The 72089-nt window shown below is 40.2% G+C and overlaps 2 protein-coding genes and 1 non-coding gene across 4 annotated transcripts; 2 read left to right on the forward strand and 1 right to left on the reverse strand.

Moving 5' to 3' along the window:
• The first annotated feature begins 7721 nt into the window (after nt 1–7721).
• LOC109213095 (HVA22-like protein a) lies at nt 7722–10317 on the forward strand. The gene is made up of 5 exons (XM_019376852.1): nt 7722–8009; nt 8167–8193; nt 8292–8414; nt 9583–9826; nt 9949–10317. The coding sequence occupies exons 1-5, from the start codon at nt 7942–7944 to the stop codon at nt 10012–10014; spliced, it is 528 nt and encodes a 175-aa protein (XP_019232397.1). The 5' UTR covers nt 7722–7941; the 3' UTR covers nt 10015–10317.
• Nucleotides 10318–11531: 1214 nt separating this feature from the next.
• TRNAP-AGG lies at nt 11532–11603 on the reverse strand. Its single transcript has one exon. It is a non-coding gene; the product is annotated as a tRNA-Pro (tRNA).
• Nucleotides 11604–19242: 7639 nt separating this feature from the next.
• Nucleotides 19243–31134, forward strand: LOC109213096. Of its 2 annotated transcripts, XR_002065955.1 has the most exons (10): nt 19243–19508; nt 20177–20332; nt 22089–22175; nt 23471–23560; nt 23654–23734; nt 25152–25346; nt 25417–27537; nt 29207–29353; nt 30242–30414; nt 30559–31129. XR_002065955.1 is itself a non-coding variant. In XM_019376853.1 (9 exons), the coding sequence occupies exons 2-9, from the start codon at nt 20285–20287 to the stop codon at nt 30320–30322; spliced, it is 2850 nt and encodes a 949-aa protein (XP_019232398.1). In that variant the 5' UTR covers nt 19243–19508; nt 20177–20284; the 3' UTR covers nt 30323–31134. The 2 variants fall into 2 exon arrangements, 1 of the variants encoding a protein (XP_019232398.1); XM_019376853.1 differs by having other exon boundaries at nt 30242–31134.
• The last annotated feature ends 40955 nt before the right edge of the window (nt 31135–72089 follow it).

Raw genomic sequence — 72089 nt, forward strand, 5'->3', positions numbered from 1 at the left:
TATTGGAATTTTTACATTCCTATACACTATATGAAACTATATTTCCCTCCCTACGCAAGTTTACTATAATTATATTTTATATACTCAATTACCATTTATGTACATTTTAAGGGAATTAATGATAATAATTAGTGTCCTAAAATAACTCTAACGTATCTTCCACTCTCCCCACTTCTCTCTCCACATCCCACCCTCCTTCCCCACGTATCTTGCACTCACTCACGATTCCACCATTGACAACCATTAAAAAGCTTTGAAGCTTTGAATTCGAATTTGGGTTTTCAAAAAATATTATTTGTTTAACTTGGGTGTTGTTGCAAAGAATTGGGAATTCTCTCTACATCTCTCTCTATCTCTCAATCCCTAATTTCAGTAATGTAAAGCAAAGGAAAAGAGAGCAGCAATTCCACCATTGACAGCCATTAAAAAGCTTTGAAGCTTTGAATTCGAATTTGGGTTTTCAAAAACCATTATTTGTTTGGATTGGATGTTGTTGCAAACAATTGGGAATATGGTTTGGAGTTTATATCTCAATTTTGAGGGTGTTTTGGTGAAGATTAGACTTGATTTTGGCTCAATTTCAGATTGAAACTCGAAGAAGAAGAAGATGAAGACATGATATATGATGATAGGCTATAATTACGTATTTTAGTCAATTATTGCACTCTAATTTACTGCACTTTAGTTGAGTTTGCGCTTTAATCGCTAGTGTTTTGCACTAACGGTGTGTTTTATGCCTTGTAGGAATGATTCCGAGTTATATAGATGTTATGGAATGAATTCAAGTGATTTGGAGCTTTGAAGTCTGAGTAAAATCCCAAGTAATTAAGCCGGGATCGTATTTGGGGATCAACGGATGATAGAGCAACAAAACAAAGAATCGAGTAGGCATATTGCGCACTGTCTAGTAAAATGCACATAACTTTTTTCTCAGAACTCCATTTGAGATCCACAATATATGGTTGGAAAGCTAACTCAAAGGGCTACAACTTTGATGTTTTACGTTTTTCCAAATTCCAAACGGAACAGGGTGAAAAACGCGGTTAGTCAGTATACCTGCCATATACCGCGGTTGACCGCGGCCGCGGCAGTCCAGACGTGAAATATTGTCCTTTTTCGCGTAGGAGAAGGTATAATTGTTTGATCCCGACCCTACTTGGTACATATACATGAAAAAATGGTGTTTTTGAGGGTTGGACACACTTTTGACATAATTTAGACCTAAGGAGGCTAAGGAGACCGGGGATTCGACCTAAGGAGGCAAGAACATAATAGGAGCAAGGCGGGGAATTCTTCTACGAGTTTTTTTCCTTCCTCTTCCTATCTTTTATTGTTGGTTATGACTTTTAATATTGTAGTTTTACATACTATTATGAATAGCTAATTCGTTTTCTAGGGTTTTGATGGAACCTTTTGTAGGATAAATTCTTGTTATGTTTTTATATAATTGAGACGTTGGATTTCTCTACTTGTTCAACTACGTGTTTATTGTTGTTGATTGAATGGCCATCGATTGACTGTGCCTATTTGTTATGTGTTGCTTGAGAAAGGATACATATTTAGGTGGTTGTTGAACAATGTCACTCCTAACGTATGTGAGAAATCAATACATCGGGTTTAAAGGCAGGTTTAGAAATAACAAAGCCTTGACGTGGTCATAATGAGCGGTTAGATAAAGCCAACTAGCGTAGTTCGAGAGAATATGTCTAATAAATTATTGTAGTTGCTCGAGAGAGAATTACGGCACCTAAAGTGCTCACGATCAGTAGAGAATACATTGGCGAAATTGTAGGGAACATAGCTGTAAGGGTTCCGACAATTGGGAAAATCATAACTCTAGATCTCCCTAATTTAGTCTCCAACCCTTTGTCCCGTTAGTTGATAATTGTACCGTTTTCTAGTATTTGCTAGTTAATTAGTTAGAAATATAAATCTCAATCTTTATAATTTAGAAAATTGTTCAAACTTGTCTTTTTAGTGATATTAAACAGATATAGCTAAGCCTTAGTTCTCTGTGGGATTCGACTCCGGACTTTTAGACCGGATTATATTTGCAGCGACCGCTTATCCTTTTTAGGACTAGAGTTGGGCGTGATCAATATACATTATATTTTTGCGAAATTGTAGTAAATTATAAAAAAATTGTGTGTGTGTGTATATATATATATATATATATATATATATATATATATATATATATATATATATATATATATATATAATGTTGTATAAAAATTATATTTAAATTGCATGATATTGTTGTTGTATATAGCCAAGTAGAAATAATATATGAAAATTGTAGATAAGTTGTATAATATATAATTAGTTGTATGAAATTTATTTTTACTATGTATAAATCAGATACAAAATATACAAATGACATGTTATATAAATTTTGTATTTAAGTTGTATGTTATTGTAGTTGTATTTAACTGGGTAGAAATAATGTGTAAAAGTTGTAGATAAGTTGTAGATAAATTGTATAGGGGGGCATCTAGAAAAGTAACTGCATCAAGTGCACGACAAAAACATTATTTCTACCCAATTATATACAACTTATCTACCTAATATTTGAAATACCAGGCGACGCACAATAATAAATTTTAAAAATATTTTTTTTTCTGTAAACGAGGATTTGATCTAATCATTGGAGTATGCAAGTCATAATTAAAACTGACGAAACTAAAGCACGAATTCAGAAAAACAGATGTATCATCGTGTTAGAAATCCATTATTCTTTTTGGGACGAAAAGAATTATTTGAATTATATTGTACACAGTAACTAATAGCGGAAAACTAGTTGAAAGTTAAATTCGCAGATAAATTCCTAGAGTGGAGAGGAGGACCATTGGAAAGAATGCATAAGAAAGGACTAAGGAAAATGAAAAATGAGTCTGCATCCGTCTAAGCCTATAGTCTGCATCTCAGAGTGTCCCTGCATTGGTCTATACATAAGCAGTTTGTTTTATTTTCTGCATCGTGGGTATTTCTTGTGAAAATAGTTGCTCAACTTTTACTGGTCGGCCAGCATACTAATTTTAGTTTAAGGTTGGTCAGTGGGGAAGCAGGGATATCAAGAGAGAATCTGGAGAGAAGAGGAGAGTTAGGAGAGAAAAAAAGAAAATGTGTAACTAAATTCCTTGATTGAAGGCACAAATAATGGATTGTGAGCCTTTTAAGGTGGATTGTGTATATTTAGTAAACAAAACTTATTTATGTCGGGTAATTAACTAAATATGGATATTTAGGGTAATAAAGTTTTCAATAGTGTATAGGAATGACAAAACCCCTATGATATTCAATAAGCTCACTTTTTTGAGAGAAAAAACCTGAATTTGTTGAGGAAGATCTGAAGAAATTACGCCCTTATAAGTGTAAAAAGTTCTAAGGTTATTTAAGTCATTTTAACAGAAAAAAAGCTTATCAGCACTTTTTTGTCAAATACTGCAGCAACTTATTATCAATTTCAGCACTTGTACCCAAACACGTAACTGCTTATAAATCAGTTTCGGCACTTAAAAGTGCTTTTCGACACCTAATGCTTATCAGCTACTTCAAATCAGCTAATCCAAACGGGGCTATATTTAAAGGATGAACTTAGATGTATCCAAAGATAAGCAATTTAGTTTGTATTTTATGTAGGAATTAGATCTTCCACTCATCTTTTTAGGTTAGGATTTCACTTGAACCTACCAGAAGCTGTTCTTTTGGGAATCAATTGCGGTAAAAAGAACAATGGCAAGGAAGGGACAAATGTACAAGTTCCGGAAGTTGGGTTGAGTTGTTGGGCGGTCGCACCGAATCCAAAAATATCATGGTATAGCCAGTTTTCACATTGGTCAATGAAAAATAGCCAGCATTTATCAAGTCAATGAAAAATAGCCACTATTTTGCTGCAACAGGGACCGGTCCAGTATAATATACGGGAGTTCTGGTGCATTTGTGTACGAACTCCAGCATATTATGCTGGACCGGTATACTTTGCTAACTCCTGTAAAATTTGCGGGAGACTGGAGCACCAGTGCTCCAAACTCCAGTATATTATACTGGACAATTATACTTGCTGGAACTCCCGTAAAATTTGCGGGAGTTCCAGCATAGTTATCCGGAACTCCCGTAAAATTTACGGGAGTTCAAGCATACTTATGATGGAACTCCCGTAAAATTTGCGGGCGNCGAAAATTAACGTGTTGAAGAAGTTAAAGGTATACCTATGATATTGTTCTCAACTAGGTAAAACAACATTTCAGCCCACTTTTTGGGAAATGTTGGTTAAACATAACTTGAAAATGGAAAAAAATCATTGGCTTATCAAATTGTATGGAGAGACTTTCTCGTTGTAGTTTGCGACCTATCTTCAGTTGGGAGCCTTTAATCTTTTGATTAGAGTAGAGATTGTGACGGATCAGAGTGTGCTTCATTTTGACAACATATTTCGCTCGTTGAGTGTTTTCATGAACTAAGTTAAACCCAAAAATAGAAATGTATACTTACCATTTAGCAAAACGGGCGCCTTGTTCGGAGTAAGCAGCAGAACGAGAAGCAAGACCATCAAGACCTTGGCACCAAGATTCATCCTTTGAACCAGCCAAGGAAATAAGACCTTGTAGTTTTAATCTAAAATTAGACCAATTCTTAGCAATTCATGAACACAACCAAAACTTAAAGGACATTTTCACTACCTACGAAAAAAAATTAAATCCACATGTAAACCGTAGAAGTAAGTTACACGTGCGAGATATCGTTAGAGAATGTTACACTTGTCCGTCATCAGTTATATAATATAATGATTCTCAAAGGGTTTAAATGGTCATGTGTTATTCTATATCTATTTACATTTTGAGTTAGTTGTTCAAACTCTTCTCAAAATGAACAAACGACCCCTAGCTAGACAACAATTATAACCATCTTCCCTTTTCGTTGTTTCTTTCACTCAACTGCTAATCCTAAGATGATACTTGCCTTTCACAGATAAACTTGCAAGTAACGTTATCTGTTAGTAGAGTGGAAAATTCTTTTAGTAACAATTTATGGTTTTTGTATATTTTTTTTCTCGATCTTAGATAGTAGAGATTTATGTTCTTTCAACTGGTACTAATTTTTCAGTAGACTGAAATTTCAATTATGCATTGCTCATTGCATACCAAAGGTTCCTAATCACGTTTTGTAGCATATTACTATGTACAAATATTATTGAGGTATTAACAATTGACTGATGTTCTTAGTCTATTAAATATTGTTAGCTTTGGATAACAAATCCGTTGTAGTCTAGTTGGTTAGGATACTCGGCTCTCACCCGAAAGACCCGGGTTCTAGTCCGGCAACGGAATTTTTTTGCTTTTTTCGCCCCTCGGCCATTTTTTCTATTGTCAGAGCAAAAAGAAGAAGAATGTTTTTTCTGTTTCAATTTATATGATATATATTCCTTTTAGTTTATCTCCAAAATAGTTCTGTATTTACAATCTTTTTAATTTTAAACTTTTTCTTTCACTCTTAACCAAATGATTTATAGCCACATATATATATAAATGAGTTGTTTCATACCATAATTTATTTTTTAAAGAAAGATTCTTTCTTAAATTTTATGCTTAAAGTGCATCACATAAAATGGGAAGAGGAACTATCTAACTAGCCTGAGATATACAAATTGGGCTATGCTATAAATTATAATAAATAGATATTTTTATAAATAATACCAGAGGTATTTACCAACTCCGAGATGTAAATCAGTGAAATAAATATATTTCCTGTTAAGAATAATACGTTACCAAGAGAATGATGCGTGTGTACACTGCTCTTGGATGATTGTAATAAAAAAAGCTAACGTTCTTCCTTTTTTGTGGAGTAAATAACCACAAAAAAGCTAAGTACTTTTTTGCTTTTTTAATCGTGATAGCATAAAGCTGTAAAAGTAAGAGAAAAAAAAAATCTCCCTAAACGTTAAATTGGAAAAGACTATCGAAAAGATAATTAATCAAGTAGACATGTTCAGTGTCGAGAAGAATGGGCAGTCAAGAGATAAATATTAACCCATACACTACCTTTGTAATTTATTAAAGGTGATGAAAAGTTAAAATATCATGGTATAGCCAGTTTTCACATTGGTCAATGAAAAATAGCCAGCATTTATCAAGTCAATGAAAAATAGCCACTATTTTGCTGCAACAGGGACCGGTCCAGTATAATATACGGGAGTTCTGGTGCATTTGTGTACGAACTCCAGCATATTATGCTGGACCGGTATACTTTGCTAACTCCTGTAAAATTTGCGGGAGACTGGAGCACCAGTGCTCCAAACTCCAGTATATTATACTGGACAATTATACTTGCTGGAACTCCCGTAAAATTTGCGGGAGTTCCAGCATAGTTATCCGGAACTCCCGTAAAATTTACGGGAGTTCAAGCATACTTATGATGGAACTCCCGTAAAATTTGCGGGCGTATTTTTCCGGATTGTGAACAGTGTTTTCGCTCAGATTTAAAGTGGCTAAATTTCGATGACTTTTGAAACTTGGCTATTTTTCAACGACCAGTGTAAATCTGGCTATTTTTGAATTTCTCCCAATATTTTGTGCTCTTTAGTCTTTACTCATCTTGTAACATATTGATTATCTACTCTTTTGTGCTTTGCTTAAAAAATAATTGAACTTTAAACTTGCTGGTGTTTGGTTGAAAAATAAATCTTGAAAAAACATTTTGAAAGAAAAATTTCAAACCAAGGCTGCCTAAAAAGTTCTAACGGGGTTGATTTTTTTGTGTACCCATTCCCACTTCTTCAATTATATATTAGCAATCTCATACAGTGAACTCAACTCACAGGGGCGGCTATAGCGCGACACTATCGGGTTCATTTGAACCTATTACTTTTGACGCGAAATATTATTTATGTGTAAATTATAGTATAATTGAGGTAAACAGTAGATATAAATTCATGATTAAAAATACAAGAAACTTAAAGATTAAACTCATAGAAATTAAATTCTCAATTCGCCTCTAACTCCAGATTCTAATTACACTTTCTTTTTCATCATTTTATTGTTTCCTTATGTTTTTAACTTGACTTAATACCAGATCAAAAGTTAAAAAGGAAACGTGAGAAGCAAACATAAGGCAAAGTAAGTACGCCAAGGAGAAAGCCAAAGTTATACTGATATTTTTAGCTTTCATAGTTTCAACTTTATGTTCTTGTGGAGATAATTTCTCTCCATTTCTTTTTTCCTTTCATTTTACCGAAACACATGTATTTTCTCCGGTAATGGTCATGACCATGGATGTAACAATCATGTTTTTAAGTGAAAAGGATTATTTGTAAAGTAGATACACTAGATTGATTTCTTAGTGGTCGATTGAATAGTGTCTCTATCAAAAAAATTTGAATGGCTGTTTTTAAATTTCAGCTTGAAAAAATTAGGATTCATAGTCTAATGATACGGACAAAATTTACTTTCACAATAAATGTGAATTTCATTATGTCAATTTCCACCTTCTTTCATCCTTGGTAATAATAGAGTTTTAAAAGAAAAATATTCTCTCCTCGTAGAAGTGAACCGTTTTCCTTTTCAGTGTCAAATTACAAATGAGAGGCTTCTTTAATTTGCATATAGCCCTAGAGCTTAATTCTTTTTTGAAAAAAAAAAAAAAATCTTTCCAAAAACAATCTGTAAATTAGTCGGCACCGAAGCAAAACAAGTACTGTACTTCTCTAGAAAATAGAAAAGAAACAAATTAAGCGCATTGTTTTTTTATGTTTTCACAGAAACGACAGAGAACTCTCTCTTACTTTACTCTTTCTCTAAACAACAAAGCAACAACTCTTACTATCCTCATCAGCCACTGACCCAAATCTAGACCCATCTTCTTCTGTACACTGCTATAACTGCAAATCTCAGACTTATACCTCTCTTTAGAAGTCACAATACAATTAATTTTGGAGTTTAGAGAATGGGAGGATCTAGTGGTGTAGGAAGCTTCCTCAAGGTTATACTCAACAACTTTGACATTCTTGCCGGGTATCTCTCTTTCTTCAATCTAGTTCTCGCACTCACCTGTTTTCTTAGTATTTTTGTATTAAAAATGGGTTCTTTCTAGTTCATTAATAGATACAGTAATAGAGATCAATTTATTTTTGTGGAGCTAATTTCTTTTCTTGTACACTTGAAATTGCAGGCCTGTGGTTAGTCTGGTTTATCCTCTGTAAGTGTGTTTTCGCGTAGTGCTTTTATTATTGAGTATTTGTTTCCTTAGCGCATCATATGTGATGTTCTGGTACTGAGCTCTGCGTTATATGGCAGGTATGCCTCAATAAGGGCTATAGAGAGCAAATCTCCTGTGGATGATCAGCAATGGCTTACATATTGGATTTTGTACTCTATGATTACACTTTTTGAGCTGACCTTTGCCAAGCTTATTGAATGGTAATTTTCCTTGGTCGAGATTCTTATGTTCTCTTGAGCTAATATTTGTTGAATTCTATGACAAGTAGATATAATAGTCTCTTTATTACTTGTAGATGGAACACCGTGAATTTCGGGTGTTCTCTATGGTCCTTCAATTAATAAATATCCTTCTCCTTATGTCAGGATGGAATGGAAGAGAAGTATATAACAGATGATGTTTGTGGATAACCCTTTTTTACTTTCTCAATATTGAAGCCTTTGAGCATTGTGTTCGTTTCCTAATTTTATTCTTCCGTCTTAGTTTCTAAATAGAAGAATGACGAGACTTTGAATTACAATATTTGTGATAGCACAACAGCGATTTTAAGTTTTACTAACTTGGTAGATAGAGGCTTAACTTTGGTGTTGAAGATCGTTGAACAAGTGATGAGTGATGACACACTACCTAAGAAACAGAAAGAGTATCTGCTGATTGCAGTTTGCTATCAGATGGAATAACAATTGATAAGTCATGAGTGTTTTAGTAAACATAGTCGTAGAAATAATGAGAATCAGGAAGTAAATTGATGCTTGAAAGTTTGTAAGTAATTGATCCTCTGAAGTCATCCACAATGCGATCTTGGATTAACTGTCATGCGTGAGAACAGTTATGAATTATTACCGAGTGAGTTAGCACTCATATAGTGGAATTTTCACCAGTATATTTATTTAAAACAAGAGCAGTGACCTTAATAGCTCTCTTTGACAATTCATTGTGAAGATGGTTGCAAGAAACTGGATTGCCATGATAATGCAAAAATGGAGCTGTGGTGATGTAGTTGACCTTACCTTGGTTGAAAATATGTTTAGCACAAGGTACTGTCACATTGAGGTATAAGGTTAGAAACCCCACCCTGCGCCCCCTCCTTTTAATTTTGGGTCATGTTTCTCGTCATATTTGTGTAATGGAGCACTTTGAATGTTGGAAATAAAAAGGGGGATAGCAAAATGGTTCCAGTATTAGAAAATACTTAATATTGGTTTTGGTTGTTCCCAACTGGAATGATAGAAACAAGATTTTCTGACATAGTACATGAATCTCTTTTATAGCGGTTCACTTTTCGGGAGTTTGGATGATTACTAAATCTTTGTGAATGCCAGATCTGAGTTTTTTTGCACTAACATGTTCTATTCACTTTTATGTCAGGCTCCCTTTCTGGTCATACGCAAAACTGATCACAACCTGCTGGTTGGTCATACCTTACTTCAATGGTGCAGCATATGTGTATGAGCACTATGTTAGGCCTTATATCGTCCAACGAAAAGCAGTTAACATCTGGTATGTGCCACGAAAGAAGGATGTCTTTAGTAAGCCTGACGACATCCTAACTGCTGCAGAGAAATATATACAAGAACACGGAACCCAAGCATTTGAGGAGATGATCCACAAGGTACGGTAATCAGTTCGCTGCGTTAATTTATAAATGTCAGAGCAAAGACACCAAGTGACTTGAGGTAGGCTGAAATCGCAAAATTCACGTGATTAAGGATTGGCTCATTTCATTACCTGCAGGCTGAAGGAGAACGAAGGCCCCAAACCAGCAATTACGTGTTTTATGATGACAACTACAGATACTGAACCTTGTATACTACAGTTTGTTTAGTTTGGTTTTTGCTCCTCCAGTACTTTAGGAAAGGAAGAGATCTATCTGCCGTTGTGAAGAGGTGCCCTAAAACTGATGGTTTGGCCTTTCTACGTTTGGACTATTAGCTTTTCTTTTAGAGAGTTTTTGTAATCCTGTATTTTAACTTTTAAGTTATAAACTTTTCTACTGTTTATGGCTTTTTCACCATGGTGTTTTCCAATATACTTTTTGTCTGTCACTGTTAATTTCAAGCATTTTGTTAAGGATAATGAGAGCCGTCATGGCAGGATAAGGAATTTTGGTCTCTATCAAAACTTTGGTTTCTCTTGTTCCGATCCCTAGCTAAGGCTGAGAGAACTCACAGTGATTGTCGTTGATTGTTTGCCTGACTTAACGCAAATTCTGAAATACTGAAAGGCAGTGCTGCATTATACTCCCACTTGACGCGGGAAACAGGAAGTGTTCCCTGGCACTGTACTAGCACTTCAAATTTTCGTAATGTTCTTTATAACTTCTCTTTGTTATTTGATGATCCTTTAGGTAAGGCACATAGAAAGGGGTGTAATAGGTAAGGCACATAGAAAGGGGTGTAAGTTCCTTGACCAGGGGGTCAGGGGCTTCGAATAGGGTGCTTAATTTATCTTCTAGGATAACCATTTATGGGCAAATGCTCATGTTTTAAGGGGCTGTGGTTGTCAATGGAGCATAAGTCTATATGGGTGTTGCTGTGTTAGGACCTTTAACAGGCAAGCCAAGTTGCTGGAGTAGTAGTCTGATGCTTGTTTTTCAAATAGTCAAGCAAGTGCCAGCTTCACCAATTGTATGATTGTTTGTGTAGACTCAAATATGTGCTTTTGTGTAGAGCTTTTCACGGGGAAAAACTAGAAATGAAAAATACTTTTGGTATAATTACAAATTTGAATTTTTTTGAACTTCTTAAGGACCAAAAACATAGGGGGCAGTATATCTGAGGAAGTTGCTCAAATGTCAATTCTATATACAACTATCTAATTTTCTTCTATTATATATAAAGGCGTAAGGGCGAAGGCCTATTTAGCGCCTTGGAAAAGGTAACCGGTTAGGTTGACTTTGGAAAGGCTACTAAGGACCGGGTGAAGAATGAAAAACGTCCGCTAAAGCCCACGGGATAAGGTTTGCAGATGCGATCATGAATCGAACCAGATCGAAACATTCAGCTGTCGACGGACAAAGCCGGAACGTCGACCACAAACGAAGGATGGCCAGGCCCCGGTTCCCAGGGTTAGGGTATTCCCTATTATAAGCCTACTCAGATCAGAAATATAGTTATTTTTAGAATAATTTTGCCAATTTAGCAGACTACACCTGATACCAGATGAAGAGCTTGATAATTTTTTAAAACTTTCTTTTGGAACTTTATCTGGGAAACGTTTTTCGTAAAAGCTAACAAGTGTGAAATGATGCTGGGTCGAAAGAGTAAAAGCTTTTGATGGCTTTACAAACAGACGGACAAAGCGACTAAAAGAAATAAGGGGCATTCCGAGAATTGAACTCGGGACCTCTCGCACCCTAAGCGAGAATCATACCACTAGACCAAATGCCCTGTTTGTGTTTAACTTTATGTAATTATCGATTCCTATTAATGTGGGATTTCTCTTGATTAAAACGTAGAAACTTACATTCTCTAGAAAGAGTAAGTTCTACAAATTGTTTTAGAAACAGTTCTCTAAAATGTAGAAACTGTTATAAATAGAATTTTATTTATGGTGAATGTCTATATTTAGAGAGATTCTAGAGTTTATTACTTGGTGGCTAAGTCATTCTCTCCCTACAAATAGAGGGTTCTATTCCATTATAATTCATCCCAAAATTCAATAAGAATTCCGTCTCTCTCTTTCTCTGCAATATTGTTCTTCTACTTTTATTGTTTCATTACACGTTATCAGCACAAGACTCTAACCAATTGAGTAGAAGCTTTGGGATTGAGCATAATGATTTTCAATTATTCCATGAACTTCCTTCATGATTAAATTCTGGATTTAAGGTAAGTATTTTACCGTATTTTTCTCTTTTATTCTATACTTTGATTTTAAATACAAGCAAAGACAACAAAGTTCGATTATAACTCTAATGGAGTTTGTAAGAAATTATAACCACCTGAAGTGGTAAAATTTCTATGCCTCGCCATGATCAAATTCATGTATGATTGTGGGCAAAGAATTGAAAACCCGTCCCATTGAATTTGCTCCATTCTCATTCCCTTAAGAGAATGTGATAGCAGTATGTGATAAGTCTGAAAGAAGATAAAATTATTACTATAAATGTATCAATGGATATGGACGTGGCAATAGACGAAATTATAATCGTCATCATTTGTGGCAATGAGAAAAATAAGGATTCTCAAAATAATCTCTCACTCTGTGAAGGTAATATTTGTCATCGATTTGACATGAGATTTTATAAAGCACATATAGATGATTATGGTCCATTCATGATGTGAATGTGACAACATCTTATTTACGAATACATATTCATTCTTCAAAGAATATGAATGTGCTAGTGGTAGTGAATATACCACACTCACTTCTAAAAGGAGGTTTGAGATGATATAAGAAAACAATATCATTATTATAGCATGAATGGTCATTGGTCACGTACCTATTGTACGCCAAAATATTTTGGTAATGTGATTATTAAAGAATAACAGTAATGCAAGAAACATATCTTGCATATAATTTTGACCATGACTATAATGGTATAACTTTCTCTTTAAAAGAGATATTCATCATATAGATGTTGATGAAGATGTGGTAGTACAAAATTAATTGAGAGCTCTAGAAGAGCCAATTATACTATTTTGGAGAAAATTGGTTATCAATAAGGCATTATGTTGTAGTAAGTCTCAGGAAAACTTAATTGAGTTTCTAAAGTATTCGCGAAAGCGGTTGGTCATACTAAGACAATAAATAAAGGAAAGATTTAATATCTTCTATTACTACAACTTGTAGCGGGGTAATATGTATGTGAAAAGTTACCCGCTTTATTCTCCAGTTTATACTACAGACATAAAAGAATACCACAATAAAAAGAAGTTTATTGATATAAAAATCCATATCATAATAAACTTGGAGTTTATTGATAATTGCACACGTCATGGTGTAAATCTGAAGTTTATCAATATTGATAATTTATTCAGTTGGCATAATTGGTTTAGCCATATCAATTTAAGTATAATGTGCAAAAATAATAGAGAATTCACATGGGTAAATATTAAAGAACTAGAAAGTTCTTTACGAATTCTCTTGTATTGCTTGTTCTCATTAATTAATAGATCAACTAAAATTGGGATTGAGTCCCATGAATGCTGGAAATATCAAAGGTGAATATGGGCCCATTCACCTGCCATGCATACCACATAAGATGCATCTATGAGATGGTTACATGTGCGATTATTATTAACCCGCAACATGGTGTTTGCGAGGTAACTTGCTCAATAATTTAATTTCGAGCATAATTTCCAGATTTTCTATTCAAGAAGTTCATCTTGATAAGTTGGTTTACATCACAGTTGGTTTAGCAAAATAATTTATGAAGTACCTCTACTTAATAGCTAAACAATTGGTTATGAGAACAAAGTTATCTATATCAGTTTAATATAGGTTATATACAAAAGTATATTACATTCTCCCCTCACAAGTGGTTCGGGGTCAGGAACCTAATAATTCCATCTTATTATTATTGATGTGCGGTGTATATTTTGATTAACACCATAACGCACAAAGATGAGTTCTCAAAGTTGAGGAAACAAGTTAGTTTTTTTAACATGAGGGGGAGACATGATAAACAGTTGAGAAAAAGTTACATGGAATGAATTATCATTTGTACATCTAGATCCTCGAATAAGATAATATGAACTTGAAGTTCATAAAAGGATAATTCATTTGCAATATAATGCAAAGCATGCCGTACACATTTGCTGGCTCAAAGAAGGTAACTATATTCTCATTGCAAATGCTCCTATTAGAATAAGTCCTAGAAGGACAAAGTCTATAGTATGCTTAAAGCATATAGACAAATTGGTTTCAAATAAACTTCTTGATAAAGAAGATGAGCAAATGATCTAAATGATCATAACAAAAGGAGGCAAGTGATCTAGAAGATCACATGACGTAACACTTCATAAAATCTTACGAGAGATTCAGGTACCTGAAAATATAAATGAAGAGATCTCTATGTTATGTCTTTATTAAAAATGTTGAGACCGATATAAAATGTTCGTCGAAGACATCTATGACACCGCTAAATAAATACGAGGATCTTAAGTCTGGAGAAACAATTTCGAATAGAATTGGTTTCATATGAAAGACATGTTGTTTTGGACCTGCAGTTCAAACACTTGAAAGTACAAAGTCAATGGTATTTGCAATCAGTTTTAGCATGACATGAAAACTTGATATGCATCTAAAGTCTATTATCTGACTTATATGACACTCCTTGAAGGATTTAAATCTTAAAGCATATACAATTCTTGGTCCTGAAGTACCATGTGGATTCAGATATCTTACTTCGTTCAGGCTATCACCAGCTGAAGATTAGGGATTCAGATATTATGAAGACTGCTTTCCGGACGAGATATGGGCACTATGAGTTTCTAGTTATGTCCTTTGGGTTGACTAATGCCCCAGCAGCATTCATGCACTTGATGAACAGTGTATTTCGGCCGTATCTGGATTCATTTGTGATTGTGTTTATTGATGATATCCTGGTGTACTCGCGTGGTCAGGAGGAGCACGCGCAGCATTTGAGGGTGGTGTTGCAGAGGCTGAGAGAGGAGAAGCTCTATGAAAAGTTCTCCAAGTGTGAGTTCTGGCTTAGTTCTGTGGCTTTTCTGGGACACGTGGTGTCCAGTGATTGTATTCAGGTTGATCCTAAGAAGATAGAGGCGGTTCAGAGTTGGCCTAGACCGTCCTCAGCCACGGAGATTCGGAGTTCGGGTTGGCAGGTTATTATCGCCGGTTCGTCCAGGGTTTTTCATCCATTGCTTCACCCTTGACCAGGTTGACTCAGAAGGGTGCACCATTTTTGTGGTTTGATGAGTGCGAGGAGAGCTTTCAGAAGCTCAAGACAGCTTTGACCACGGCTCCAGTGTTGGTGTTGCCATCAGCTTCGGGTTCATACACTGTATATTGTGATGCTTCGAGAGTTGGGATTAGATGTGTGTTGATGCAGGAGGGTAGAGTTATTGCATATGCATCTCGTCAGTTGAAGCCCCATGAGAAGAACTACCGTGTTCATGATTTGGAGTTAGCTGCTATAGTTCATGCTTTGAAGATTTGGAGGCACTACTTATATGGCGTATCTTGTGAGGTATATACGGATCATCGTAGCCTTCAGCATTTGTTCAAACAGAAGGATCTTAATTTGAGGCAGCGGAGGTGGCTTGAGTTACTCAAGGATTATGATATTACCATTTTGTATCACCCGGGGAAGGCCAATGTGGTGGCCGATGCTTTGAGCCGAAAGGCGGTTAGTATGGGTAGTTTGGCATACATTCCAGTTGGGGAGAGGCACTTTGCAGTTGATGTCCAGGCTTTGGCCAATCGGATGGTGAGGTTAGATATTTCGGAGACTAGTCGGGTGTTGGCTTGTATGGTTTCTCGGTCCTCCTTGTATGACCGTATTAGAGAGCGCCAGTATGATGACCCGCATTTGCTTGTCCTTAAGGACAGGGTTCAGCACGATGATGCCAGGGATGTGACTATTGATGATGCTGGTGTGTTGAGGATGCAGGGCCGGATTTGTGTGCCCAATGTGGATGGGCTGCAGGAGTTGATATTAGAGGAGGCCCACAGCTCGCGGTATTCCATTCATCCGGGTGCCGCGAAGATGTATCAGGATTTGAGGCAGCACTACTGGTGGAGGAGAATGAAGAAAGATATTGTGAGTTATGTAGCTCGGTGTCTCAACTGTCAGCAGGTCAAATATGAGCATTAGAGGCCCGATGGTGTACTTCAGCGGATGGATATTCAGGAGTGGAAATGGGAGAGGATTACTATGGATTTTGTGAGTGGTCTCCCTCGTACCTCGAGGAAGTTTGATTCGATTTGGGTGATTGTGGATCGGCTGACCAAGTCCGCGCACTTCATTCCAGTGTGTACTACCTATTCTTCAGAGCGGCTGGCGGAGATTTTCATCCGGGAGATTGTTCGGTTGCATGGGGTCCCAGTTTCTATCATCTCAGATAGGGGTACTCAGTTTACTTCCCATTTTTGGAGGACTTTTCAGCGAGAGTTGGGTACACAGGTAGAGTTGAGTACCGCATTTCATCCTCAGAAGGACGGGCAGTCCGAGTGTACCATTCAGATATTGGAGGACATGTTGCGTGCCTGTGTTATTGATTTTGGAGGTTCTTGGGCTGAGTTCCTGCCACTTGCAGAGTTTTCTTACAACAACAGCTATCAGTCCAGTATTCAGATGGCGCCGTATGAGGCCTTATATGGGAGACGGTGCAGATCTCCGGTTGGTTGGTTTGAGCCCGGCGAGGCTAAACTATTGGGGACAGAGTTGGTGCAGGATGCCTTAGAGAAGGTGAGGTGATCCAGGAGAGACTTCATACAGCTCAGTCGCGTCAGAAGAGTTATGCGGACCGGAAGGTTCGAGATGTATCTTACATGGTGGGCGAGAAGGTTTTGTTGAAGGTTTCGCCTATGAAGGGCGTTATGAGATTTGGAAAGAAAGGAAAGTTGAGTCCACGGTTCATTGGTCCTTTTGAGATACTTAGGAGAGTTGGGGAGGTGGCCTACATGCTTGCTTTTCCACCCAGCCTGTCGGGAGTTCACCCGGTATTTCATGCTTCTATGCTCCGAAAGTATGTTGGAGACCCGGCCCATGTGTTAGACTTCAGCACGGTTCAGTTGGATGATGACTTGACTTATGATGTGGAGCCAGTGGCTATTTTAGGTCGTCAGATTCGAAAGTTGAGATCAAAGGATAGAGCTTCGGTGAAGGTGCAGTGGAGAGGTCGGCCCGTGGAGGAGGCTACTTGGGAGACCGAGCGGGAGATGCGGATCAGATATCCTCACTTGTTTGAGACTCCAGGTATGTTCCTTGACCCGCTCGAGGACGAGCGTTTGTTTNAAGAGATCTCTATGTTATGCCTTTATGAAAAATAAGGAGGTTGGAACCGATATAAAATATTTGTCGACGACACCTATAGTAGCGCTAAATATATATATATATATATATATATATGAGGATCTTAAGTCAAGAGAAACAATTTAAGTAGAATTGGTTTTATAGGAAAGACATGTAGTTTTGGACCTGTAGTTCAAACACTTGAAAGTATAAGTTAATGGTATGTGCAATCAGTTTTCGATATCTTATTTGTCTAGCATGACATGAAAACTTAATATGCATCGAATTAAAGTCTATTATATGACTTATATGACAATCCTTGAAGGATTTAAATTGCTTAAAGCATATAGAATTCATGGTCATGAAGTACTACATCCTAAGTGCAATTTGTGCACATATGTATCTTGCTATAACTATAGGCATGATAATATGATACCAAGAGTTTTCATCTCTATGTGAAGATATTGAACTGATGATTCCAACAAGATCATATGAAGACAATTCATCTCTATCAAGAATGATGATTTCAAGGTGCAATATATTCATTCAAGTTAATATGCCTGATTTGTTCATCAAATCTCTACCAAAGATCTTTTGAAGATGGTGCACAAGATTGGAATACAAATGCTTAAGAATGTGAAGTGATGCTCTCATGAGGGGGAGTTAATACGCGTTGTACTCTTTTTCCCTTACAAGGTTTTGTCCCGCTGGGTTTTCCTTGCAAGGTTTTTAACGAGGCAACCAAAAGGCGTATTATTAGATATGTGTACTCTTTTTCCTTCTCTAGAATTTTTTTCCCACTGGGTTTTATTTTAGTTAGGGTTTTAACGAGGCACATTATCTGTTGAATAGACATTCAAGGGGGAGTGTTATAAATAGAATTTTATTTATGGTGAATGTCTATATTTAGAGAGATTCTAGGGTTTATTACTTGGTGGCTAAGTCACTCTCTCCCTATAAATAGAGGGTTCTATTCCATTATAATTCATCCCAAAATTCAATAAGAATTCCTTATCTCTCTTTCTCTGCAATATTGTTCTTCTACTTTTATTGTTTTACAAGAGAAACTTCATTTTACAAATTGTTTGGTTTAATAGATGGAATAACTTGGACTTATATAAAGCTAAATGGATATGGGGAATTTATACAGTATACCACAATAGATTTGAGACTGAGGTACAATTTATTTCAGTGATTGTTTTTTCTTTGTTAAATAGTGTGTTTTTTTTTCCAAAATGAGAACTGTACGATAAGCGATAAGCATTTACTTTGTCTGTTTAATTTTATATAACAATGTTTCTATATTGTTTCAAAAAATGCTTGACATTGACTTCTACAATTTTTAATAATTTAAATTAATTAAAATTCAAGATTTAAATAAAATATAAACTTTCTTCTATCAAACTAACTTTTCAATCATTTCTTTGGTATTTTTCTTCCACTCTCATTACTATAATAAACTAGTCGAATACATTAATATACAATGAGACGAATGAAGTAATTATTATTCAACAAATATTCTTTCCAAAATCACCTAATCCTGACCTTGGGATATGCTATTAGCTGTAGAATTATTACACAAAAGGAGTCGAAAACCTCGCTTACACAATGAATTATTCAGCTAAATAAATGCTAAACTATGATAATCAAACGACAAAATAATATATTATGATAATTTGATTAAAAAAAACGATTCTACAAAAAGCTCTAGTATATTTTATTTTATCATATATGTAATGTAGAATAAATTTACAAATTACAAATTGGCAGGAAAATAAATTGAACTTCGTAGGACTGCAGCTGAACTCAGTAGCTTATAGCTACTACTCCTATAATACAACAAAAAAGAAGTATTATTATAACAAAACCCAGCTGGGAAAAAACTGGCGGGAAGTTAGTTGATTGGAGACAAGTCTGGGAGAAACAGAAAAGGCCCCTGCAACCAACAGTAGTACCCCACTTCCTTGCCGCGGAAAAGTTGCAACAGATTCATATTTCGTTGACTACGTGGCATGAACAAAGTCTAATTCACGATTGAATAACTATAAATTAATCCAAGAAAAAAAATAAAATAAGAAGAGCTATAGCCTATACGTATATATTACGCACACATGTAATACATACGTACTGCTCAGAGGCAAAACAGAAAATCACACACTAATTTCCGCACAAACCTCTGCGAGATTCTCATTTCGCTTCCAGACATTTCGATCCGATGACTTTATCAAATTCCTTATAGAAGAAAAAAAATCAACGAACGCTTCGCTTTTGTAATCAAATCGAGAATTTAAGCTTCAAAAATCCATCCGTATTTCATCTGTTCATTGAATGCGGAGCCTAAATTGACATTGGCTTCTTCCAGAATTCGGCAACAGTGAGTGCTCTTTACCTGTATTGATCTTCTTTAAGCACAAAATATGAGTTTCATTTTCATTTTCCTTGAATTGCATCTACTGTTCAGCGGTGTTCTCTGTCGCCTGCATAGGTCAAACGTGTATAAATTGGTTTGCATTGACCTAAACCCTAGCTCCTTGTTGGTTCTGATGTTGTTTGTCTGTTGAATTTTGAACTAGAAGCTAGGAAAATATAGGAACATGTTTTTTATTTTGTTTTCATATTCTTACGTGATATTGATATGTATTCGTGACCATAGTTAGGGAGTTGTGGTTGTTTGAGTATTGCATAGAATGTGGATGTTGTCATGACCAGTAGTTCTGGATATCCAAAGAAGTTTTGCTTAGATTTTAAGTGTAATTTTTCCATGCTTTGATGTTTCGTTTAATTATACTTGATTTGTTTGAAAAGATGATGCTACTAGTGGAACGTAATCTTAAGTCATTTTTTGGTTATTCAGTACAACGATAAGAGAAGCCTGTCTGTCATAAACTGCAAATATTTCTGTCTCTATTTTGTAGGAAAAGTGCCATTACTTAATAGTTCGTGTCGAGTTTCTTCAATTAATCATTTTCCTTATTTTACGCTTACTCATGTTTATTGGCTCTTTCGAAATACTCTGTATGATATTGATATCCTCTCTTGAAGGAAAATTTTGTGAAGTCTTCCTATGGAGGAACCATGGGGACTCTTTTGTCGTCTACCAGATGTTTGGTATTATCATGATCAAAGAGCAAAAGTTCATATAACAGCTTAATGAACAACATACGGAGGAACAGTCTTGGAGAGAGGAATGTGGAACAGGTGATGTATATTGCTAAACTTTTCTATTCTTTTCTGCTTAAGAACAGAGCGGATATTGACGAAGGGCAAACTCTCACCACCAATGTAAGAAAGCTAGCTTCATATTCCGGAATCAAATTAGAAATGTTTGTATCCTTTAGTCAATAAAGGAAAAAAGAAATACAAATTCAGGTAATCGAAGTGAGCGAATCCTACTGGTTCACATAATCAGGCAATGAATAGAACCATGCCTATAATTACATCAACACCTATGTTTTTGTTTTTCAGACCTTTACGTAATATTTGTTTATCAAGAAGAAGGATGCAAAGAGAGAAGGTTGAGTATCTTACATGCGTTAGTTGTCAGTCGTCCTTTTTTCCCTTCCAATTAATATTAACCAATGGCTTTAAATACCTGCATTAAACCAATACATCCATTATGATTATTAACCATAAATTCTTAAACTGGACGTTAAACTTAAAATAACATAAAGGATGCTTAGTTACTTCTTTTTCTGGGCGCTGCACCACAAACGCCTATTTAATGTACTGCCTGTTGTTAATTGGCGTTTGATTTTTAAAAAAAAAAACCCTTTTGGGAGAACATGTAAAGTGATTATATTTTGTAAAAATCTAAAAAGGTTATTCACCTTTAAGAAGGAGAGAAAAGCTAGCACTGCAGTCCCAAATTAGAAACTGTTGGTTGAAGTTCAGTTCCATATACAGAAGTCTATCATGAGTTGACATGGGAAGGTCAACGGACGATTGACATGGTAGTAGAGTTGTGCACGGCAAGGACGTGTGATAGGGAATGCAAAACATACCCATATTGAAGTCTATTAATTCATATTAAAGGAAAAAAAGGTCTATAGCGTAGTTGAGCTCGTTTGTCCATTATAAGTGTCCTTACAGTCTTAGCAGTCATAGCATGAACATTTTTAGTTCTTTCTATTGCCATTTTTTAATGGAAAAATTCCAAAATTTTAATACCTAGATATTATTCAGTATATGTGCTTATGTTACAACAACAACAACAATAACTACCCAGTAAAATCCCACACAGTGGGGTCTGGGGAGGGTAATGTGTACGCAGACCTTACCCCTACCCCGATAGGGCAGAGAGGCTGTTTCCGATAGGACCTCGGCTCAGAAAAAAGAAGAAGGGAGAAAAAAGAAGAAGGGAGACTTTTGTTATCTGGAAAAGAAACTAGTACAGATGTAGAAAGAGTAGCCTAAATATGTGGATCGCAAAAGTTCTTTGAAATTTAAACTTCAAAAGGTTAAATGTAGAAAGTAGCTTCTGGTGTAGTTGGTTATCACGCGAGTCTCACACACTAGAGGTCCCAGTTCGAACCCGAGCTCAGACATTCTTTTACCTCATCCAAAAAAATGTAGAAAGTAGGTTCTGCATACTCTTATTATTTTCTTACTGAATTGCCACAATCTGGTGCCCCTGATGAAAAGACCAATTTGAGTGGCATATTTTCTCGGTGTGGAATATCAGATAAAAGGAGCTTATAAATTTGTACTCCACCCATGTTCTCTCTGTTGAATAGACTTCTTTCCCTGTTCTATTTCAGAACTCTATAAACTAAGATTTGGACCTAAGTTTTCCTTGTTAAACAGTTGTAAATTTTATAATTCTCTTAAAAGCCATACAAATCAATATTATTAATTTGAGGAACGAAGGGGTGTATCTGTTGCTGATAAGGTAAAATTTCTATAATGAGCTGTTTGTTATCTTCAACCTACAAATCCTTGTTTCTGCAACTTGCAGGCCATTACAGCCTTAAAGAGAGGAACATATCTACTGAAGTATGGACGCAGAGGAAAGCCAAAGTTCTGCCCTTTTCGTCTTTCTACTGTATGGGCTTTGCATTTGATTGTGCATTATTTCCCAAATTTTTTGTTCTTTTTCTCTAGTTTGCTTCTCCTCACGAGCATACTCTCTGTGAACATCCATTTATCTTTTAATCTTCATTTAAAAACTCTAAATGCCATGTATCAGGCAAGTATAGTTTAGAAATAGCTTATTCGTCAAAGTCTTGGCAGCACTCAAAACTGTGCTGTCATAATGTTCAGATTGCTTCGACAAAACATCAATTTCTGAATTACCTGAATTTAACTTGCTGGAAAGGTCTATTGCATTCAAGAATGCACAAAAAGAAAATATCGGGTGAGGATAGCTGATAACTTAATGATCAAAAACTAATACTTGAGGGATCAGTTGGCTATCTGAAGAATTGTGTTTTTTATCTTAGTAAGGAACAAAATTAGAAACATCTTTTATATACATGTATATACTTGGAAAGGGAAGAAAAAAAAACGAAGCAAGTTTGAGAAGCTCAAAAATATTTTGAAACGTGCTTAGAAGGAACAAGTGGAACAAAATAGCACCGGGATTGGAAGGGCAGGTAAGCTAGGAGTAGGGAGAAAGGAGAACCTGTAAGGAGCTTAGAGAAGGATTAAGATACATGCAGAAGAGAAGTGTGGTGGGGAGAGTTGAAGAGGGGTTGAAAGAGAAGGGTGAGAATTTGAAAAGGGGTAGGAGAGGTATGGTAAGAAAAAGGTAGAGCAGTAAGAGGGTAATTAAAAAACTTCCTTAGGATTCCTTTTTCATCTCTTTGTCTGGCCATGAAAGTATTACAAACTGGGATTTCCTTATGTGAATGTGAAAATGACATACCAACAAAAAAGGAAATGCTATGTTCATGCTGGGGGGTGGGGGTGGAGGTAAATATGGTTGACATAAAGTGGTTTGTGACTTGTGGAGAAGCCTAGCAACTGTACAACTAGATAATATCATCAGCTTATCTTAATCTGATGTTTAAATAGATGTGGTTGGATTTTCAGCCTTAAAGCGTAGGTTAGGTAAAGCTCTACACTTTCATTTTGATGTTTCTATTGTTCAAGTTACATGGTTGCTCGGTGTAATTACTTGACCTCTACTGTGATATTCTTTCTTGTGCCTAGAGATGAGTGAGTCGAAGTTAATGAGTTGGAACTTAATAAGAAGGATGTGTATAGCATCCAAGATCAGCTCTATGCTTCTGCACACAGATACACACACTAACACACAAGGGTCCTATTTCTCTGCTTCAAAGAAGGGGTATCCTCTGAAGTATCATCCATCAACTGCTTCTCATGGCTAAATTTCAGGATGAAACAAGACTGATATGGTATGTTGACAAGGAGGAGAAACAGCTTCAATTGAGTCAGGTTTCAAGGATTATTCCCGGTCAACGAACTGTAAGACTTATGCTATCAAGATCATGCACACCAAATTCCATGCTAACCAGTATTGTGCAATTGATTGCATTTTCTATCTCAAATGAATTGTAGGCGATTTTTCTGCGGTTTCCTAGACCTGAGAAGGAATATCAGTCATTTTCACTTCTATATGGCAAAAGTTCCTTGGATTTGGTAAGTAATACTTACAGTCCTAAGAGCATGTCACACTCCCTTCCAAGTTTAAGCACTTGCATAAAATTGAATTCCTTCACTCACAAATTGCTTTTGGAGGAGCAAATTGTCACCAACTAGTTGAGATATAAACTAATTAGTAATTACCCATGTACTAGTAAGTTGAGATCTAGAAAACCCCTAAGTTTTTTGCTTAAGAAAGATTAGTTAGTACTGCGATTAAATGGGCATGACGATTGAGCCATAGTTAATTGATTGCTTAACATACAGTTTTTTGGATGCTTTTCACATGTAAAGAAGTATTTTTTTAAAATGCTCTCTTTTGAGGTAAAAAAATTCCCTCTATGAATTTTTATTTCATACCTCAGTTGCCTTTTTGTTTTAGTAAATCTGTGAAATAACCTATGCAAGTAGTATGAGGAAATGGAAGAAAATTGGAAATTGTATTATTATGCATAATTGCAAATAGGAGACATTTCCTATGTTGGTCCACAACTAGCCAGTCTTCATTCTTCAATGAAGTGGCTATATTTGCTATAACTTTGCCTCAGACATAGACAATGAACACCTGTGGCTCAGTCTGCAGTTCATCTGTATTTTCATGATATATGAACTTTGAGTCCTATGCTTGCTTGGAATAATATGTTGTAGATTTTAGTACCTGCTCATTTTATTGGTTGATATACAATATCTAAGAAAGTGCATATCGTACTTCGCTTCGATAGTTTANATTACTGGTTAGATATGGTTTCCACCTATGGTGCTCGGACTCGGGTGCGGGTACCCAACACGGGTGGGGATCTAGAGGTCAGATTCTTCATCAATTTATTTTTAATATTCGGGTCCGACTATGGATGCGGATGCTAGGATAAGGTCAATACATGTATATACGGCATATAAATATATATTTCGATTAGTTAAAGTTATTGAACCAAAACTAATAAACTTTAATTTTTTATAAACACCTAATATTTTATTCGAAAGATATCTCGTGTAATAGCAAAGTGTTAAAATATATATATATATATATATATATATATATATATATATATATATATATATATATATATATATAAAACCAAATACCAATCAATCTACACTTCTTGGTCATAAATGTAGTCAAAGCATTCAATCCGGTGTGGATCTCACACCCACACATATACCTATGTCGAATCAACACAGGTGCAGCAGAGATTTTGAACGGCCCGAGCAACATAGGTTTCCACAAAGATCATCATTAAAGCATGTGTTATGTATTTCCCAAGTATATGGACTAGTACTCTCAGAGTTAAGAAAATTGGCGGACCCGGAATACCTTGATTTTAATCTACTCCATTATTATTAGTACAAAAATGAAGAAATCCAGAAGAATTTTATAATTTTAGATGATAGCAACAAAAACTGAATTCTTCGGCAGATCTGCAAAGATAAGGAAGAGGCAGAAGTCTGGTTTGTTGCTCTCAGGGCTTTGATATCTCGGGTTAACTGTCAAAAGTGGACAAGCGATATAGGACATGATGCCACATCTTCTGAAGGTTTAACTACTGTGACACAACGAAGTTCTCACTCCGCTTTGTCAAGTAGTAGTGGAAGCAGCAGTACACCCTATGAGGTACTTACTGTGCTTTTCTTGTTAAGTTGATTGATTTATGGTCTTGACTCTTTTCCTGTTCTCATGACAGGACCCAAAGAAAAATCAATTGGTTTCAGTTCCATTTCAGAGTCCCCCAAAAAAGAGATTAGAAAGAGCATTCTCTGACTTTTTACTGTATAATGCAGCCGCACAATGTTCTTCCCAAAGAGAGTTTGCCGCTTGTTCCCTCAACTCAAGATCATACGGGAACTTAGATGATGAAAATGGGCGGAGCTCTGCGGATACTATCCGATTTAGTTTCTCTAGTGCCATTAGTTCATCTAGCCAGGGATCTTCTTCCGCAACTATTGATACCCTTTGTGACATTTTAATATGGGGAGAAGGAATTGGTGATGGCCTGCTTGGTGGTGGGATATGCGGACGTGGAAACTTTGAAGCTGCAAGAAAGGATGCACGTTTGCCTAAGACCTTGGAATCAGCTTTACTACTTGATGCTCAAAATATTGCTTGTGGAAGCACACATGCTGTACTAATCACAAAGCAAGGAGAAATCCTTAGTTGGGGAGAGGGGTCAGGTGGCAGACTAGGGCATGGAGTAGAATCTGATGTTTCTAGCCCAAAACCTATAGACACTCTCTGTGGGTTGAATGTTACATCAGCAGCATGCGGAGATTATCATACTTGTGCCACAACAATCAGTGGAGATCTCTATACATGGGGTGAAGGTACCTTTAACTTTGGCCTCCTTGGGCATGATAGTGGAATCAGTCACTGGACCCCCAAAAAAGTAAAGGGTCCTTTGGTTGGCAAGCATGTCTCATATGTCTCTTGTGGTCCTTGGCATTCGGCTGCTATAACATCAGTTGGCCAACTTTTTACTTTTGGTGATGGAACGTTTGGTGCTCTAGGTCATGGGGATCGTAGTAGCACTAGCATTCCTAGGGAAGTTGAAACTCTACAAGGACGAAGAACAGTAACAGTGTCCTGTGGGCATTGGCACACTGCAGCTGTGGTAGAGTTCTCTTTTGATGATTCTAGCTCTAGTAACTCCCCACCTCGGAAGCTTTTCACCTGGGGAAATGGCGATGATGGACAACTTGGACATGGAGATAATGCTTCTAGACTCGCTCCATGCAACATTTTACAGTTGGATGACATTAACTTCTGTAGAGTAGCCTGTGGCCATAGTATTACAGTTGCTCTGACAACATCAGGACGAGTATATACAATGGGGAAAGCTGATTATGGGCAACTAGGAATTCCTGGAAGTACTGGGAAGTTCCCTTCTCGTGTTCAAGGAAAAATTACAAATTGTTTCATCGAAGAAATAGCTTGTGGCTCTTTCCATGTTGTGGCCTTGAGCTCAAACTCTCAGCTTTACACGTGGGGAAAGGGAGGAAATGGTCAGCTAGGACATGGGGACAATCATGATAGGAACACTCCTACACTGGTTGAAGCGCTGAAAGCAAAACAAGTAAAGCATGTGGTCTGCGGAAATAATTTTACTGCTGCCATTTGTCTACACAGAGAAGTGTCTGTTGCTGATAATTCCATTTGTGCTGGATGCCAGAGTCCATTTAATCTCAGACGAAAACGCCATAACTGCTACAACTGTGGGCTTGTCTTTTGCAAAGTGTGCACCAGTAAAAGATCCGTAAAAGCTTCTTTGGCTCCAAAAATGAACAAACCTTATCGTGTGTGTGAAGATTGCTTTACTAAATTGAACAAGGGGTTGGATACTGGATTGACTTGTCTACCACCGAAGGCCATTATTGGAAGCTTACAGAAGAATACTGGAGAGAAGGTGAAAGAGGCCTTGCCTTCCAAACAAAAAGGCCTGCTGTCTAGGCTGTCCTCATTCAATTCATTCAAGCAGTCTGACAATCAACATCCTAAGAAAAACCAGAAGCAAGATTTGAACTCTGGCCAGGTCTCTCCAATCTCCAATGGCAATACTCAGTGTGAAGTATCTCAAACATCAAGCCCATTGATGTCTTTTTCTGATTGCCCCGAGAAATTGTCTGTTTCTTTTGTTGGATCAACAAGTCATTCTCAAGCTGGCTCTCCTGCTTCTTTGGAATCAAGTTCATCTTATTCTGTGTCACTGAGATCTGCTATTGCCGCACAAGCATATCACGAAGTGGATCTTGATGATTCAAAGCAAACAAGTGAAAGTCTGAAAAAAGAAATTTCAATATTGAAGGAGCAGGTAAAAATGGTCAAGATTCTTTTTATCGAGCCTCTTTATTGCTGCATTCTGTCATGCTTAAAAGAATCATTGAAGTAGAAAACCAGACGTCTCATATTAGAATATCAGAATTATCACTTATTTTCGTTTCTTCTATATGTGAGAATTACTATCATTAGAGAGCATATGGTATGGCTTTGACACTTGTTATGGAAATTAGTGGAAGCATCACTCACTAGTCAATGAAGGAAAAAAGGACAAAATAAGTATATATAGGGGTCAAGCTACATGTGGTTGACAGTAAGTTATTTCCACCTAGGATATCCTGGTTCGGTTTCACGAGGTTGCTGTTACTTGTTGTCTAGTTGTGTGTTCATTCAAAAGTTTTGATTGTAATTTACGTATAGATTTCCTTTTCTGAGGTACTGTTTCAACTTATATATCAACTTTCCCGAGAAAACTAACTTGCCGTGGATATAGTTTCCCTACAGATAATATCTCTTTGTGGATATGGTAGTGGCTTCTGAATACTATGCTGCTGGACAATTCAATTTCCGAATTCTACTTGGTTTCATTTCATGAAGATGTTACTTTGTCATTCTCCTTCATCAGACATATTGTATTGTTAGTATAACCATAAGACCAGCGGCGGAGCCAGAATTTTCACTAAGGGTGTCAAAATGTAAGAAGTAAACACACGAAGAAGTCAAGGGGAGTCAACATATAATAATATATACATATAAAAATAATTACTGGCCCCTTCCATATTGTGTCTCTGCCACTGCATAAGACTAGAGATTTTTAGAACATTTATCCTGCATCAACTTTTCTGGCCCCTTCCATATTGTGTCTACTATTTAAGAGACCTGGCCTTCTGTTAACATTCTTTCTGTACACTTTCCAATTTACTGTTCTGCTGTCCCATCTTATTGTTGAATCATCTTTTGTTTTAGAAATTATTCTTGAGTTAATACTGTTTTCACCCATGATTCATATTTTGAGCTGTTCTCAAAATGTTTCAAAAGAGATATTTTGAAAAGGAGTCACGTTAGATAGAAGTCACTAATTGGATCAGCGACTTAATCCTTTATTCTGATTTGATTGAAATTATTTTTGAATTGCCACTGTTTTGAAATCAAATAGTGACTCTTAAGAGTTCTACACCACGTAACTACTAATCCACCTCTTCTTGTATTTTTATTATCAAAACTGCAGGTATATATCATTAACTCCTAAGAGAATGTCAAGTAGATGCGTAAATAGCTTTTTGGATAAGTGAGTTCAAAGTGATGTCTTTTTCGGACAGGCCTTCTATTTGTGGAAACAATTTTACAATGGTTGGAACAACAGGATAAGGGATGAAAACAATAATATCTCAAGAAAAAACTTTGCTTGAGTTGTCCTGATTGGTCAAAAATAGTTTTTTCGTGCACAATATCCTAAATTTCGTTGGGAAAATTGTGTTGCTGTGGTTTTTTAATATAGCGTAGCTCTACCTATTGCACTAGATTCTGGTATTTTTCTTGCAAAGGGTTTTCTTGAAATAGTCCAATGACCAACTGATTAGAAACAGCAGTCAGCTTAAACTAATTACATTGTATGCAGTGTTACTTCTCCTTTCAAACAAAGAAATCTGTAGTATAAGTTGATCTGTACGTGCTCTATTGAACCTGAGACGTAACCCATGCAGGTAGAGATTCTCACCCAGAGATCTCTTTTCTTAGAGGCTGAGCTTGAGAAAAAATCAAAGCAACTTCAAGAGAAAACTGAACAAGCTAGAACTGAAACAGAGAAAAACAATGCTGCACAGGAAGTCATCAAAACTCTAATGATGCAGGTACATATTTGTTGTCCTATATATTTCATTACATCCTTAGTTATGTTCTGCAGTTAATTAAAAATGTTTATATTATCCATTAAAGTGTACTAATTATCAATCAGATCTGAAAATCCGAAATTTCCTGTTGAAATTCTCTGTTTACAGAGAAATCAGCATTCAGTTTTTAGTTGTTTATCAATACATCCAGCAGCATCTTTTATTTGTCCGAAGTCTGAACACAAGCCTTGTGAGAAAACAACTCCAATTAAGTACCTGATAAATAGTTTTAGCATTTAACTTTAGCAGAGAGAAAGAAGAAAGGAGAAACAAAAAGATATGTGTAAGAGGTATGGGGAATTGATAGTAATGAAATGCGAAAGCGAATAAGTGCCCAAACGAAACAATAATCGCAGCTATTAGAACTGATAAACAAAGATACTAGATTATATTCCAGTTCAGTTACTTTGGCGAAGCTTTGTTTTTCCTATTTTCTAATGGTATGTTCTTAGAGTGGAAATCTAGTTGTTGCAGCTTAGCACCATAATGATTTTTATCTCAAGAAACTTCGACAAAATAGGTTGTGGTTACAATTGCAGTTTGCAGATGATGGAGATATGCAAGTGGAAAATAAGGCACACTTGCATGATCCTTTACTGATGCATTACATTCCTGAGTGCTTGTTGATTTAGGAAAACACCCTCTTAAGCCCTGCATCTGGAATTATTCTCTCCAAAATTCATGAGCAAATTGTGGATAGCTCCAGCTTTTATTCATTCCACAGAGGACTTAGTTTACACTTGGGACAACTTTCATCCCCCTTATAGGTTTCTATCCTTATTTTTGGTCATAATACTATTCATTGAAGCATTCTTATCGTTGTCTTTGTTTTCCTGGATCCTCTGCTAGGTAAAGGGTACCACTGCAAAAGCACCTAACGATGCTTCTGCAGAACATCCGATCTCACTGATGACACCTACAGTGCCTTGAACCCTGTTTATGGAAGGAGTAAACCAACCAGCTAGGATTTCATCACACTCCTATTCTTTTTGCAGTTATCTGCAGACAACTGAAAATTTATGGTAGGTTTCGAGATTGATTCTCTACTGATTTAACTTTTGTATCAGTGAGTGGTCAATTATGCTTTAAAAAAAAAGTGGGTGGTTATAATCTGAATGGAGTCTTCTTGGGGTATGGATGTTATATGCATCTCTGTGTATGTGCAGCTGTAAATGTCATTACTGTCTCGGAAAGCGTATCAGCCGTGAATACCTGAAAATATGAGATGCACACCACTGATTCAGGGGAAGGAGTCTTATTAGCCGTACAACTAAATGTGATCCTAAAGAAGCTATCCCTCTATCAGAAAGTGTACATTCAATTTTGCATATAGAGTGGAACTCATATCCTTAGTACACATTAGGATGAACGGAAGGCTGCTGTTTGTATGAATAGGTGAAAGCAAAATGAAAATCGCAATAATGATCAATAGTCTGTGATACGAACTTCATCGTTTGAATTCATTCAGCTGTTGAAGTAACCCTTTTTTCCACTTCTCGCGTCTTCATGCTGCTCTCCTTCTCCCAATTTTGTAGAAAGGTAAGAGCATTTTGTTTTTTAAAAAAAAATAAAAAAAAATCAACACTACGAGTATTTGATCAAATGTATGAGAGCAACTTATTCCAGTAGAATTCGCAGTTCTCGAATTGTTTACCCGTGTACTTTATTTAACCATCAGCATCTGTGAGTCTAATTACAACAACGGTAGTGATCTGGGGAGGGTAGTGTGTATGCAGCTTTACCTCTACCCTAAAAAGGCAGAGAGGCTGTTTCCTATCATCTCTGAGTCTAATTCCCAAGTTAAAATGGTGGTATTACTTTTCACATCTCGCTAATCAGGAAGTGCGTTGTTGTGAAAAGAATTGAAGGTGGTATACTGGTATGTGGTGGCTTCGAATGCTTTACAGAAATTGAAGAATGATGTAAGAGAAGTTCGAACTGTTTTTCTATGTATGATAAGTTTTTAGCCAAGTTAATCCGTTGGCGTTCTCACTGATACAATTAGTTGGCTACTCGATATACCAATTACTGATGCAAATATCACTTATATCGTTATGCCAAAAGGAAAAACGACCTTATAATTGTGTTTTGACAATCCAAGGATACATAACTTCTGGGCCAACAGTTTTGGATTTAAAAATTCCGAGAGCAACCTGCATTCATTCTTTCAAGTACTTAGGTGTACATGAATCTACTAGGACTACATGTAGATTGTAGACTGCATTCTTAATTTTGTTATATGCAGAAGAAGTGAATTGGATTCACATTCGTCTTTTTCTATTTTGTTAGATGCAAAGTTTACCACACTCTTCCAGATATTCATTGTTTTATTGACTGCATTCTCGATCAAATCTTTTTAACCATGTTTACCCTAAAAATCGGATAAAAGTTAAATTTATAATGTGATTTAAGGACACGTGATATTACCTAATTACAATTGACAAACGTAGAAATTAGCAGTAAAGTTTAACAATGAGATAAAGCAAACCAGTCTTAAAACGTGATTCAACACTCAAGCTTAAGTGCCCTCGAACTGATCGATGCCCAAAATAGTTAAGAAGCAAACTGATGGACAAGAATATAAGCTAAAAAGTAATGTATTGTTTTGATATGTGAGAATGTAAGATGGTTACAAGATGATTAAGGCCCTCTTTATCTAGTAAAGGAATCCTATTTATGGTACAATTCTAATTACGGAAGTAATCCCATGATTAACTAAATAACCGCCTTTGATTTGATATGTTCCGCGATTTACGCCACGATCTTCGCCAGTCACGGTTATCTCGCCTTTCTATTATTGTGCTTTGCTTGATGTCTGTCTCATTTGGTGTCGATCGTTAATGGCCTCGATCTTTGATAAGTGCCTCGGTCCTCGAATTCAGTGCCTTATCCTCGTACCTCGGGCTGGTCCGTTGCGAGACGACCATCGACGTAATTCCCTAGCCTCGATCAAATAGTAAAATCGGGTAGGCCCGGGTTTAACCGTATACAGATAGTCCCCTCGTTTCTTGGAGTGTAATGAGAAGAAACGAATTGAGCCTTCGATTTTGTACTTCGACCTGTCATGACGTCATCTTCATGACTTAAGCGACGGGAGTGACTGAAATGTCCTGTCAGTTCGCATGTCGAGGCATTAAATTCCTGTCAGTTGCTGTCCGCCAAATATTGATTTTGAACCGTCACCTTCTTCCTATAGATGTGCTTTCCTTCTCTTTTGTCCAAACTTTACCCTTTATCTCCATCCTAATCTTCAAAGATTTTCACTTCCTTCAAGCCCTTTTGTGCTGCATAATCTCCAGTTTTATCAACTTTCCCTCAAAACACCAAACCTTATTCCCTTCTTCTTTCTTTCAACTTGCAGAGATGGCAAAAACATATAAAACCGTTCCACAAAAGGAGGGCGCCTCTTCATCGCGGCCGGCCGGTGATAAAACGCTGTTGGAGCCGCGCCCCGAGGAGTGCGTTCCCGGGGGAGGGGGGTGTGTGATCTTACTTCCGACTTTAAAGTCGAGAAAACTTCTTTTGTCCCTGGCCGGTGCGAGCCGATGTCGAGATACATGTGCTTGATAACTGAGAGTGACCTTGAGTAGGTCAAGAAAGACTGTCATTGGGAGAAGAAAGAGGTGGTGATTCTGACTCCCGAGGAAGATATCACTACCCACGTGAAAGGGTTTCTAAGTGTTTACACTTACCCTTTGACGCTAGGCCCTGTCGATCCCGTCATCATTTACTTCTGCCGCCAATACCAAATATCCCTAGGTCAGATCCACTCTTCCTTTTGGCGGATTGTCATTTTGTTCCGATTTTTTGCGAGCAAAAAAGAAGGGACGCCTTTCACTCTCGACCACCTCATCAAGCTATATAGGCCCTATTTTTTTCGAGGAGGGTTGATAAAGCTTCAGCTTTGGGCCATCAAGGTGTTGTTCTCGAGCATAGACGAGGACAAGGATCGAGGGTGGATGGGTCGGTTCGTTCGAGTGAAGACTTCCGACCTAATTCCGGCCGAGAAGATGCCATTTCCCGAGAAATGGAATATGAAGCGTAAGTTCAATCCTTCCTTTAGCTTCTATTTACTGTTTTGTTTCCTTTGCTTCTCCTCATCGACATCCCTTTTCTATGATGTAGAGGTCGCTTGGATGCCTGGTGCGATTTCGAACCTCTAGAGCTAGGTTCGAACCCTAGCTTCGACCTCCTCGTACGTTGAGCGCTCATGGCACGATTTAGCAAGGGGCTGATGGGAGGCCAAAAATCATGGTAAGCCTTTTCTTTACGTATCTGATGGCCTTAAAATGTTTCCCTCTTATACTCACTTGGTTTCCTTTCATACATGCCTCGGGAAAGATGCCGTCATAAGGCCCCCGTCCGGGGAGGAGGAGGTTTTGCCCCCGGCCCCGAAGCCGTCGAAGGAAAAGAAAAGAAAAAAGGTCTCGCCCCCGATACTCCAAAGCCCAAGAAGATCAAGGCTCGCAGGTTGAAGAGAGACACCGTCTTCCTGCCTACTGATGTAGCTCAGCGACTAAGGGAAGAGGAAGAGGAAGAGGAAAATGAAGATGCTGGCTTCGAGCTAGTAGCCCGATCGAAAGGGAGTGCCGAGGCCCCAAAGGCCGCTAAGCCGGTGATGATCGAAGAGGTTCAGCCTTGGACCGAGGAGATCTCGGAAGATGGCCCGAGCAAAGTCCCTGAGTCATCGGAGGATGAAGATGCCTCCTGCTTATCTCGCAAGATGGCCCGAGCAAAGTCCCTGAGTCATCGGAGGCTGAAGATGCCTCCTGCCGTGATAAGCAATCAGCGGAAGTGCCTGAAGGGACCGGTTCTTAGGCCCTTCGAAGCGAACGCCCCAAGTGACTTTCTTGGGGCAATATATATTGGTGATTCGCCGCCCCTCCCCATATTTTTTTAGAGGCAAATTCAGGAAGCCTAGGCCATGGAGACCACCGATGTGGGAAGGACCTTTTCCGTGGTTGCTTCACGGGAATCGAAGATGCTACCGACCTGGGTGATGCATCGAGTCTCTTCGATGAGGCTCAACGACTTCTGAGCCGGGTAAGCCTCAGCTCCCTTCATCAATATTACGCTGGCATTTATTTCTCCTTGCCTGATTTCCTTTCTTTCTTCTCAGGCCTTGACACTTCATCGGGAAGCGTTTTCTAAATCTCGGGCAGAGCTGAGCTGGTGCGAGGCTGGTCTCAAAAGACTCACGGAGGAGAGAAATGCCCTCAAACTTCTCAGCAGGCAAACAAAAGAGGAGATCAAGGACCTCTGAGCTGAATTGGCCACAGCTCATAAAGAGCAGACCGACCTAATTGAGCAGGTAATGAAATTTTTTTAGCAGCTCGATGTATCAATTCGGGAACGATGACTAATACTTTGATCCTGCAGGTTCATCAGAAGGTCGAAAAAATTGAGCAGCTTCGTGAGGAGGCCAACATGATGAAGGCGGAGACTTTGGGGTGGAAACAAAACATGGACCGTCTTGCCTCGGATAAAGATACTGCTCGAGCCCAACTGTCATCGGTCGAACGTCAACTCCAAAGCATGAAGGAAGAAAGCTCAGCAAATTGAGGAGCTCGAGGCTTGGTTGGCCGCCGAACTTGCAAAGGCCACATATGAGGCACAAAAAGTAAAGGCTGATGCGGAGGCGATCGTGGCCGTCTACCGAGCTGATGCTGAAGCTGCTCAAGCTTGAGCAAAGGAAGTGGCTGACACCGCTCAGACTGGATCATACTGGGCTATCGAGCATGCCAAGTATCAGTCTCGAAGAGAGACTCTTGAGGAGATTCATGCTCGTGGCTTTGACCTTGTTGTCGATATCAAGAAAGCGAAAGTACTCGAGGCCGAAGCCAAAACGTTGCTCTCTTCATATGATGATGATTCCGGGAGAGCGAGTGGATCCGAGAGTGGAGGGGACTCTGATGACGAAGACGCAGCTTTCGAAGAAAATTAGGCACTTAGGATTTTTTCCTTCTCTTTTTTTTTGAATTTTTTGTGTAGGATCCTATCCGATCCATGTAAATATTTTCATATATATATATATATATATATATATAAATACACACACACACATATATATATATATATATATATATATATATATATATATATATACACACATATATATAAAACGTTTCCTTTCTTATCTCGACTTTTGCCTTGTGAAAATTTTAACTTACTTCGTGCCTTGCGAAAATTTTGTTTGTGAATCCGAAACTTAGGCAACTTGATTGAAGTCTGACTAATATAGTCTCTACAATCGAGTGAGTACTTGCTCGAACTCAATGTAGAAAAACCCTTAGGTTTTAGTTGAGTGAGGGTGGATTCTCGAACTCAAAAAAATATAAGGGCCCTTAGGCTCTTGAATTGGGCCGATATGGCCTTAAAAGAGTGGCTTTTTTTTCCCTTTTCGGCTTACAAGTTTGATCGTATAAAAATTTATCATGCCTTAGCACGAAGTAAGTCTGCACCCGTTGGGTTTTTTCGGGGTTTAGTGTAATCGAAACCCTTTGCTTTTTTGTGCCTTAGCACAATTTTATTCAGTACTAAATTGTTCGAAGGTTTGAACAGTTCGATATAGGGGTGGGCATAATACCGACCGAACCGTGAATTTTGGTTTTTCGGTTTCGATTTAATCGGTTTTTCGATCGATGCACGGTTTTAAAATTATTAATTTTCGGTTTTTTGGTGCGGTTTACGGTTTTTCTATTTCGGTTTTCGATTAAACTGAAAAACCGAAATTTTGGGTATTAGTTCTAAGCTTATTACCCTGCCCATCTTATGATCTTAGGCTGGAGCCCAAATGCCTAATAGTCCAATACCTTTGAAGCCCACCCCACCCAATTTACCCAAACTTACTGTCACAGTCACTTACGTTACTTCCCAAGTTCCCAACTTCCCATCAAAAATTAGATTTAGGGTTCCTCTCTTCTGAGGCTCTGTGCGACTGCGACACTGTGCAAACTTTGCGACTGCTGCCTTCTTCCTCAGCTCTGTGCGACTGTTTGGAGTTTGGATGTGAAGTCCTGTTGCAGGCTTGCAGCTAGATTTTGCTACTGCGTTCACTGTTGAGAACATGTTTGGACGTGAAGTCCTGTTGGACGTGAAGTTCTTTTAATCGCTGAATTCTTCTCAATCTGAAGTGGAATTGTTTTCCAGTTACGCAGTTAGCGATGAATTCTTTTCTGAAGCAGTACTCCAATTAGTTTGTTCATAAGCTGACCTTGACAGATTCTATTGTCTTCTTCTTCTAGCAAAACATTTTGGCCTTAAATGATTGGATACAACTACTGTAGGATTTACATCAAACTTTTCCACGTTGTTATTTCCTTCCTCCTTTATTAGATACGAACTTTAAAACCAGCATTTCCAGAGAAGCATAAAATTTTCTTGAACCGTTTAGAATCGAAAAATAAACCGGAAATAACCGAACCGAACTTTGAAAAAATCGCACCGAACCGTAAATACTTTGGGTTGATTTGGTTATTAATATTACAAATTCGAAAACCGATAAACCGAAACGTACTTTCATAATAACCGACCGAACCGACCGACGCTCACCCCTAGTTCGATACCCCATAGGGTTCTTCGAGGGCTGACATTATCGAAACCTTTTGGTTGTTTTGCCGAGGGTAGCCTTTTTAACCGGTTTATAAAAGTATTCGAAGGCCTATTTTCAGTACGAAATTCGGACGTCTCCGAACTGTGTTAGTTTGGCCGTAGCCTTAGGATTTGCCTCTTGGACTTATTTTCCCAATTATGCTTCGAACTTGTTCGAAGTGTTAGTCTCCGAGTGGGGCGGCCTTGGCCGAAAAAATCGAGGATTGCCTTTTTAAGGTCTTATGGTCTCGAAGTTTAATAATTCAAGCATGTTGATTTTTGGACGGCAGTCTCCGAGTACGGGGTTGATTGCTCGAGATTTAGTTGTATCGACACTTGAGCCAGTTTCTGCAATAGATCATAAGTATGAAATTGTAAACTAGAAATTTCACTAAGGCATGGAACATCTGGTAAGGAGAAGATACTCTTTCAATAGATCATTCATGCGTACATGTTTTGCCATTAGGGCTCGAGTAATCTACATAGACACGGTTCATTTGACCGTTTGGCCCTTTACAAAATTTACCTATCGAGAACCTGTTGACACAAAGCATTTTCCTTGAAAACATAGCATCCGAGGGTGATGCCCCCCAGTATTCGAGGTTGATTGTAAAGAAGCCTCAGATACTGTTAAATTGCTCTAAGTTAGCACGAACAATGGGTGCCTCGTTAAAAACTTCCGGGAAAACCCATTTGGGATAAAAACCGGTCGAAGGGAAAAAGAGTGCAACACGTGCTTTCACACCTAAAGACTTCATGTTTGGAGAGAACTTCGATGCCTTCGATCGAACACCTGCAACAAGTTAGCATAAAACACAAATGAAAAAGGAGAAGGTCATACCTTAGCAATAATATCGTTTGAGGAGTGATATGTTCCAATTATTTGGCAATTGTTTGCCGTTCATCGTGCCAAGTTTGTAAGATCCCTTTCCGATGATACCGAGGACCTGATACGGTCCTTCCCAATTTGGGCCGAGTTTTCCTTCGTTTGGGTCTCGAGTATTGAGGGTGACTTTTTTCAGAACTAAGTCCCCGATCCGAAAGTGGCGAAGATTGGCTCTTCGGTTGTAGTACCTTTCGATGCGCTGCTTTTGTGCGGCCATACGGATGAGGGCGGTTTCCCGTTTTTCATCTTGCAATTCGAGGCTTGTATTCATAGCCTCGTGATTTGACTCTTCTGTTGTGTATCAAAAGCTGACGCTAGGTTCCCCGACCTTGACCAGGATCAGAGCTTCGGTGCCATATACTAAGGAGACGGTGTTGCCCCCGTATTGATTTTGACATTGTACGATACGCCCAAAGGACTTCAGGCAAAAATTTTCTCCATTTTCCCTTAGCGTCGTTCAATCTTTTCTTTAGATTCTGAATGATGGTCTGGTTTGTCGATTCGGCCTATCCGTTCCCACTTGGATGATACGGCGTCGACAAGATCCTCATTATTTTGTGATATTCGAGGAACTTGGTTATTTTTCTGCCGATGAATTTTTTTCTATTGTCGCATACGATCTCGGCGGGTATCCCAAATCAGCATATGATGTGATCCCAAATGAAGTCTATAACTTCTTTTTCTCTGACTTTCTCGCAAGCCTTTGCTTCAACCCACTTAGAGAAATAGTCAGTCATAAATAAAATGAATTTAGCTTTACTTGGGGCAGATGGTAGAGGGCCGACGATATCCATTCCCCATTTCATGAACGGCCATGGGGATAGGACTGAATGAAGTTGCTCTCCGGGCTGGTGGATCATCGGTGCATGTCTTTGGCATTTGTCGGATTTTTGAACGAATTCCTTAGTATCGTTTTCCATATTGGCCCAGTAATACCCCGCTCTAATGATTTTGTGAACCAGTGATTCGGCACTGGAATGGTTCCTGCAAGTACCTTCGTGAATTTCTCGTAGGACGTAGTCGGTATCTCTCGGACCCAAACATATTGCCAATGGTCCACCGAACATCCTTCTGTATAATGTTCCATCTTCGGCCAGTGTGAATCGTGCAACCTTTGTTCGTAGAGTCCTCCATTCCTTAGGGTTCGATAGGAGTTTCCCGTTTTTTAGATACTCGATATAGTTGTTCCTCCAATCCCAAGTTAGGCTTGTGGAGTTTACTTCGGTGTGGCCTTCTTTGATTACTGACTTTGAAAGTTGTACGATAGTCCTCGAGCTAATTTCTTCGACTAATGACCCTAAATTTGCAAGGGCATCGGCCTCACTGTTCTGCTCTCGAGGTACATGCTGTAGGGTCCATTATTTAAACCTGTGTAGGGTTACCTGCAGTTTGTCCAAGTACCTCTGCATTCGATTTTCTCAAACCTCGAAGGTCCTGTTGACTTGGTTAACCACAAGTAGGGAATCACACTTGGCCTCGATGACCTCTGCTCCCAAGCTTTTAGCCAGCTCGAGACCTGCAATCATGACCTCATACTCTGCCTCATTGTTAGTCAACTTAGAGGTTTTGATAGATTGTCTAATTGTTTTGCCTGTAGGTGGTTTCAAAATGATGCCTAACCCGGACCCCTTCACACTCGAAGCGCCATATGTGAAAAGGGTCCACACCCCCGAAGATGTACTCGTTTTTAACAGAAGTTCTTTTTCGACCTCGAGACGAGGGTTGGCGTGAAGTCGGCCACGAAGTCTGCTAAGATTTGAGACTTGATGGACGTGCGAGGTTGATACTCGATATCATACCCACTTATTTCGACGGCCCATTTAGCCAATCGGCTCGTGAGTTAGGGTTTGTGCAGAATATTACAGAGAGGATAAGTGGTCACCACACAAATTGGGTGGCACTGAAAATATGGCTTTATTTTCCTAGAGGCGCTTATTAGAGCAAGCGCCAATTTTTCTAAGTGTGGGTACCGGGTCTCGACTTCACCTAAAGTTCGACTAACATAGTAAACAGGAAATTGCGGTACCTTGCTCTTCTCGAACTAGGACACCACTTACCGCGACTTCCGAGACTGCTAAATATAAGTAGAGTTGCTCGTCCGCTTTCGGAGTATGAAGCAATGGTGGGTTCGAAAGATACTGCTTTAACTCTTCCAGCGCCTGCTGGAATTCCGGGGTCCAAGCAAAATTGTTCCTTTTTTTGAGCAGTGAGAAGAACCTGTGACTTCGATCTGAAGACCAAAATAAACCGGCCTAAGGCGACTATCTGCCCTGTTAATCTTTGTACGGCCTTAACGCTGTCTACAACTGTGATGTCTTCGATTGCCCTGATTTTATCGGGGTTGATCTCGATCCCCCGATTTGACACCATAAAGCCGAGTAACTTGCCTGAATCGACCCCGTATGCACATTTCTCAGGATTGAGCTTCATGTTGTATTTTCTCAATATGTTGAAAGTTTCCTGCAAATATGTTAAATGATCCTTTGCGCGCAGGGACTTAACTAGTGTATAGTCAATATATACCACCATTGATTTATCAATTTGTACTTCCAACATTCGATTCACTAGGCGTTGGTAAGTAGCACCAGCATTTTTTAGCCCAAACGACATTACAGTATAACAATAGGTGCCATACTTAGTGATGAATGAAGTCTTTTCCTGATCCTCCGGGTTCATCTGAATTTGATTGTACCCGGAGTAAGTGTCGATAAAACTGAGGATCTCGTCACCGGCCGTGGCATCGATCATGCGATCGATATTCTTGTACGTGGTAAAAATCAGAAGACTTGATTTTCGCTATCAAGACAGTTCGGGAAGCCTCCCTCGAGACCCCGAGGATGGAAGGCTGTGATCGAGTTCTCGACCTCCTGGCTCATCGAGGTCCGAATCGAAAGAAGTAGGGTTCGAGGTCAGGGGTAAGAGAAGATGACTCCGGAGCGCATGGCTATACCTGACAGGGCCGGTCTATCTGTACCCTACTGAGATGACGAGTAATAGGCCGTCTCATCTTTCTACTCTTGTAAATAATATATGCATATTTTACCGAGTCCCCTCGCCTATATATGGGGGACTCGCCTTACCTTGTAATGGACTGATGTTTCTCCACTTTTCCAATAAGTAATAATATCTCTCTCTCTATCTCTTTCTTCTAAAGTTAACTGTGTTCTTCGACCCCGAGGTCGCCCTAGCGTCTTATTGTTCTTCATTTATTCCTAGTCATTTAGCTCAAGATTGATCATATAAAGCCGTATTTACTTATGTATTCATCTGTTATTCCCTCCCCGAATACCCTCGATAGGCCTGAGGTAGGCTCGAGGTCTGGCCCCGAGGTATCTACTGGCTTGTTCTAAGCTCGGGAACGCCCCTTACTGGTTCGATTATCGTTTTTGACTAGCTCGATCTTTACTGTTTTCACTCCACATTTAGCACTAATCACCCTTTCAAACTAGCTCGGGAATATATCACGTATTTTTAGAATCCCATTTACAAATTCAATTGTTGTTACCATTTTCACGGTAAACAGTTTGGCGCCCACCGTGGGGCTAAAAATAATAGTGATTATTTTCTTGCTAGTTTCGTCACTTAAATGCACGATATCTCTCACACTTTTTCTTGCCCAAGACCCTTCGATTTCAGGTTAATGGTCAGCTCGATAAGGGAAATCGAGGACGATTACCCCACAAATTGCAAGGAAAATAATGTGGCCACCCTAACGGCTGGCGCGACACCGCAGGACCCCGATAATGCATCTAGATCGGTCCGAGTGGATATGGATTCGTACGCTGCACGGCGAGGTAACAAAGTCTTGCACTTCAATGACGGCACGTAACACGCTAACCGATAGGAAACCCGAAAAGTCCCAGCCCCGGTAGAACGGGAAGTTGATCTACGTGTTATTTTTGAAATGTTGCAGGAACAACGTTTGGCTATCTCTCAGCTGCAGAGCCGCCCGGAGGCTCTTGGCGCGATAACACCCAAAGTATCTACTCGCCCCGAGCCAGTATCCAAGGTATCGGGCAACGACGAACTAACGACCTATCGTGTAACGACAAGGATGCTAGAGGACATTATCGAAAAGATCGACTCACAATCGCGGAGGCTCCTACAGCAAACGTCTCTCGGGGATACGGTCCCAGGACTCATTTCGCGGAAGTCAGAAACAACAAAATTCCCTAGGGATGACAGGACCCCAAGTCCTCACGGGTACATCACTACTCACGCACGCCAGTTCAGGAACGACGACCCTCAAAACGGAGAAATCGAGCCTGCCCCGATGAGTAGATTTGAAGAAATTCCCCCGGAAGAAACCGCGACGCGGCATCATTGTTCGATACCCGATCTTAGGAACTCGCTCACCATACTATCGCGATCCGCGGAAGCACGCGCCAACGCCATCAAAATAATGCCAGAAGAGCTCAACGCACTGAAGGCCAGAAGAAGAAGAAATAAAATATCACGAGAAGTCGCGCCCCGCTATCCGACAAGAACAACGAGACCACTCCCGGTACCGAATAGTAGGGTGGCACGGGCCTTCGCCCAAAACCCGAACAAAGAATACCCGGCAGCTTCAGAGCAATTCGAGGGAAGCTCAGCCGAATATCCGGTCGAGGCTTGGTCATATACCAGCAACCAACACCGGACCCAAGTCAGAGCCGCGGATAGCCCTCGAGAGACCCCCACTGGATCGGCGTATCCAGGCAGATCCCCAACAGAGAGGCCGACACTGAACGAATGGATTCATCGTCCGCATGTCGCGAACGGAAGAAACGATCCAAGGCACAGCGCATCTCGCAACAACAAGGCGGCGGCCCGAAGACGACACCTTCGAGGAACCCCCAATCATACCAGATTCAACAAAATGCAACCGGCAAGGAAACCTTGCCTGATAAAGTTCGATTTCAATGTTGCAGTTCCAAGCATAATGGTCACCATAAATAAACCGGAAACTCCGGGTGGCTCGGACCTTTTGGACCAAAATCCCTCCAAGGAAACCGTGGCCCACCACGAGAGTCACAAAATGTTCGGAGTTACAGAACCAAGAGAGCCGCAACCGCGCCATCCAACAAAGGTGACCACAAAGCATTGCCAAGCAAGCGAACCCTGATCCAGCTTAACGGACCAGGGGAAATCGAACAAAGCAGAGCCGGCGAGCTGCAGCATATCATCACAACCGTTAAAATATGGCGGCAACCCGCTAAGATCCGTAGAACGTAGGATGCAAGTGCTTATCGCCAGAAAGGGACGATCTCGGGGAGTACTCCCCGAGGACACCCTCTCGCTCGAGGAAAAAGGACACCGAGGCTCCACCTCGGCATCGCATTAACGTGTTGGTAATCCCTTCTTTCGTTCGAGCTCATTTTCAAATAAAACATATATTAATGACTACAGGTATATCAGCCGAAGTTGTACCGACCATGTCTGGCCAAAGCCAATAGGACTGCCACAACATCCAAATTGCTCCCCCTGCACGGCCCGCCCGATCTCGGGCTAATACGTCGGGTAACGAAGGATGCAGATGCTTTGTATAGACAACGTCAAATACGTCGCCCGGGTAGCAACCCGGCCCTACTCCTCCAAGGGTGTGAAACTCCATGACAGACGCAGAGCCAAAGCATCTGGCTACAAGAGACAGAAGAAGATTGTAAAAATCAGAAGACTTGATTTTCGCTATCAAGAGAGTTCGGGAAGCCTCCCTCGAGACCCCGAGGATGGAAGGCTGTGATCGAGTTCTCGACCTCCGGGCTCATCGAGGTCCGAATCGAAAGAAGTAGGGTTCGAGGTCAGGGGTAAGAGAAGATGACTCCGGAACGCATGGCTATACCTGACAGGGCCGGTCTATCTGTACCCTACTGAGATGACGAGTAATAGGCTGTCCCATCTTTCTACTCTTGTAAATAATATATGCATATTTTACCAAGTCCCCTCACCTATATATGGAGGACTCGCCTTACCTTGTAATGGACTGATGTTGCTCCACTTTTCCAATAAGCAATAATATCTCTCTCTCTATCTCTTTCTTCTAAAGTTAACTGTGTTCTTCGACCCCGAGGTCGCCCTAGCGTCTTATTGTTCTTCATTTATTCCTAGTCATTTAGCTCAAGATTGATCATATAAAGCCGTATTTACTTATATATTCATCTGTTATTCCCTCCCCAAATACCCTCGATAGGCCTGAGGTAGGCTCGAGGTAGGCTCAAGGTCTGGCTCGGAGGAATCTACTGGCTTGTTCTAAGCTCGGGAACGCCCCTTACTGGTTCAATTATCGTTTTTGACTAGCTCGATCTTTACTGTTTTCACTCCACATTTAGCACTAATCACCCTTTCAAACTAGCTCGGGAATAGATAACGTATTTTTAGAATCCCATTTACAAATTCAATTGTTGTTACCATTTTCACGGTAAACAATTCTGTAGAGGAAAAGAGTCTTTGGGGCATGATTTGTTTAAATCTTCATAATCTACGCACATTTTAAGTTTGTTCCCGTTTTTAGGGACTACAACTACGTTTGGTAACCATTCGGGATATTTTACTTCCCGAATGGATCCTATTTTTAGAAGTTTGTTTACCTTGTCCTTGATGAATGCATGTTTTACCTCGGATTGGGGCCTTCTCTTTTGTTTTACCGATCTGAACTTTGGGTCCAGGCTCAATCGATGTGTTATGATCTCCGGTGAGATCCCTATCATATCTAGGTGGGACCAAGCAAAACAATCCATGTTATTTAAAAAGAATTGAACGAGCTTTTTCCTGAGCTCGGGAGTTAACCCCGTGCCCAGGTATACCTTTCGATCGGGAAGATGCTCGATCAGTATGAGTTGTTCCAGCTATCGACCGTTGACTTTGTTTATCAGAATCATCGGGGTTATGAAGGTTCGAGGTATCATACAATCTTCATCTCGAAGATCTCCTGCTCCTCTGATGGGGCCGAGGCTGGTGCTTGTGGTTGCTATTTGACTTCTTGTTTTCCCTTTGACTCAGACCCTTTTGTTGACGAAAGCACCGATACTGGTACTATTTCGTCGATTGCAAACATCTCTTTGGCGGTGGGCTCCTCGTCGTACACCGTCTTGATTCCTTCTGGTGTTGGGAACTTTAAGACTTGATGAAGCGTCGAGGGTACTGCCCTCATATTATGAATCCAAGGTCTTCCGAGTAGCGGCATTGTATCTCAGGTCACCTTTGATTACATGGAACTTTGTTTCCTGGGTGGTCCCGGCCACATTTACTAGAAAAATGATTTCCCCTTTGGTGGTTTCACTTGCCATGTTGAAACCGTTAAGTACTCGAGCTGCAGACACGATTTGATCCTAGAGACCGAGTTGCTCTACGACCCTCGATCGAATAATGTTTGCTGAGCTACCTGGATCAACCAACACACGTTTAACTTGAATTTTATTCATAAGGATAGATTTTACCAGTGCGTCGTTGTGAGGCTGTTCGATCCCTTCTGCATCCTTATCATTGAAAGATAAGGTATCTTCTGGTAAGTAGTCTCGGGTACGCTTCTCCCTTGTGATTGTCACTTTGGTGCGTTTAAATATCGGGCCATGAGGAATATCGACCCCACCAATGATCATATGAATCACGTGTTGCAGTTGCTCCTGTTTGTTTTTCCTGTTTGCATCCCTGTATCTGAAGTGATTTTTAGCTCGGTCAAGAACTCTCGAAGGTGACCCTCGTTGAATAAACGAGCTACCTCCTCCCATAATTGTTTGCAGTTTTCGGTTTTGTGACCATGGTTTCCATGGTATTTGCATATTTGATTAGGGTTTCTTTGAGCTGGATCGGTCTGGGCCACCTAGTATCCTTGATTCGTCCAATGGCCGATATAATACCCGATGCATCGATGTTGATGTTGTTTTCTGATAACCGTGGAGCTTCTTTAGGTTCGACATGTTTATCGAAGCCACTCTTACTCATGTGTTTACCTTGAAAACGGTAATAACAATTAGATTTGATTTTGTGGTTCTAAAATATGTGATCTATTTTATGCTAGTTGTTAAGCAGTAGATGCTTAAGTGACGAGATTAGAAAATAACATAAGAGATTGAAGATGGCATTAGAAATTAAACCAAACAGTTGAGAATTGGGGCCTCGAGTTAGCGCGTGCGGGGCCTCGATGCCAAGTTAGATGCCCGGCTAACGGCGGTCGATGGAGGATTAACAACTATTAGGGTTGTGATTGCGGCTCTTTATGACCAACAACGAGCAATAAATGAAGAACGATTAATGATATACAATAAATATATATAAAGCAATAGATGTAAGCAACATAGCCAAATAGAGAGTATGTTTAAGTTAGAGAGCAGAAAGAACGTTCTTATATTGAATGAAGTATCTTGTGTGTTCGATCCTTTTTCAAAATGACAGGGATCCCCTTTTTATATAAGGAGGGAAATTCCATCATGGTACATGAATAGTTATTACAAAGATACATAGTTGGAACAGCTAAACACTAGTCTGGTACAGACTAGTGTTTCCCTTGCACGCTTTGTCAGTTCTGATCGCATGCCTTGGGAACTTCCCGCTGGTGCGTCGTGGCCGTTGGCTTGCACTACCTCGAGGTCGATCATTACGAACCCTCAGGGGCGAGCTTCAAGCTAGACTTCGAGCCTCCCGGGGGTGGTCTCCCTGAGGTGCTCTAATGATCGCGAAATCGAGCCCTTTGATTTTTACCGCATACAGATAGCCCCCGCCTTTCTTTAGAATAAAATAATAGGAAACGATTTTTACACTGATCCCCTCGAGCCTCTTGTGATGATGTCATGCTTATGATGTCAGATTCTCCGATAACTGAGACGTCCCATCGATAATCTTTTCGAGGAACATTTGATGTAGCATCAGTTTACTTTTTCAAGATGATAATATCGCCCCGATTCGGTCCCCAACAGACATTGATTGCGCCTGCCGATCCATTCTCCCAAGACATTGATTGCACCATCGGCACGTTTCCCAGAGGCATTGATTGCGCTGTTGGTTACGCTTCCTCCTTTCTATAAATGGGAGCTTTCCTGATCCAAACTTCATTCAGTCATTCTTCAACAATCTTCGGTTCCTTACTTCTCTTCTCTTCATCCATTTTTATTCCCATGTTTAAAGCCTGCGGTCGCAAGGTCATACGACGGCGTTCTTGCCAGTTGTGCCATGGCTCTTTCTCAGAGCTTTCACCTACTGGGCGGGATCGCATTGGTTTGTTGTTGTTGTTGCTGTTATTGCTGTTGTTACTGTTGTCGTCGTTGGCTCGAGATGACGAGATAGGGGCGCCGATTTCTTCCTACTCAGGAAGGTATTCAAACTTTACACCGCTACTCAGGAGGACGTTCGAACTTTACACCGCTGCTCACCTCCCTACTTTAGCTTGGAGTGGCACCTCATCCCTTTTGCTTTCCGTGGGGTGAAGCGACACTACCGGCTACTAACTTTCACGGCACAATGTCCCAAGAAGTGGACTCAAAGTAGCCGTGCAGGTAGGGCCTACGCTCGCCAAATCTTCTATCAGGCCGTATTTTCCTTGGTCTGGTAAAAGCTTTTGCTCTTTGGCGGGCTACGGCTTTTTCTTCATCTTTTTCTGCTTCTTCCTCATCCTTTAAGACGCCGTCGAGGGGGGGGGGGGGCAGAGATGAGGCTTCTAGAGAAATGATTCTCGAAGGCATTGCTCCCGAGGACGTACTCCCGAGAGCAGTTTAGACTTTTAGCTGTTACTTTTGGTTCTTTGTTTCTGTGTAAGGACTCTTCGTGGGCTTTTGTAATCATGTGTAAGGTCCCTTCATGGGCTTTTTGTTACCAACGTTTATTAATGCAAAGAAGTTTCTTCAATTTGTCTCTGATTTATGTTGGATTTTCCTTTATTTGCATTTGTGAAGAATCTGAGTGCATGACTCTATCGATTGATCTGAATACCGGGCCCGGGTGTAGGTATTTGCTCGGCTCCTGATTGATTAGTACGATATCATGTGGAGCCCTTTGTCATCCCTTGGACTGAACCCGGGTTGGATAGACACAAGCATAGGCCGCCGGGACCCCGAGTGAAAATAGGGCTTCGAATTTATAGAACGAAACCTAGCCTTTCAGACCCCATCAACAGTCCTCGAGGGGGAACTTGCTCGGATGTCCGAGAATAAAGATAGCCTTTAGGCTTTCGAAAGCAGTCTTCGAGCGAGAGTTCGCTCAAGCTCGGGCGGTCTGAAAACTTGTTTTGAACTTACAACAAAGACAACCTTAAGGCGTTGCAGATAGATCCCAGCCGAGGGTTCGCCTGGGTTTGGATATCCCCTAGATTAAGGTAACCGAGAGGATGTTTAACCAGACCCGAAGGCGAGAAACAACCCTAAGGTTTTATCAGTAGTTTCTGAGTGAAACTTAGCTCAGGCTCAGGTAGCTCGGGGGCTGGATGACCGGATAAACGGCCCGCACTTGTAATAGCAGAAATCCTCGAGGTATGGTACCACCTCGAGGTCAAGCCCATATAAATAGGTTTTTAGAACTTATCCTCTTTTTGAGAGAGGTCATCGAGATCGGGTACCATCTCGAGGCTAGTAGCGATATCAATGGCTCCTTGTAGCCTATCTTTTTTTTTTGACAAAGGTCCTCGAGTTCGGGCACCATCTCGAGGCTTGTAATGATATCAATGGCTCCTTAGAGCCTATCTTCCTTTTGATAGAGGCCCTCGAGATCGGGTACCATCTCGAGGGTTGTTGATGCGGGGGGTTTTTGATCCCCGAAATGTCGTTCGACCCCATAAATTGCATGACATGGTTATAAGACGACCGAGGCGATCGCACCGATATGTCTTCCCAAAGTGATAATGGCTTAGCCGGTATTTTTAACTGGCCTTTGAGGTGGGCGGATAGTCACCGCTTGCTTCTATATATAGGTTTGTCTTCTATTTTTTGAGGATTCCGCTATCCTGAGTATAGAGTTCTCCTCTCTGTGTTAGGTTCTTCACTACTTTAACTTGGGAATCCATGCTCAGATTTTCCGCTCCAATTCTCTGACTTTGCCATAGTTATGGTTGCTGCGCCAGGATTCTTCCGGCAAGGAGAAGGGAGTTCCGCCTCTGATCCCTGCTTGGTTGGTGGTGCGTCGCCGGAGTCAGGCGAGCTGCCTTTAGGACATTTTGCTTCGAGGAGGAATTTTCCTACAGAAAAACCTCCCAATGCCCAGGGGCATTGGGAGTTTTCTTCGAAGCTTACCTCTCTGATAGGAGAGAAGCATCTTGAGTTAGTGAGAAAAGATTGTGGATGGGGGGAGAAAGTGGTACTGCAGGTACCTTCCCCGGAAGAGAGCATTATGGACCGTGCCGAGGGGTTTCTGAACATATGCACGTACCCCTTCACGCTGGGCCCCCTCGATAGGGTTGTGCTCGATTTTTGTCGGAAGTATCGGGCTACCTTGGCTCAGATTCACCCGTCGTTTTGGCGTATAGTACTGATGATGCGATACTTTGCAGAGGAAGCAGGGCTCGATTTTACACTCAGTCATCTTTTCAGGCTGTACCGGCCTTTTCACCATCGAGGCCTGCTAACCCTGCGATGCCGATCCACTAGGCATTTCATCGTTGACGACGAAGATGATGGGGATCGAGAATGGATGAGCCGATTCATCCGAGTACGGACTGCTGACATTATTCCGATGGAGTTCCTGTCGTTTCCCGAGGAATGGAATTTTGCACGTAAGTGGTACACTTGTATCTTTGTTGTTTTGCTTGTTTTGTTCATGGCGGAGGCGAGCTCCGTAAATGCATTTTTCATTCCCTTTCTGTAGCAATTTCATGGATGCCCTACGAGGTCCCCGACATGACAGATTGGGCTCGGAAGTTGGCGATCCGTTCGACCTATGATGGTCATAAGTGGCGAGATCTGTCTAAGGGCAGATGGGAGGCAAAATACCACGGTACGTGCTATGCGATTTTGCTCTTTCTTTGGAAAGCATTCCCTTTTAAGCGCATTGATTCTGTCTTTGTAGGTATTGGCGGTTTCTCTGAGGTGAGATCGTACCTTCTCGGAGAGGGGGAAGAATCATGAGCTTCGAGGCCAAATAATAATAATAAGCGAAAATAGCCTCCACAGAGTGACGATGCTTATAGCAGGATGAGTCCAGCTCGGAGTCTTAGTGAGGATGCATCAGCCGAACCTGCAGCGCCCGGGCGAGGAACGAGGGTTCTCTGCCGCCGGCTTCTCCTCCCGTCGAAGGTACTTTGAGGGATGCTCGAGGATGGGGGCCGCATGTATCGAGCGACCGTGTCCCTATCGGGAGTGGTTTTACTGGGGTTGATGGAACCAGACTAGCGGATATGCCCTCGACTTTTGAGGAAGCTCAGCGGCTCTACTCTGAGGTTAGTTTTGGCCGGCCGTGTTGATTCCTTGGTTTTTGCAACTTTTATTCTTTTATTGAGTTTTTCCTTCATAGGCTTTAAACAAGCTCAAATCTGAGCTGCTTCGTCGTGAGGTCAGGCTGCAAAAAGCCGTGGATGGGGAGAAATCCCTTAGGCTCCTTTGCGATGACAAGGAGGATGCGTTGGCACACTTGCGGTATGAGGTGAGTCAAAGCTTGAACTATGAAATCTACCTTGAAGAGCAGGTAAACTTTGTTCTAAGGGGTGCATGTTCCCTTTTCTATCCCAGAGGCTGATGTTTCGTTTATTCCAGTTGTAGAAAAAGTCGGAGAGCCTGGAACGCCTCGAGAGTGAAATTGCCCAAATTAAGTGTCAAGTGCAATGGATTGAAGGCTCAGGTGGATGCTCAGGTTGTGGCGGAAAAGGCCGCTGTGTCCAAAGCTTCCGCCTTCAAAGTGCAACTTTGCGTAGCTCGTGAAAAAAGCTTGGTCTGAGCGGACATGATATCAAGGCTCGAGTCTGAGCTTCAGAAGGTGAAGGCCAAAGTTGTGGATGCCTGGGCCGAAGCCGTAATGAGCCGAACTAAGGCCGATAAGAAAGTGGTCGTTTATCTGAAGGATGCTGCCGATGCTCGAGCTGAGCTGAAGAGGGCTCTTGACCGTAAGGGCAGAAGCAAGGAGTATGCTCGGTGCAAATCTCGAAGGGAAACCCTCGAGGAGATTCATGCTAGGGGCTTTGACCTCTCAGAAGAGGTAAAGCAGGCAAACGCAGACGAGTCTGACGCTAAGTCCCTTCTGTCCGATGCTGAGGATAGTGAGAAAGAGGCCGACGGGCCATAGTCCCCGAGGAGAACGTAGATTAGGCCTTCCTTTTCCAATTCTGTGTATGGTGCTTTCAAGGAACATGGTAAATGGAGTTTGTATTTTTCGCATATATGTATCAAAGAAAGCCTTGCGGCTTCATTTTTCATGCACTTCCCTTCGCTTCGATGTTTGTCTGTCGTTAGCCAGATGAACTGGTCTTTGGAAGAAGAACCCTTAGGTCTATTGTATGACCCCGAGCTTCGTTCTGCTGGCCTGTAGGCTCTTACGTGTTTGGTCGGGACGACCTTTTAGTGCAAGCCGGTGTTTTAAGCTCTTATGCTTTTGTTCTTAGGCATATGTGGTTAATTGTTTCGGGTTTAGTCTCCGAGTCGGGTTTGGACTCGAGCCTATTGACCCTTAAGTTTTTTATTTTAAGGCTGGCCCTTAGGCTCTTAGGCGATTGGTCGGTACGACCTCTTACATGGGCTAGCGGCAGTGGCTCTTACGCTTTAGGTTGGTACGACCTTTTATACGAGTTGGCGGCAGTGGCTCTTACGCTTTAGGTCGGTTCGACCTTTTATGTGAGCCGACAGCAGTGGCTCTTACGTTTAGGTCGGTACGACCTTTTATATGAGCTGACGGCAGTGGCTCTTACGCTTTAGGTTGGTACGACCTTTTATGTGAGCTGGCGGCAGTGGCTCTTATGATTTAGGTCAGTACGACCTTTTATATGAGCTGGCGGCAGTGGCTCTTACGCATTAGGGTCGGTACGACCTCTAATATAGGCTTTGTTCTTCCCTCGTTAAGGATTTTTGAATTTGTGTTTGCTTGACTCTTCGACGGTTCGGTAAAACCTCGATTGCTAGTCGTTATATGGCGGTGGAATTTAATATAAGAAAATACTTTCCAGAAAAAACAAAAAAAAATCAATTTATCTTGTTCGGTGGCTGAGTGTTTCAAAGCCTATAGTTCTGGAGCTGATATGGTCGAAGCCCTTTTGCCTGTGTCGAGGGTAGCTTGTTTTAACCGGTTCTTTTCGAAGTTCTTTCGAAGTAATTGAAGGCCTGTGATTTTGTAGCGATGGTCGGTCGTCCCCAAGTTGTGTTAGTTTGGCTGGTACAGCCTTGTGACCGCAATCATTGTGTTTGGCCGGAGCCTTTCAGTCCCTGAGTGAAGTAGTTTCGGTGTTTATATCGAGGGTATGCCTTTTTAGGGGTCTTATAAGTTCGATATATAGCCTTAACTTTAAGATCGGGATTTATGCCTTTTGTAAGGTCTTATAAATTTTTACATGCCTTTGAGGTCTTACGGCTTTGGTTACTTGGTACAAGTATGGTTCATGCCTTGCTTGATGTCTTACAGGTTTGGTTACTTGGTACAAGCATGGTCCATGCCTTGTTTGAGGTCTTACAGATTTGATATTGCCTTGTGAAGGTCTTAGGAATTTTTACATACCTTTGAGGTCTTACAGCTTTGGTATTGCTTTATGAAGGTCTTATAGATTTGATATTGCCTTATGAAGGTCTTACGCGTTTGAGGTCGCCCACATGAGGCCTTATAGCCTCGGGTTTTGACAGATCGATCGGGGTGGCAGTTGACGGCAGTCCCCGAATCATCGAGAATTTCTTGGCTCGGGAGCCATTCCCTGTAAACTTGGTATTGCCTCATTGATGGCTTACGAGTTCGGAGTTTCCGACCCGGAGGTCATGTAGCATTGAGTTTTCGACACCAGTCCCCGAGTGTTCGAGACATTTATTGGCTTCTAGAGCCGTTTTTGCAATCTTAATGTTGCCCTATTGAGGTCTTAGCTTCGAGTTTTTGATGCCAGTCCCCGAGTGGTTGGGATGCCAGTCCCTGAGTGTTCGGGACATTTTGGGCCCTAGAGCCGTTTTTGTAAGAAATGGCGAGCTTCTTTGAAACGCGAAATGTTTTGATAGAGGGGAAAATATTCTTTGATTACTTGGTACAAGTATACATGTCTTCGTCGTCTAGGGCTCGGTTATTCTATACGGACACAGTTCGTTCGACCGTTTGGCCCGGTACATCATTTTCCTATCGAGACCCTGTTCAGCACATCTTGGCTTCTTCAAGGAGGTGACCTTCGGGGGGAGGGGGGGGGGGGAGGTGCCCCTCAGTATTCGAGGTTAATTGAAGAGAAGCCTTGAATACTTGTTGAGCCTTCCTTAGGTAGCATATAGATGTTGCCTCATTAAAAACCTTGTCGGTAAAAACCCTTCTTGGGATAAAAGCCGATCGAAGGAAAAGAGTGCAACGCATGATTTCGAAACCTAAGGCCTTTAGATTAGAAAGCGCTTCGGAAGCATTGATCGAGTGCCTGCGTACACGATTAGAGCAAAACCTAAACGAAAAAAGGGAGATGATCATACCTTAGTGCCGGCGATGCCTTGAGCCTTGATATGCTTCGATTATTTGCTTTGAGGACGCGGTACGGTCTGTTACTTGTTTTAGTCGGTTGTAACTAAAAGTATAGCTTGTTATTGCTATTTTACTATTTGCTTATCCTTTGGCTCCTTCGACGATGGAGGTATTGATCACGCCCAACTATGCCTTATAAAAAGGACAATGTGGTCGTTGCAAATATAATCCGGTTTACAAGTCCGGAGTCGAATCCCACAGAGAACTAAGGTTTAGCTACATCTGTTCACTATCACCAAGAAGACAAGCTTGAACAATTCCTAACTTATAGATATTAAGATTCTTCTGTTTAACTAATTAACTAACAAATTAAAATAGTAAATTAACAACTAACGATACTGAGGGTTAGAGAAAAGATTAAGGAGGTCCAGAGTTATGATTTTCCCAATTTTCGGAATCCTTCCCGCTATGTCTTCTATAATTTCGACTAAGTATTCTCTACCGATCATGAGCACTCTTATTACCGTAAATCTCTCTCGAGTAATTACGACAATTTACTAGATGCACTCTCCCGAGCTACGCTAGCTGGCTTTTAATACAGCTCACTTCATATCGCACCCAAGGCTTCGTTATCCCTAATCCCACCTTTAAACCCTCGGTTATTGATCCCTCATATACTCTGGGAGTGGTGTTGTTCAACAATTACCTAAATATGCACTCTCTCCCGAGTTATGCATACTAAATAGGCACAGCTAATTGAGAGCTCTTCAACCAACCACAATATAAACGTAGTTGAACAAATAGAGAAAAGCTATGGCTCAATTATATAAAAACATAACAAGAATTTATCCTACAAAAGGTTCTATCAAACTCTAGATAACAAATTAGCTATTCATAATAGTATATAAAACTACAATACTAAAAGTCATAACCAACAATGAAAAATAGGAAGAGGAAGGAAAAACTCGTAGAAGAATTCTCCGCCTTGCTCCCAATGTGTTCTTGCCTCCTTCGGTCGAATCTATGTCCAAAATATGTCCCCGTCTTCTTCAAAATAGGTTTAGGACCCCTTTTATATAAGTTGGAATAGTGTAGGGCCGAAATAAACTTATCCCGGGCGAAATAGGACTTCCTTTTGACGCCTGGAGGGGCGCGGCCGCGGTCAAAACGCGGTAGGACCGCGGCCAGACAAGCTCTCTGATTTCTGCCGCGGTCAGTTCCGCGGTCGCGGTTTCGACCGCGTTTTTCACCCTGTTGCCTTTCGAATTTGGAAAAATATAAAACATGAAAGTTGTATCCCTTTGAATTAGCTTTCCAACCATATATTGTGGAGCCTAAATGGAGTTCTGAGCAAAAAGTTATGTCCATTTTACTAGACAGTGCGCAATATGCCTCCTCAAGTCTTCGTTCGTACTTAATTATCAAATTTGACCCCCGAACACGATCCCGGATTAATTCCTTGAGCTTTTACTCAGACTTTAAAGCTTCAAATCACTTAAATTCATTTCATAACATCTATATATCTCGGAATCACACCTACAAGGCATAAAACACACAATTAGTGCAAAACACTAGCGATTAAAGCGCAAACTCAATTAAAGTGCAGTAAATTCGAGTGTAATAAGCGACTAAAATATGCAATTATAGCCTATCATCAACACCCCACACTTAAACCATTGCTCGTCCTCGAGCAATCAAACTACACTTTTTTTTATAGACACGACCTTTTTAAACAATTCTCCTAACTCATCACACCAAGAGTATTTAAAATAGACTAAGCACAAAAGCGTAACATCTTCACCTCAAGATTTGACTCACAAGTACCACGCATTATTCACAACTCACCTACTTACTCTAACATAGAGGTCACTGACATTACCTTTCCTTCATGAATCAAGTGCCCTCACACAACACAAGAGAATAGTTCCACACAATAAAATTTAATAACACTTAGGAACTCAAGATAGAAAGAATTCACTCACTCTCAGAAATAACATTCATATGCCACAAAAGATGCACCATAAGCTTGCCCGTAGTATACTACTCCACTAATCGAGCTCATTCAATCTAGGATCAATTAGGACTTTATTTGGTTGTAATGTAGGCTACGGGACGGGTAGGATACATTTAGATATAAGGGTGACTACACCTTCCTAAGCACTTTAATACATATACTTTAACATTCAAACCCCATACTTATGTCAAACCAAACTCCACCTTCACATCAATGTATATTACCCCATACTTCTTTAAGCACACTTACATCAAGAACCACCACTTATCAAGGAATTTTTTTTTCCACAACAATCCAACTATATTTTTTTTTTCAATTCAAGTGGTTCTTCCTTTTTCAAAACAGTGTACCTTTCTCCTTATTCAATTAGTTCCACTCAAAAGCTAAACCAACCACCCCACACTTTAACTTTTACAAAGTTCATAAACAATTCAAGTGCTCATGAGAGGTTACAATGGTTCAAATAGATGGTTAATTCCAACAAATGGGCAAGGCTTGTAATGTGGTTGCCAAAGAAACAAGATTACAGGCTCAAAGGGGTTAACTACGATACATAACAATTAGGTGGGTAAATATACATATCCGGCTCAACAAAGAAACGCCTATATCACTTCCAAGATTGAACAAAACTACTATTTCGCTTTGCAAACACACAGGGCAAGTTCTAGGCATCAAATGCAATGCACTGAATAACGCAAAACCTTACACACACATGGCACATAACTCACTCAGGATTGGATTCATCAAGACACCCTAGTCAAAGCAGTTAAGCAAATTTAAGATCATACAATTTAAGGTACTTATACAAGAGTCAAAAACTGAGCCTAAGCGTCACAACCAAAGTACTCACTATTCTCAAGGCATAACAAAGTCAAGAGATATTGCTTCATTTCAAAACAAAATACAATGGCTCCTATTCCCAAAAAAAAACTAACTACACCCGGTTCAAATAAAACCCTTGGAAAAGAACCGTGGCCCAAAGAAAAACCAAGGGGTAATTGCTACACTACCTAACAAAATAAAAAATCTTTTTGGTATTTTCTTTAGACTTACTTCCCTCAAAAAAACTGTCTAGAAGATCCGTCATCAGGAAAAGTCCAATCTTTTTTAAAAAAAAAAAAACACAACTAAAGTAGCATGAAAAATCACCCAGACAATCTCCCCACCCCACACTTAAAATTGTGCATTGTCCCCAATGCACACCCATACATACAAGAGGGTAAAAGAAACTCCCTGGTAGGCCAAAGGCCGAAGCACTAGCAGTTCATGGGGTACTCAGACTTCTCCCAAGCTTGGTCCTTCGTGTGGGTACCTCACACTTAGTTCCAACCATTTGGTTTGCTGATGCATCCTTCCAATACCTTTGCTTTCCATGCTCCTAGAAAATAAAAAAATTGACACTACAAAAATAATACAATTAAAAAAATAAAATAAATAAATAAAAGAAAGCAATAAAGCTGGGTTGCCTCCCAACAAGCGCTTGATTTAACGTCGCGGCACGACGTGAATCACTTTCTGCCTCCACTTTGAACTTATGAATCGGACCCCAAGTTTTGATTCTGCTCTATGATCATGCTCCTGGGGTGGTGGAACGAATCTGACTGGCCCAATAAAATAATGTAGTATTCTGCATTTCTTGGCCTTTATATGAGGTGTGTAATCCCGACTTTCTGGCAAGAAGAATTCCAGAATGTAAGCACTTTGTTCCTCATTCCTTGACTCCTCAAATGGCTCGGACGACTCTATTTCCATATCATCATCTAAACACAATGTGGAAAAATGCTTGGAGTGAGGACCAATGCCCTCAACTACATGAACATTGGGACTATCTACATTCTCAACACTAATGACAATAGAGTCAACTAAATATGTATCCTCAATATCCTTGGTTGACTCTAGTATCTCTTCTACAACATCGACATCCTCAAAATCTAGTGTGATTGATTGTTGGTGTTCTACTCTAGCCTCCTCCTCTAGCTCATCAATTTCTGTATCTAATTCACGCTCTTCTTGGATACTATTCACAATATTGGCTTGTTGAGCATTAAAAACTTCAACCAGTTGACTCATGTGAACTTTCAAGTTGTGAATAGTTTCCTCCTGCCTTTCTATCCGCAGTAGTAATTTACTCTGTTGTTCCAAAATGCACTTTAACATATCTTCGAGCGTCTTTAGGTCAGCTTCCCTAGGTTCTTTGTTCCTATTAACTTCACCAGAAAAAGAAGAACCATCAAAGTAAGGGGTTGGGGGAAGGTAAGAAATATAAGCACAACCGTGAAAGTGACCATCTTGACCACCACACATATTACACACATTCCACACATAAGATTGAGTTGGTGCACAAAACTTGCTCTCAGGAATATTTTGATAATTTTGCCCTGGGTGGTTTCCTTCACAATATGCATAAGGAGGATCAAAAGTAAAATTACCAACAACAAAATTCTCATAATTCCATGATGTCATGTTTCTCAAATAAACAAAAAAAAATAAATAAAAAAATAAAAAAAATCAAATAATAAAATAAAAGTTCAAACTTGAAATCTAGCAATATGTACACCTACAACTACACCGTTAGTTCCCCGGCAACGACGCCAAAATTTGATCACGCCCAACTATGCCTTATAAAAAGGACAATGCGGTCGTTGCAAATATAATCCGGTTTACAAGTCTGGAGTCGAATCCCACAGAGAACTAAGGTTTAGCTACAGCTGTTCACTATCACCAAGAAGACAAGCTTGAACAATTCCTAACTTATGGATATTAAGATTCTTCTGTTTAACTGATTAACTAACAAATTAAAATAGTATATTAACAACTAACGATACTGAGGGTTAGAGAAAAGATTAAGGAGGTCCAGAGTTATGATTTCCCCAATTTTCGGAATCCTTCCCGCCATGTCTTCTATAATTTCGCCTAAGTATTCTCTACCGATCATGAGCACTCTTATTACCTTAAATCTCTCCCGAGTAATTACGACAATTTACTAGACGCACTCTCCCGAGCTACGCTAGCTGGCTTTTAATAAAGCTCACTTCATATCGCACCCAAGGCTTCGTTATCCCTAATCCCACCTTTAAACCCTCGGTTATTGATCCCTCATATACTCTGGGAGTGGTGTTGTTCAACAATTACCTAAATATGCACTCTCTACCGAGTTATGCATACTAAATAGGCACAGCTAATTGAGAGCTCTTCAACCAACCACAATATAAACGTAGTTGAACAAATAGAGAAAAGCTATGGCTCAATTATATAAAAACATAACAAGAATTTATCCTACAAAAGGTTCTATCAAACTCTAGATAACAAATTAGCTATTCATTAGTATGTAAAACTACAATACTAAAAGTCATAACCAACAATGAAAAATAGGAAGAGGAAGGAAAAACTCGTAGAAGAATTCTCCGCCTTGCTCCCAATGTATTCTTGCCTCCTTAGGTCGAATCTATGTCCAAAATATGTTCCCGTCTTCTTCAAAATAGGTTTAGCCCCCTTTCATACAAGTTGGAATAGTGTAGGGCCGAAATAAACTTGTCCCGGGCGAAATAGGACTTCCTTTTGACGCCTGGAGGGGCGCGGCCGCGGTCAAAACGCGGTAGGACCGCGGCCAGACAAGCTCTCTGATTTCTGCCGCGGTCAGTTCCGCGGCTGCGGTTTCGACCACGTTTTTCACTCTGTTGCGTTTGGAATTAGGAAAAACGTAAAACATGAAAGTTGTATCTCTTTGAATTAGCTTTCCAACCATATATTTTGGAGCCCAAATGGAGTTCTGAGCAAAAAGTTATGTCTATTTTACTATAAAGTGCGCAATATGCCTTCTCAAGTCTTCGTTCGTACTTAATTATCAAATTTGACCCCCGAACACGATCCCGGCTTAATTCCTTGAGCTTTTACTCAGACTTCAAAGCTTCAAATCACTTAAATTTATTCCATAACATCTATATAGCTCGGAATCACACCTACAAGGCATAAAACATACAATTAGTGCGAAACACTAGCGATTAAAGCGCAAACTCAATTAAAGTGCAGTAAATTCGAGTGTAATAAGCGACTAAAATATGCAATTATAGCCTATCATCAGTTATCGGTGCCGGTGCCACATCGTGCACCGCAAACATCTCTTTTGCTGCATGCTGTTCTCCGTACATGGTTTTTATCCCGTCCTTCGTCGGGAACTTCATCATTTGATGGAGGGTGGACGGTACTGCCCTCATGCAGTGTATCCATGGCCTTCCGAGCAAGGCGTTATACCTCATATCTTCTTCGATGACATGAAATTTGGTATTTTGGGTTATGCCAGCCATGTTGACCGGGAGGGTGATTTCTCCTTTGGTCATTTTGCTTGCCATGTTGAATGTTGAGGACTCGAGAGGCGGGCACGATCTGCTCGAGCACTCCGAGTTGCTCCACCACCCTCGACCTGATGATGTTGGTCGACCTACCTGGATCCACAAGCACACGCTTAATTTGAAATGTATTTACAAGAAAGGAAATTACCAATGCGTCGTTATGGAGCTGAGATAGAGCCTCGAGGTCTTCGTCACTGAACGTGAGGGCATCCTCGGGTATGTAACCTCGAGTTCGCTTTTCCCTGGTGATGGAAATTTTTGTTCTCCTGACCATGGGTTCTTGTGGAGCATCGATACCTCCGAAGATCATGTGGATGACATGTTGTGGCTTGCTTGTTTCACTCTTCTCGATCGCCTCTCTTTCCTAGAACTGATTCTTAGCTCGGTCGCTGAGGAGTTCTCGGAGGTGACCTTTCCTGAGTAGTCGGGCTACTTCTTCCCGGATTTTTCAGCATTCCTCGGTCTTCTGACCATGTGCGTTATGAAATTCACACACTAAATTATGGTTTCTTTGCAAAGGATCTGATTGTACAGGCCTTGGCTACCTAGTATCTCTGATTTTACTGATGGCGAATACAATGTCTGATATGTAGACATTGAAGTTTTATTCCGACAGGCGGGGTGCCTCCGTCGGCCCTGTGTGACCATTGAATCCAACTCTGCTAATAAGTCCCCGAGGGTTCTGACCTCGATCTAGCCTTCGATCGTTGTGGAGTATGTTGCGCCTTAGGGCGTTTCTTCTATCTTCAGTGTATGGTTGGTATCTTTCTTTTTTTGGCTTTGACTCCTTCGTCGGAAGCCTGCTAGGATATACCGAGCCCGAGGGGGCTCCCAGTTGGTCGTCTTCGACCCTGATCTTTGAATGGTATCAGTTGTAGATATTCGACTAAGTTCTGCTTCAGCTGCTTCGAAGCTACCGAGCTCCGCTCGTTCAAACCTTGAGTGAAGGCTTGCACTGCCCAGTCGTTGGATAGATATAGTTCCATTCATTCCATTTGGAAGCGAGATACGAATTCTTGCAGCATCTCGTTATCTCTTTGCTTGATTTTGAAGACGTCGGATTTTCTTGTAGCTACCTTGATGGCACCAGCATGTGCCTTTATGAACGAATCTGCCAGCATGGCAAACGAATCTATCGAGTGTCGGGCTAAGTTATGGTACCACATCATCGCTCCCTTTGAGAGCGTCTCTCCAAATTTCTTCAGTAGGACGGATTCGATCTCGTCGTCCTTTAGGTCGTTTCCTTTTATTGCATAAGTGTAAGCAGTGACGTGCTCGTTGGGGTCCGAGGTTCCGTTGTACTTCGGAAGGTCGGGCATTCTGAACTTCTTTACAATGGATTTTGGAGCCGCTTCCTGTGGGAACGGCTTTTGCACGAACTTCTTGGAGTCGACACCTTTCAGGATCGGGGGTGCTCCCGGGATTTGATCGACCCTAGAATTGTAGGTCTCAACCTTCTTGTCGTTGGCTTCTATCTTCTTCTCGCCCGATTCGACCCTCTTTGTGAGGTCCTCGAGCATTTTTGTGATGGCGGGGTCGGCTGCCGACCCGTTGTTGCTTGATCTTTTCGGTACCTGCTTGGCTTGGGGAGCCGTTTTCGGTGCTACCGTGTTGGGAGTTTTTTGGTGACTTTACAACTGAGCAATCGCTAGCTGTTGTGCCTGTAACATTTCAAAAATAACGTGAAGGCTAACTTCCCGTTCTTCCCTAGCCGAGGTTTTCTGAGCTTCTTGTTGATCTCCTTGGTGTATGCTCCTGTTGGTGTGGGAGCTTATTTCGACGTGTTGAGCATCCCGCGAGACCGCGTCCACGGGAATTGGTTCTTGCGCGTCCCCAAGGTTTCGTGGTGGTACACCAACACCTGGAACAGCTACACTATTTTCTCCATGGTCCTCAAGATTGTTGTTTTCACGCGTGTTTATTGAGTTGGACATTTTGACCTGAAATCAAAGATCTTGGGCAAGAAAAAGTGTGAAAGATAACTTGCGTTATGTAGTAAACCAGCAAGAAAACAATCACTATTATTTTTAGCCCCACGGTGGGCGCCAAACTGTTTACCTTGAAAACGGTAATAACAATTAGATTTGATTTTGTGGTTCTAAAAATATGTGATCTATTTTTATGCTAGTTGTTAAGCAGTAGATTTTAAGTGACGAGATTAGAGAATAATATAAGAGATTAAAGATGGCTTTAGAAACCAAACTAAACGGTTGAGAATCGAGGCCTCGAGCTAGCGCGTGCGGGGCCTCGATGCCAAGTTAGATGCCCGGCTAAGGACGGTCGATGGAGGATTAACAACTATTAGGGTTGTGATTGGGGCTCTTTATGACCAATAACGAGCAATAAATGAAGTACGAGTAATGATATACAATAAATATAAATAAAGCAATAAATGTAAGCAACAGAGCCAAATAGAGAGTATGTTTAAGTTAGAGAGCAGAAAGAATGTTCTTGTATTGAATGAAGTATCTTGTGTGTTCGATCCTTTTTCAAAATGACAGGGATCCCCTTTTTATATAAGGAGGGAAATCCCATCATAGTACATGAATAATTATTACAAAGATACATAGATGGTACAGACTAGTGTTTCCCTTGCAAGCTTTGTCAGTTCTGATCGCATGCCTTGGGAACTTCCCGCTGGTGCGTCGCGGCCGTTGGCTTGCACTGCCTCGAGGTCGATCATTACGAACCCTCAGGGGCGAGCTTCAAGCTAGACTTCGAGCCTCCCTGGGGTGGTCTCCCTAAGGTGCTCTAATGATCGCGAAATCGAGCCCTCTGATTTTTACCGCATACATCATGAGAGCTCGGGAGCTTTGTCCTCGATGATTCCTTCAATCATTTCGAACGGGATTACGTTTCAGTCCGTTGTTTCTACGATCTGCATTGTATGGTTGTCGCGCCCTTTTTTCTCGTGAAATTGGAGTTCTACACGTGACAACTCTATTAAGGAAGGTGTTGAAAGAGAGAGTCACCACCTAACCGGTTCAAGGTGTGTTAGTGCACCTATTTGCAAATAACTCTAGTTTAACCAGTTTGCGTCACAAAAGATCGGGTAAGGCCTCAAATTACCTCAAAGAGAAGGTGTTGGCACTCTTCGAGGTCCACAACAGTGGGTCCCGGCCGAACTCGAGTTATATGAATTAGTCAGACAAACAAAGATAAAGAAAGCAAGGAGTTTGGGAAAATTCATTATTAAAAGACTTTAAATAAATACAAACATTTGACTCACAGATAAATAGAAATAGGATGGGGGGTCCTAAGTTTTTTAGCCTAAAGGATCACCCCGTGTAACATAAATAATACTTCGTAACTCCCTCTAATAGGGTGTTACTCATATTATTCAGCGGGCACAGACTATCATCTCCTGCTACCCGATTACTACCTTCAAGTTGTTACCTAAAGCGCACTAGTTCAATTATAAATCGTATCATATGCGTGCACTACCCGTCCCATGCCTATGGTCCAGGAGGCGTTTGGACCTCTATTTTGGATAGTTCTAGACTTAACTTATGCTGCTAAAAATGATAAAACTAGACGACATACAAAACAAGTTGGACTTCATGTAAAATCAATTAAGGGCTCAAGTTAGCCTCCACACTTTAGACAACAAATGCACGCGAACAAATTCTCATAGTAGGCGTTAGACAGTTTCACAATTGAGCCAATTAAAGCCATTAAGCCCTATAGACATGGTTTCTATGTGACCTCGTGCAGGCAGTTTCAGATGCAAGATGCAATCTTATAGACGTGATTTCTAAACAACTATATAGTTTAGGGAAATCTGGTATTGCATGCTGATTATTGACATTATAAATTATACGTGATTAAACCTACAAACATGATCTCTAGGTGATTTACGTAGTAGCTGGAAGTGATAACCATTGGAAATACTCAGAATTACTCAGTTTGATCCTATGGGCATGCTTTCTAATGATGACATAGCTAAGCAACGAAACAGAGTTTAAAAGTACAATATTAACACCTTAAAGCGAGTGGTAATGTCCTATAGGCAGGATTTCTAATGATCAACGATTGAAATTGATTTTTTATATTTAACTCCTAGAGGCAGGTCTTCTAGGTGAGCATTGTAATAACAATAGCAAATCGATCAATTACATACCTATAGGCATAATTTCTAGATGAAGATCAGTAGAACATAAACCTATAGTCATAGAATCTGATGAATATGGTGCAGTTATGCAAATTGAAAGAATCGTCATTGATATTTTATTTTCTATAGGCATTATATCTAATAAACATATAGAATCAGAATATGTTGACCAAATTAAACACTCAAGTCCTATAGGCAGGTTATCTAACAAACACATAGGAGCAGAACATGCTGAACGAATAAAACACTCAAGTCCTATAGGATGGTTATCTAACAAACACATAGGAGCAGAACATGCTGAACGAATTAGATACATGTAGGTAGGATTTTTACCCATTTCATGCGAACATTAGAATAGACCCATTTTTCCAATTTTACTAACACCCCAATTGTTATTACAACATTATTATAGGCCCAATGAATGAAATAAACTGCAAAGTTACAAAATAACTATAGTGGGCCTAAGACAGGCCCAAAGTATACCCATCCAGGCCGTCAGTTTCCTATCCATACAGGTTTCATCATAGCCCAGAAGTCACAGTCAATCAACAACAAAATAGCCAAAACCCAACAGCCATAGTTGATCAAAGGTCCAAAAAACAGCCATTTACACAAGAACATTGGCTTATTCAGTTGGTGAAAAGAGGTAGAATGGAGCAGTTAGGACAAAGTGCCAATGAACCTTAGACCCTAGTGTTTTAGAGTTCACAAGGGTCTCAATTGGACCTCGAGCAGTGCTCACGCTAGGGAGGTCAATGATAGAACCTAGGTAGCCTTGGCTTTCAGCCGGCTAAGAATGAGAACTCAAAAGAACCCAGGTAACAAGTGAAAGAGAGTAAACTAAGGTTGAGAGACAACACTGTGGGATACAAACATAGTCAATTTGAGTACATAGAGCAGATAATCGAATAGGCTTTAGGTTTAAAGAACAGACTTAGTAAAGATTCAGAAGAACAAGTTCAACACCTAGTGCATATGTAGTCACATATTACCAGAACAGGTTTGCAGGATTGGTGTACACAGACTCATAGTAAGGAAAAGGATCAAATTATGCTAAGTATAGGTCCTAGTGTTACAAGAGAGAATCATATTAATTGGCAACAGAACTTACTAATAGGGAAGTCAAGACATGCTAGAAGCATACTAATAGGGAACATGATCAAACATGCTATATAGGCAAGATATCATCACAACAAATTCAGAATAGGATAGGAAACAGACTTGTGCCATATAATGGATGTATACATTCGTGCTTTTGAACACAATCCACTAGTCTACTAAAAGGGATACAAATTATGTAAGTAAATCATGTTCAAGTAACATGATTGATAGCAAAATTAAACAACAAAGAGATGCTAAAATACAAAGGTCCTAAACATCAATAAGTTGCAACACATCGACTAGATAAGCTTTAAAGGAATCTAATTTACTCAAATCAGGTTTAGGAATGCTTTAAACTGTCAATATGAAGGTAAGAGTTAAGGAGAGCTAAAATTGAAGTAGAACAAACAGAATTGCACACAAAACAACCCAGAAGAACACATTAAGCAAAACTTCAGGAGTGAAAACATATGCAAATCACAAATACATAGAAATGAAAGTACGAAGTCCAGTAACTCACTAGTTAAGCGAAAAAACAATAGAGAACGAAAGTCCACAATATTCTGAATATCAACGGAGAGCAAGAACCCAGAATTTCAGTGGGCTTGGCTTTCACCCGGCCAAGAACCAGAGTGTAGAACAAGAGAATTAGAGAATAAAAAGCAATAACTTTAGTTTTTAGTAAAGATTTTTACGATTCATGTCTGTCTTAAAGGGGAATGGGGAGCGGTTTATATAGCACTAAAATCGGATGCACAAACAAGGAAACTAATTGATTAAACACAGGTAAGGAAGAAATCAAGTAAACACAGACGAAGAAAAGGGAGAAATTTTCGCATGCAAGTCAGTAAAATAACATAAAAGGAAAAGTATCAAACTCCAAAACCTAGTTAGGGTTTTAAACTCGAAATCGAACAACTGGTATGAAGGATCCAGTTCATCTCGCATATATGGACGAAATATCACACAAATCTTCAAGATTGAGTCGATTCTCGTCCGATATAAAGGTGGTATTTGCCAAAATTAGGCAAATACCTAAGTAATACCAAAATCATGTAACCAGTACCAAAGGAATCCAAATATGGTAAGCAAATAATTAAAATGCCATTATCAACGGGATTAGGAGAGGGGATTAAGGGGGAGTCGGCTAGGGTTCTTCAGAGAGGGAGAGGGAGATGAGAGGATTTAGGGGCGGCAGGTTAGAGGGATTATGAGCTAGGGTTTCTGGGTAGGTAACTAAAAGGGAGGGAATAGATATGGGCCGTTGATCTCAGAGATCAACGACCACGATTAAAAGGGGTTAGGTCGCGTTTAGTTAGGTGGCTTGCGACAGGGTTGGGTAATGGGGTTATTGGTTTTGGGATAGGGTTATGGGGCTAGTGTATTAGGTGTTTTGGGCCATTGCTTGGTCCGAAAACGTTTAGAAATTTAGGCTAGTTTTTAAATACCCAATATTTAGCAAAAATAATTAATAAATAACAAAAATATTCTTTATGCACTAAAAAGATTAAAAATAATAACTTAACAATATAGAACTATAAAAAGTTATTTTTCGCATACATAATGTAATTATACATGAATACAGGCTATTATTGCAAAAATGTGCAATTAGTCTAAAAATGCAAATGTAATTATGAAAAATGAAGTAAAAATATTTAAAAACATGCATGTTGGTGTAAATGATAAGTTTGGATGATTAAAACATCATAAAAATAATTTGAAGGATAATTATTGAATATTTATACAATAAAAATGTAGAAAGAAATTAATTTAAAGCCTTTAAAAATTATGAAAAATTATTAGAAAAAAATGCTTGTATAGGTTTATAAGCTAAATGATTATGCAAAATTTACTATTTTAAAAGTGTGTATATATATATATATATATATATATATATATATATATATATATACACACACACACACACACNAAAATATGAGGGAAAAATTGGGTATCAACAACTGCCCCTCTTTACCCGGGAATGATGAAAGAGTTGTCGGGTAAAGAAATGATGACCGATTTTGACCGAATGGGATGATTTTAAAAATAGAGGCCGAACTCCAGTTTCTGAGTTTCTTACATATCCCCGATATTATGAGAATCAGGCCTTGTGTAGTTCTGGATCCAACGGTGGACGAAACCGATAGAGTTGTTGTAGGAATGGTCTTACGTTTCGAAAGGGTTCTTTTGGGTAGGACAATATCGGTTGAATGTATGTAGAGTCATCAATGTGAATCTGAAACGTAACGGATGTGTTATAGAGCAAGTATCCGAATAGTCATAGAGTAAAAAAATGGGTAATTGATGGTGGTCGGTTACGTTTGAAACATTTGCAGGATGTGAATGTTATGAACGGGAACTGGAACGAAGATTGCTCCCGTTTAAAGAACGGTTCCTTCCTGGACTACCTGTAAAACTTAAAACACGATGCATGCAAATATATATGGGTTATTGCAAGAATTAAAACATGATGCAAATTCCCTTTGGACCATGAAGGTTGTCTTTGGACGGTAAGGATGACATCCTTAGACCATGACGTCCTGGGCCATGAATCATGTGATAGGGGATTCGCAGGCCATGAAATGATGTCCTCGGGCCATGAGGATGGTGTCTCTGGACTATGACGCCTTTGAATAGTGATGTGCATTATTGAGAGATCCTCAGGCCATGGAATGATGTCTTTCGGCTATGAGGATGATGCCTTCGGACTATGACGCCTTTGTAAAAAATGGCAATGTTTCAGCCCATGAAATGCAAAGATATGGTACTTGGTCATATGCGGGATGAAACAAGACAAGGTTTAGTCATGTGTAAGGTGAGGGCAATGCTTAGCCCCAGGTGAATAGAGGATAGTGCTCAGTCCTAGATAGCGTAGTTAGGGAGGCAATGCTTAGCCTTATGCAATTATTGAGGCAATGCTTAGCCTCATGCAGGAAAAGACAGTGCTTAGCCTTATGAAATTAGGGAGGCAGGGTTTAGCCTCATGCAAATAGGAGACAATGCTTATTCTCATACAGTTAGGGAGGCAATGCTTAGCCTCATGCAGGAAAAGGCAATGCTTAGCCTTATGCAATTGAGGAGGCAGGGCTTAGCCTCATCCAAAATGGGATAAAATGCTTAGTCTCATGCAAGGAAAGGCAATGCTTAGCCTTATGCAGTTGGGGAGGCAGGTCTTAGCCTCATGCAAATAGGAGAAAGTGCTTAGTCTCATGCAAAAATAGGAGACAATTCTTAGTCTCATGCAAGGAAAGGCAATGCTTAGCCTTATGCAATTAGGGTGGCAATGCTTAGCCTCATGCAAAGAAAGGAGACTGGACTTAGTCTCATGCGATGGAAGGCAATGCTTAGCCTTATGCAATTGAGGAGGCAGGGCTTAGCCTCATGCAAAAATAGGAGACAATGCTTAGTCTCATGCAAGGAAAAGAGACAGGTCTTAGTCTCATGCAATTAGGGAGGCAATGCTTAGCCTCATGCAAAATAGGAGACAGGGCTTAGTCTCATGCAATTAGGGAGGCAATGCTTAGCCTCATGCAAAATAGGAGACATGGCTTAGTCTCATGCAATGGAAGGCAATGCTTAGCTTTATGCGATTAGGGAGGCAATGCTTAGCCTCATGCAAAATAGGAGACAGGGCTTAGTCTCATGCAAAGAAAAGACAATGAGTGATAGCAGAGTATTTCTTATCTGGAGACATGTTTGCGTTTGGCAATTTTGTCGTTATGAAAATAGTGATTTTGATATGTGTATTTGCGAATACTCCTGTTATGTTCATTGTGCCTGCATCCAAACAAAAATCGTGAGTTTTGCGGGGAAGGTTGGTTCATGCTTTTGTCTTCTGCATGCCCATGCTCTTGTCTTGAGATTCTGTTTGAGTTACCCTGGGTAACATCTGTCTGTCATAGAAATAAAGTTTTCTAAAAATATGCGTGCATTTGATGAATATAGTTATTTAAAAATATAGTAGTATGCAATATCAAGTAAATTAGATGAACCGATGACTGTGACACTTTAGAGACATTGCGACTTCTTTGCATTTGTTTAATAAGCGATTCTTTTGCCGTTCTGCATATGATGAAATTGGCTAGACTTGCTCCGGAATTTTGAGGGTCCTCAAAATTCTGCCCCAGTTTTTGACCATGGAGAAAATGAAGATTTTATTAAGATATGACCGAACCCACAGGGCTGCCTACGTATCCCCTCTTAAACAGGAATCAGGTCAAGCGTAGTTCAGTTACATCAGATGAAGAAACACAAACAATCTAAACATAGTATCTTTTGACTGCGTCTGAATTGATAGGCTTTAGCCAAATCTCTCCATCCATTTCTGCGAATATGAGTGCTCCTCCTGTTAGTACTCTATGAACCATGTAGGGCCCTTGCCACTTGGGTGAAAATTTCCCTTTGGCTTCATCTTGATACCGGAAGACCGCTTCAGCACCAGCTGCCCCAGTATGAAGTGTCTGGGTCTGACCCTTTTGTTGAAAGCTCTGGACATTCTGTTCTGATAAAGTTGACCATGTTATATCACCTTCATTATTTTCCCGTCAATAAGAGCTAATTGTTCATAGTGACTCTGTATCCATTTTGCATCATTGAGTTCTGCTTCTTGTATAATTCTCAAAGAAGGAATTTCGGCTTCGGCAGGAATGACAGCTTTAGTACCGTAGACCAGCAAGTAGGGGTTGCCCCAGTTGATGTGCGGACTGTGGTACGGTACCCCAATAAGGCAAATGGTAATTTCTCGTGCCATTTCTTGTAGTTGTCTACCATCTTTCTCAATATTTTCTTGATATTCTTGTTTGCAGCCTCCACGGCTCCATTCGTTTGAGGCATGTATGCTGTTGAATTCTTATGCTTGATTTTGAAGGTTTCACACATGGCTTTCATTAAGTCACTATTGAGGTTGACGGCATTGTTGGTGATGATAGATTCTTGTACCCCGAATCGGCAAACAATACGATCCCTAACAAAATCTGCGACCACTTTCTTGGTTACAACCTTGTAAGATGCAGCCTCAACCCATTTTGTGAAATAGTCTATGGCCACTAAAATGAACCTGTGCCTGTTCGAAGCGGCAGGCTCAATCGGACCGATGACATCCATTCCCCAAGTGGCGAAAGGACAAGGTGCACTTGTTGCATTGAGTTCATTTGGTGGTACTCATATCATATCTGCATGTAATTGACATTGGTGACACTTTTGGACATACCTGATGCAGTCTGTTTCCATAGTCATCCAAAAATATCTTGCCATCAATATCTTCTTGGCTAAAACGAAATTGTTCATGTGTGGTCCGCAAGTCTCGGCATGTATCTCTTCGAGCAGTTTGGAAGCTTCATTGGCATCAATGCACCGTAATAATCCTAGGTTTGGAGTCCTTATGTACAAAATTACTCCACTTTGGAAGAAATGGTTGGATAATCCTCGGACTATGCATTTCTGTGTATAATTTGCCTGCTCTGGATACTTTCCTTTTGCCAATTATTCCTTGATATCATGGAACCACGAACTCCCATCCGTTTCTTCTTAAACATGAGCGCAATAAGCTGGCCGATTATGGATTCTTACTAGAATAGGGTCAATGAAATTTTTGTCCGGGTGCTGTATCATGGAAGACACAGTGGCCAATGCGTCTGCGAACTCATTCTGGATTCTCAGAACATGTTTGAACTCTATCTTTGTGAACCTCTTCATCAACTCTTGCACATGATATAGATATGGTAATATTTTGGTATTCTTTGTAGCCCACTCTCCTAGAACCTGATGTACCAGAAGGTCTGAATTACCAACTACCAACAATTCCTGGATATTCATGTCAATGGCCAAATTGAGCCCCAAGATGCAAGCCTCGTATTCTGTCATATTATTGGTGCACGGAAACCTGAGTTTTGCGGATACCGGGTAATACTGACCTGTCTCTGACACCATAAAGGCTCCAATACCCTCTCCTTTGAAGTTTGCGGCCCCATCGAAGAACATTTCCCAACCATCGTAAGTTTCGGTGACATCTTCTCCTACAATTGATACTTCTTCATCGGGAAAATACATTTTCAGTGGTTCGTATTCTCCTCCTACAGGATTTTCTGCAAGATGATCTGCTAATGCTTGTCCCTTGACCGCCTTCTGAGTCACATAAACAATATCAAATTCACTCAATAGTATTTGCCATTTTTCTAGTTTCCCTGTAGGCATGGGTTTCTGGAAAATATATTTCAGAGAATCCATCCTTGATATGAGATATGTAATGTAGGCACAGAAGTAGTGCCTCAATTTTTGAGCTATCCACGTCAAGGCGCAGCAGGTGCGTTCCAGCAAAGAATGCCATGCTTCATAGGGTGTGAACTTCTTACTCATATAGTATATGGCCTGCTCTTTTCTCCCTGTCTCGTCGTGTTGTCCCGAGACACAACCGAAAGCCCCATCTAGTACGGACAAATAGAGTAGCAGAGGTCTCCCAGGTTCTGGCGGGACCAGAACTGGTGGTGTGGACAAATATTCCTTGATTTTGTCAAAAGATTTCTAGCAGTCTTCAGTCCAACTTGTTGCGGCATCCTTCTTTAACTTTTTGAAAATCGGCTCACAAATCACGGTTGATTGCGCGATGAAGCAGCAGATGTAATTGATATTCCCCAAGAAGCTCATCACATGTTTCTTGTTCTTTGGCGGTGGCAAATCCTGGATAGCCTTGACCTTTGACGGGTCTAGCTCAATTCCTCGACGGCTAATGATGAATCTTAACAACTTTCTAGCAGGGAATCCAAAGGCACATTTTGTGGAATTCAGTTTCAGATTATACCTTCAAAGCTGATCAAAGAACTTTCTCAAATCCGCTATATGATCTGTGCCCTTCTTGGATTTGATGATGACGTCGTCCACATATACTTCTATCTCTTTATGCATCATGTCGTGGAAAATGGTTGTCATGGCTCTCATATAAGTGGCCCCAGCATTCTTTAGACCAAATGGCATCATTTTATAGCAATACACTCCCCATGGCATAATAAAGGTTGTCTTCCCGGCATCTTCTTCATCCATACAGATCTAATGATATCCCGCGAAGCAATCCACAAAGGATTAGAGTTCATGCTTGTCATAGTTGTCGATTAGTATGTGTATATTAGATAACGGGAAAT

Source organism: Nicotiana attenuata, unplaced genomic scaffold (assembly GCF_001879085.1).
Source record: "Nicotiana attenuata strain UT unplaced genomic scaffold, NIATTr2, whole genome shotgun sequence".
NCBI lineage: Eukaryota > Viridiplantae > Streptophyta > Magnoliopsida > Solanales > Solanaceae > Nicotiana > Nicotiana attenuata.

Bases quoted from the DNA above. Each gene is read 5' to 3' on its own strand.
- LOC109213095 (XM_019376852.1), top strand. From the start codon at position 7,942: ATGGGAGGATCTAGTGGTGTAGGAAGCTTCCTCAAGGTTATACTCAAC. The intron at 8,010-8,166 runs GTATCTCTCTTT...TTGAAATTGCAG, and splicing joins AACTTTGACATTCTTGCCGG to GCCTGTGGTTAGTCTGGTTT. The intron at 8,415-9,582 runs GTAATTTTCCTT...CTTTTATGTCAG, and splicing joins TTTGCCAAGCTTATTGAATG to GCTCCCTTTCTGGTCATACG.
- LOC109213096 (XM_019376853.1), top strand. From the start codon at position 20,285: ATGAACAACATACGGAGGAACAGTCTTGGAGAGAGGAATGTGGAACAG. The intron at 22,176-23,470 runs GTATGGGCTTTG...GCTAAATTTCAG, and splicing joins GCCCTTTTCGTCTTTCTACT to GATGAAACAAGACTGATATG. The intron at 27,538-29,206 runs GTAAAAATGGTC...TAACCCATGCAG, and splicing joins TTTCAATATTGAAGGAGCAG to GTAGAGATTCTCACCCAGAG.